This window comes from Canis lupus, chromosome 34, assembly GCF_011100685.1.
Source record: "Canis lupus familiaris isolate Mischka breed German Shepherd chromosome 34, alternate assembly UU_Cfam_GSD_1.0, whole genome shotgun sequence".
Classification (NCBI taxonomy): domain Eukaryota; kingdom Metazoa; phylum Chordata; class Mammalia; order Carnivora; family Canidae; genus Canis; species Canis lupus.
Genome location: NC_049255.1, coordinates 11,350,249 through 11,420,081, shown reverse-complemented (window position 1 = coordinate 11,420,081; position 69,833 = coordinate 11,350,249). Strand labels below are relative to the sequence as shown.

The 69,833-nt window shown below is 58.4% G+C and overlaps 2 protein-coding genes across 2 annotated transcripts; both read right to left on the bottom strand.

The window, feature by feature from the left end:
- Window positions 1–812: 812 nt before the first annotated feature.
- CLPTM1L (CLPTM1 like) lies at window positions 813–15,214 on the bottom strand. Its single transcript, XM_038583358.1, has 17 exons — window positions 15,011–15,214; window positions 14,658–14,758; window positions 13,371–13,560; window positions 11,890–12,038; window positions 10,811–10,889; window positions 8,572–8,689; window positions 8,243–8,337; window positions 7,378–7,462; window positions 6,162–6,265; window positions 5,188–5,253; window positions 4,260–4,310; window positions 3,618–3,700; window positions 3,079–3,113; window positions 2,584–2,639; window positions 2,456–2,500; window positions 1,663–1,778; window positions 813–1,291 (listed from the first exon to the last, which is right to left on the bottom strand). The coding sequence occupies exons 1-17, from the start codon at window positions 15,170–15,172 to the stop codon at window positions 1,207–1,209; spliced, it is 1,620 nt and encodes a 539-aa protein (XP_038439286.1). The 5' UTR covers window positions 15,173–15,214; the 3' UTR covers window positions 813–1,206.
- Window positions 15,215–33,060: 17,846 nt separating this feature from the next.
- Window positions 33,061–69,261, bottom strand: SLC6A3 (solute carrier family 6 member 3). Its single transcript, NM_001136500.1, is given in 15 exon segments — window positions 33,061–33,084; window positions 36,433–36,504; window positions 37,628–37,795; window positions 38,772–38,872; window positions 41,724–41,823; window positions 42,548–42,676; window positions 43,651–43,763; window positions 46,476–46,600; window positions 47,813–47,916; window positions 51,780–51,914; window positions 52,699–52,837; window positions 60,719–60,944; window positions 65,680–65,811; window positions 67,155–67,491; window positions 69,183–69,261. Coding segments are annotated over 14 exon segments (1,854 nt in total). The 5' UTR covers window positions 67,441–67,491; window positions 69,183–69,261.
- Window positions 69,262–69,833: the final 572 nt, after the last annotated feature.

The window sequence follows — 69,833 nt, the reverse complement described above, 5'->3', positions numbered from 1 at the left end:
AGGGGTGGGTGGGAGGAGCAGGCTGGAGAGGCAGGTGCACAGGGAGGGGCCCGGGACTCACCTGCCCACACCTAAGCGGGAGACCAGAGGACACGCGTCTGTATTGGTGTCACCCACTCAGAGGTGCTGTCTGGGACGTGCAGGGCCCCCACCCCCTGCCCTTCCCCCCTTCTGACCCTCCCCTGTAATGCACACGTGGAGCTGGACGCCCTGACGTCCTCACTGAAGATGCAGCCAGCGCCCCCCATGCTGTGCCCCCTGCCCCAGGCTGAGACGTCTGCACCCGACTCAGTGGCTGGATACGGCAAGCAGGGGAGAAGTCCAGAGGACACTGTGTGCTCACCTTTCTGAAACCAAGTGAGGGTAAACTTTGACCGAAGTGTTTCCCGTTGGGCTCACTGTGTGTGGCACACAAACCTGGGCTGCAGGCTAAGAGGCACACACGTGTGATTTCCACTGTGAATGGAACCCAGCGACAGCGTGTGTGGCAGATGTGTGGGGATAGGCAGGAAGGACGCGTGCTCCTGAGTGCAGGCCTCCTGCAGACACGGATCGGGGTCGGCCCCACCTCCTACCTGGGAGGAGCCCACTCTGCTCCTCTGTGCCCTGACGCGGGGCATTTCTGGAAACACACCACCTGCCTGACCGCCGGTGGCTGTGCCACGAATCCAATACCAGGTACCAGCACGTTTGTGATCCGAGGGCTGTGGATCATTCACAAGCATGTGAATGAACCCGCCTCACACATGCATTTTCGAGAATGGGAAAAGTGAAGCAGCAGAGACGCCCTCTGCGTCATACCAGGCCAGGAAAACGTTACAGCCAGAGAAATTTATTTTAAAATAGAAACATACGTACATTAAGCTTTTAAAATACTCAAATTTTAAACAAAAAGGAAAAAAGCCATTTGATCCCAGTCTCTAAGGAATAGATTTAAAGAGCCTCTTGAGTGCGTAGGGAGCGCTCGCAGACACCGCGCACTGGCCGGGCCTGGGCCCTCCTGCGTGGTGCAGGGGTGGGTGTCTGCCCGCGGGGGCCCCTTTCAAACACAGTGCCAAGGGACTCAGGAGGTAACGGGAAACGTTCAGGTTTTGGCAACGCAGAAGATGTAATGTCCAGGGAACCCCGTCAGAGGCCTCCGAAAACACTCAGCCGACAGCCCAGCTCCGCTGCCCAGGGGCCGACGCCACATGGCCCAGGCGGGACTTAGTCTGCGTGGGGCCTCCGCTGGGGCTTCTCCTCATATGACTCCCCGAACTCATTCACCCTGCTCTTATCCACGGGATAAAGCCTGCAAGGATGGGGGCCCATGGGGTCAGCGATGAGGACCCATTGACCCCAGCCACCGTGGGACAGGGGCTCTGGGGTCCCCTCGTGCCCGTCTATTGTTGTTCATGTGTTTGTACCATCAGGACAGAGCTCTGTGCTCAAAGCTGGTCTGGATAGGTCCCCTGTCCCTGCCTGCTGGGCACACAGCTCTGCACCGTCTCCCTCTGCACTCGGCCAGACAGAGCTGGTGAGGAACGCGGGGACACGCCTGGGGCCGGCTCACGCAGCCATGGAGACCAGCTCTTCTCAACCAGGAGATGGGGGCAGTCCCTTCCATCAGCACACTGCCTCCCTCCCCATGGGATGAGCAGCACAGGCGCCTGCCATACTCACCATCGCTGGTAAAGGTATACGAGGAACACCACGTCGTCCCTGAAGCATGCCAGCCGGTGGGAGGTGGGCATGGTGATGATGAAGGCAAAGACGTCATCGATGAAGGTGTTGAATGCCTGCCAGGCGGGATGGGATAGGGGGAAGGTAAGATCACGGGCCGTTGGGCTCTTTGGAAGACACCTGCCCCAGCACCTGTGCCCCAGTCACCCTCGTCACTGACTGCAAATGGCTGCTCGGTACACACCAACGTGTGGCCTCGAGTGTCCCAGCAACACCAGACAGGCAGGCGCAAGTGCAGCAATGCAGACGCCTGCCTCGCAGTGCACGCCCCGGGTCTGCTCAGCCCGTGATGCCCAGGGAGGGCTGCCCTGCAAACATGGGCCAGGAACATGCAAGCGTCCCTGCTCCTCAGAACCGGTCATTTTATTTCACAAAATGGAACAACACATCTTAACCCAACCTCCCATGAAAACTGCTCAACGAGCATGAGAGGCCACATGGGCCCAAGCTCCATGTGTGTGGATGCACCAGGACAACCCCCAGGGCAGGACAGCTGGGGCATCTGTGTGGACACAGCCCTTGGGGGCAGGGTCTGGTCTGCGCACTGATACACATCACCAAAAAGAACATGGTTTTTAATTCAGGAAGATGTCTTCGACTGCTGAGACATCAGAGAACCACCGTCCTTAAGTCGTCACCACGGTGCACATGACTCAAGAGGAGACCCCCCACCACTGCAATGTGCCACTCGATGGCCGTGTAAGCACTGAGGGGGCCCCAGGCTGGCACTGACCTTGTAGGTGAAGGCCTTCCAGGGTAGGTGAGCCACCGACTTCATCTGTGGGACAGGAGAGACGCAGCAGATCAGAGAATGGCCGCGCAGGAGACAAAGGCGAGCGTGTGGACAGACCACAGTCTTACCTTGTAGTTCACGAAGAGCTGAGGCAGCATGAACAGGAAGCCGAACGCGTACACCCCTGGAGGACAGACAGCAGGCTGGGGCAACTGCGGCATTTGGGCAGGAGGGCTGCTGCCCTGCAACTCAGAGCCACTCCCACCTCCAGGACACCCTCCTGTGCAGCCTGCACCAGGCCCTCAGCCGCCCAGAGAACCCAGGCCGGTCAGGGCGGCCAGATGCCCGTGCGCAGAGCTCATGGCGTGGCCTCAGGGAGTGTGTGTACACAGGGTCATGTCCTGGCCCTGAACCATTTCAACGAGAAAACACACAGCCCAGGACTCTATGGCCCAGGCAGCCCGAGTGGGGCTCCTGCAGACAAACCAGGTGTCTGGGGGCCCCCAGAGCATGAGCTGCAGGAGAGGTCCTGCCTGCACAACCTCAAACCACACGGGGTCATGTGGAGGAGCCACAAGGAACCTGCTGAGATGCTGTTGGTGAGACTGAAGCCCACCACTCACCATTGACGAAGCTGTTGATCAGCCAAGAGTACCAGCTGCAAGAGAAAGACCACGGTCAGTGCGCCAGGTCCCACAGCCCCTGTCCTTCGGTGCCTGTCCCCCTGGCCAGCTGCACGGTCGTGGAAGCACCCGAGCACCTGCAAGGACAGCCCGTCCCCTGGAGCACAAGCACCAGGTGGCGGCCAGAGACCTGCGCTGCCAGGCGGTTTCCATCAGAACTCTGACAACTCAAAGTCCTGGGGTCCAGCCCTTGGGGTCGCATCTGCACCGGGTCCCTATGCCCTGAATGCAGCGGCCATGTGGCCTCAGCCAGCTCCCCCTTGTTTGATGCATCTGCCTTTGTCCAGGACACCAGGGGCCCACCCGGGGCTCAGTGCCCTCACTGCAGGCTGTGTTCTTGGTCTTAAGGTCCCCCCAGGGGAGGCCCTGCCATGGTCCACACAGCAAGTAACAGGAGGCAGAGGTGGGCAGGCCCAGGACGGAGGCCGAGGGGCATCCTGGGTACAGGTGCCATGGCGTCAGGCTTGGCAACATCCTACCTCTTATACTTGATGTTCAGCAGGGAGTAGACGGCGCCCCCAATGCACAGGGGGTAGAGCAGGTAAGACAAGTACTTCATGGCCTGCCGGGGAACAGGTAACCTCCATGAGGAACCGACTTGCAATGGGGAAAACAAGCCTAAAGGGCACCCGGGCCCAACTCCAGGGAAGTGGATGTGCGTGGTGCTGGGCCAGCGCACGCCCAGAGAACACACAGGGCCAGCGGGGCGGCCAGATGCATGTGGACGTTCTCAACAGCATCCCTCTGGCTGGGGAAAGCCCCGCAGCCTACGGCAGACCAACAAAGGGGCCAAGGAGGACGAAGGTGCACAGCCCTCCTGGGCCGTGTGCCAGCACCTTTGGGGACCCGCTTCTCTGGAGCTCCATGGGGATCCAGTAGAGCCCCAATGCATACAGGCAGGAAGCATACCCCAGCAAATGGGTAGCTGCAGCCATGCCCACAGCAGTGGGGGTGGGGGAAGCCTCAGGTGAGCAGAGGTCACCAGAGTCCCAGGGACACAATGTGAGATCACAGCAACTGTGATGTGGAGACGCCCTGGAGCCTTTCCCATGTTGGGAACCTCTGCCGAGGGCGCGTCACCCTCAGCCACCAACCCGCCCCAATCCACCCCTGCTGCCTACCTGAGTGTCATACTCCTCCGTCTTCCTCTCGGATTCGCTGTAAGTGCCAAACTGTCACAGAATTCAACACAATCCTGTTAGTGACCGGACTCCAGGCAGGCGCACCCCGCCCAACTGCGTGAAGCTCACCCCAGGTGGCAACCCTCAGTCATATCCTTCCCCACGCCATCAGAACCACCCACGGGCCACAGCGTGTGCTGTGTGGGGCAGAAGCACGTCCCTCCGCATGTCCCCTCCCCAGGCTGTCCCCCTCCACCTCTATTCCCTTAGCTTCCATAGCAAACGCGCTTCCTCTGCACACCGTGTTGTTTTCACATCAGTGACTGTACAGTCACCAAACTACTTTACACAGGACCAACGTCCTGTCCTTGATGGTTTAGAACCTGGAAAACTGGGGTCCCGTGATCCCTGAACTTCTCCTGGATAGGGTCCCCCACAGCCGAAAGCACAGCACACGAACAGGCCTCAAATTCACGCCAACCCCAGCCCTCGTCTACCCAGAAGGCACAGCAAAGGCTTGTCACGGGGTACAAGTGTCAGCCCAAGGCAGTGGCTGTCGGTCGGGACCACGGCTTGGACAGTGTACTTGGCAGCATCAACATGGCCTGTGTGTGGGGGGTGGAGCGCCTGGAGCTGGCACCCCCACATCCCAGCCTGATGGGGGAGCCTATACAGGCTGCAGCACTAGTGGACACAGGCCCTGCCAGGGGCCTCCACCTGCGAGCTCCCACCGATTCATCTGCTGGGGAGCTGCTATGAGCCAGAGGTCAGCCAGGTGGCCAAGGGTCACCAGTCCTGAGTGTGGCATCTAACTGTAGCACGGCAGGGAGATGCAAGCAGATGCTCTGGGATGAGCACACCGGCTATTAGGCGGCGGGAGGAGGTGGGCTGTGAGGGGGGACAGAGTCCCAACAGCAGAAACCCCCACCTGGAACTCAGGTCTCAGGCCCCTCCAGACAATGGTCATCTTCAAGGCCTTTTTCACCTTCCAGAGCTGATGACAAAGAACGAGAAACAGATGTTCAGCCTCAGACCAGAAGTGCCCAGAACCCACCACCAGGAGGAGCCAGGCCACAGCCCCACTGGCCCAGCTCCAGCACTCTTCTCAGCCTCCACCCGCCTCCTCTCTGTACCACGGAAGCCGGCACTCAGCCCAGCTGTCCTCCCCAGGCTTAGGCCCCCTTCCCAGCCCACCTGCCTCCCTCCTGTTCACCAGAATCTTCTTCCTGGTGGGCACTGCGAGGCCCATGCCTCACCCCAAGTCCTGCCGTCTCCCACGTCCAGAGGACCCACCCTTCTCATCACCTCACCAAGGTGGGACTAACAGCACAGCCACCTCTCAGCTGGCTTTCTGCACCGTGACAAGTGGGTATGGAAGGTCCCCATCAGTGCTCGACGGGCAGACCAAGCGCCATCTCTGACCCGACCGCCACGTGTGCCAGCACCCACAGGCAGGGTCGCAGGACCACAGCTGTGGCCCAGGCTGGAACAGGGCAGTGCCAGAGCCCAGAGGAGCACATCCTGACCCACCGCCCCCTCTGCCGTCCTCAGGCCTGGCCCCAAGCTGCCTGCCCCACAGGACCCCTCTTCTGAGCCCCACACAGCCAGGCTGTCACACGGCGACACACTCCTGGGCACCATGTCCACACTTCCTACAGCAGCCAGCACAGCGCCAGCTGGCGGCTCTGCATCTAACACATTACGGTACATGCCGCAGATGGCTGTGGGGGCGGAGAGTTTTTCTAACAGCAGCGGCAGCACCACCAGCTGCCAGGCTCTGGCGCCCAAGAAACCAAAGAGCCACTCCGCCCCCGCCCCTGCGCATGCAGGGGCTGTATCACTCCCGTGTGTCAGGGCTGGGCGCAGTGCCAAGCGCAGGCCCGGGGACGCTGAACAGCTTACCTCGATGGCGGCGCCAATACCCGCAGGGACAAGCACCAGAAGGCTCGTCTGCTCGTCCAGCAGGAACAGGAAGATGACCACTGTGCTGAAGCAGCGCCAGAGCACTGGGGACAGGGAGCAGGGTGTGTGCTGCAGGGCTGGCTGTGCCCCATTCACATCCCGGAACCCCCATGCATCCCCTGCCTGCACCCCCCAACCCCACCTACCACCCCCAGCACACTCATGTCCCGCCATCACAGGTATGCCCCACACCACCCCTCACGCACACCCCCCACAACCACGTACACAAGGCCTCAGGTAATTCAGTCCCTCCGTCCACTAAACTGGAGTGGAGCAGGCGTGGTTGTGCAAATGTCCTGCGACACTGAACACAAAGTTCCCTCAGCTACAGAAATGTGTATGTGCTGCACTCGCAAACACAAGCACGTGGAAAGCACTTGGATAGTACGTGTTCTGGCAGGAATTAGGACTGGCTTCACAGCACTCTTATGTCACCTCTTCCTGCTTTCACACCAATTCTGCGATAAATTAATTACCTCCTTCTAAGACCACAGTTTACGAGATGCTATGGCTCACTGACCTGCCCTACCGCTTCCTCAGGGATTCTCACAGAAGCAGAGAGCCAAGCCTACCAGGGTGCCTACGGAGGGCGGGGATGCCAGCAGCCATCCATGGCACATTTTCGGGGACCTACAGCCCACAAACAGCCAGAGCCATCTGCTGCATCCCCCTACCCCTGCTCCCTAGAAGGGCCAGGAGAACTCAGTGGGGGCCCTCGTCCACTCTGAGGACATCAGAATCTGAGACACAGATGACAAAGGGCTACCCAAGCAGCCTACACCACCCCAGTACGCGTTGTTGCCATGGGAGAAAGACAACTGCCTCTTTTGTTGAGACACATACTTGGCAGCCACACACACATGGGCATCAAGGTCCAGCATCTGTGCCATCGCCAGGGAGGGCATGGCATCCGGCCTCCATCACCCCATCCTCTGTCTGCGGTCATGGGCCTACATGATGTTCTCTGTGACCTAGACAGTCCCTCCCCAGCTTATAAGCGTGCAAGACACATGGGCGCCCCTCCCACAAGAGCAGGACCCCTGGCTGGCAGCTTTCAGGATAACCATAATCTTCATGTTTCAGAAGAAACCTTAAATGCGTCTTTATCTATAGCAGATATGCCCTGAGAATGGCCAAAACTCCAGAAAGTATCTACCTGCTTTGGTGGACATTCCAATCATGCTCTTCTTCTTTTTCCAGAAACTGATGTCATTTTTAAAGGCCAGGAAATCAAACAGAAGCTGGAAAAAAAAGCGCACAGCAATTTGCATCTTATGTCGCTCCTACGGGTGTTTTTCACCAAGTGACACTGCAGGTGTGCACTGGACTCGGATCCCAAGGACACTCCAGATGGACACCGGGTGCCCCAGAAACCCGTGGCTTCATGCCCCGTCTACCATGCAGGAACTGCAAAGCTTCTGAGTGCAGTTGCGGCCATACACCCACAGGGACGTCCAGATACTTCCCTTGCCAGGTGCGGTTGGTTGGCTATTACCTGGAGCATCTGCCTTAGAAATACACGGCCTCAGTCACAGACACTGGCCTTCTAATAAACACCACCATTTCCCAGCAGGCACTGGGGAGGGCTCCAGTAGGGCTTCCACGCCTGCCCTGTGGCCCACCTCGCCCACCCTTTCCCAGCCTGACCCCAAATCCAGCACCACTGCTATGACTGGCGGGGGGGGGGGGGGGGGGGGGGCAGCTTTCTTTCACCAGTTACAAGAAAAATTCCAAGGAAAGACTAGATTTCTAATATTAAAATTATCACGTAAGATTATGTAATAAAATGCCTACAACGCAAAGTCCTTCAACAACCTCATGAAATTTAGATTTCTTTCCAAAATGGCCACCAAGACCAGTAGACAAAACCCCAAGTCGTTCAGGCGGTCAGGGCCCCAGGTGCAGACACCCTCTTCTGACCTGGGAGAGAGGCCCCAAGTGGGGCGGCCGGGCCGTACCACGCAGACCCCTGGCTGACGACCGCAGGCGCCCATGGAGCCACCAGCCCAATGACCACTCACGTGAAATGCTGCGACAAAGAAGGTCAATGCTAAGAAATACAAGTTGGTGTCGACAAAAATGCCTTTGACTTCATCAGCGTCTTTCTCTGAAAATCCTGAGAAGGGAAGAGAAACACACCAGAGAAGCAAGGTCAGCGACACCTGTCGCCACAGACACCACACACTCACGCGCAGCTGACAGCTCCACACTCAGCAGGGAAGGCTGGAGCTCACACTCTGAAGAGACCTAGGTTAAACCAGCACAGCAGGAAGTGCACAGGCTCAATCTTCCCGCCCTTGGAACTCAAGGTCACACCCCTCCCCAGGGCCCGGTTGACCAGCGGCCTCACCGAACTGCTGCAAGGAGTACACGGCATCCTGCATGTGTATCCAGAAGCGCAGCCTCCCCAGCGAGATCTTGTCATAGGACACGGTGAGCGGCAGCTCCGTGGTAGAGCGGTTTATGACCTGGAGGGAAGGATAGCAGTGACACGGCACCCTCTCCAGGGCTGGGGCCGCCCACCCGTCCCTTCCCAACAGAACCTCACACTTCACACCCGGGCCCCTCGCAGCGACCGTCTGCTCCCTGACCTGTGGTTCCTGCCTCCCCTTCACCCTCCACCCTGCCTGGGCTCCTCCTCATGAAGCGCTCAAAGCTTCTCTGAGTCACCCCAAGCCTGTGCGTCCCTCTGTCCCTGTCTCCTTGACGTGAGAGGCACCAGGACGCACCAGGAACCTGCTCTTGCAGATGAGCCAGGCACGGGCCTACTAGAGCCTCCACACCTCTCCAGAGACAAGGGGAAACCCAGCGTGGGCCGAGGGCTTCCAGAGACTCTCGAGTGCAGGGTGTGGGGCTGGGCAAGCCCATCCGGGGATGGGGCCAACAGAGAGCCTCAGGAAGATGGGACCCTTGACCTAGTGCGTGTGGACACAAGGAGCTGCTGGGAGTGGGTGGGGGCCACCTCAGGGAAATCACAGGCTCTGGGGGCACATGTGGGCTGCGGCGGCCGGGTCCCAGATGCTGCGGGGGGAGGCACCCCGGCACACTGACCCCCTCCCCCAAGGAGCACCACGTCCCAAACACCACATAACCCAGTGCTGATTCTACTGCCTGTTGCTTGCTCAGCAGACCCCTGGCAGTGAACACAGATGTTACCAGCCCAGCAACCCGAGCATGCAGGAGCAGGACAGACCAGACACCAGGCCCAAGTGCAGAGCCACCCCACCCAGGGCAGCGCACCCCAGGCCCAATCCCAGGGATGCCCCTGCCTAAGCCCCAGAGCTAGCTGTCCCCCAGAGCTGGTGTTCATTCCAGAAAACAGCTCCCACTGACGCAAAGTGTTAATGTCACCAAAAGACAACGCAGGACCACTGGCTGCCTGTGTGCTTGTTTTCGTGTCTGAGTGGCAGCACCATGTCACAGGAGACCACTGAGTCCACCCGCAGCCTCCAGCCTGTCCTTACAGCCTGCACCCCTGGAAGGACAGCACCAGGGCCTCAGCAGCAGGGACCAGAGAGCACTGACCGGCACTTCGGCAGAACCAGCGTGGCCCCAGGTCTGCACAGAGCACCAGAGAACACCCCAGAAAACAGCAGGGAACAGTGAATGCCCGCTCTGGCCTACGGGCCCTGTAGGTACAGGAGCCGGCCAGGGCAGTGCAGGAGCCCGCAAGTTAGGGACTGCACAGGCCCATCAGCAAAGGTGCAGAGTGACGGTCATTTCTGAGCTCCTCAGCCAGCAGGAGGCAGCAGAGCTGGGGCGGGGGCCCAAGAGCCGAGCCCAGGTCAGGTGCCCCCTTTCCTGCTCACCGCTGGGTGGCTCGAGCGTCTCATCTACTCCAGACTGGCTGAGCGCACGGCTCCCATCCTGGCAAATGTCCACAAACGACTCTGAAGTGACCAGGAGAAACAGAGCAGGGCACCCAGTCCAGCTCTGCCCAATGAGGCCAGAGAGCTCAGCTGTGAACCTTAATGACTCAGGACACAGACAACAGTGACCCTGCCACAAGGCCCGGGGACAGGGCGCCGGACCGTCTGTGAAATGTGTGGCACAGGGCCTGGTGCAGAAGCTACTTTCTGTGTGAACAGTCACCTTGTTACTGCCTGGAAGTCAGCTATTTCGTTGACCCTCCGATCCGCCCTTGGGGGCAGGGTACGAGCTCCCTTCTACTCCTGCGCTCAGCCCTGGCCAGGGCCACCCCCGGGGGGCGGGGGGAAGGCCCAAGGGATCCAAGGTGGATGGTGATACCATGTGGGGCCACCCCTAAACGGGGCAGTTTGCCCAGGGCCCTCTCTGAGCTGCTCTGCACTTCCAAGCCCAACCAGGGTTCAACGGAACAATGTTCGTGAGCTGTTTTCAACACTTGGCTCTCCCGTGAGCTCTTCGTACCCGCCATCCATACACCACATACAGAACCTTTCCAGATCCTTTCAGCAGAGTGGGCACCAGGGCTGAAAGGGAGGGAGTCAGAGGCTAACCCAGAGTGCACCCCTGCCAAGTCAGAAACGCTGCCGCGGATGAGGCCTTGCAGGGCCAAGGGGGTGGCCACAAGCTCAGGGCCATGGCAGGCAAGAGGGAGCAACGCTTACCATGAGGTCCTTCACCCGATTGCTGAGCTGGTCAATGAACAGGATGGGGAGGTAGTGCACGGTCTTCCCTAGCTGGATCCTGGAGGAGCAAAGCAGTTCTCAAGGTCACCACGGATGCTTTCACCATTAGAGAAACCAGATGTAGCCAAGATGCTGGATGTGCCTCAGGTCAGAGTCTCAGGACACACCTTCCCCAGGGAAGCAGAGGGCTCTAAGCAGCCGCTCCTCCCTGAAGTCACAGCCATGGGAGTGAAACCCCAGTGGTCAGAGAATACCATTCAGGGTGTCCATGAGGGACGAGCCCACCTAGGCTGGGACACGGATGGTCCAGGGATGCAGAGGGACAATGGAAATAAAAACCCACCTGCCTTCTGTACTTGGGAGGAGTCCAGGGCCAGAGAATAAGAGTGGAGGACTTCTCCTAACCCTTTTGTACCTTTCAGGCATCTAATCGTGAAACTATGTTGCACATTCAAGAATGACATTTAAAATTTAAAAAGGAAAAAACTCTTGTGACAATCCCACAGTCACCCCTGACATGTGAAGAAGGAAAACAAGTCTCCACAGCCATTTCTAGGAGCCGCACAACCACTACCACATGTAAATGTAATAGCAGGCTCCCCAAAGAATGGAGATGCAGGACCGTCTAAATTGGTCATGCAACCTTAACACTCATGTTTCAATAGTGCCAACATCATAAAATGATCTCAATGCTGATTTTTAAGTTAATGTAAGCAAAACAAGTTAAAGCAAAATGCAGAATCCTGACAGAAGTAATCAGTATGCAGAAAACACAAATCTCAAATGGGTGCAGCACTACTTCAAGAAAAGGGACAAGGTTCAGGGGTGCCCCAGGCAGCACTGCAGTCCCTGTGGGCCTCTTATCCCAGGGAGGCTCGGAGATGCAGGCATGGCCCATGCTTCTGGATTCTGGTAGGCTGGGCTCCCACAGGCTTCCTCCACCCTCCGCAACACTGGGATCACCTCTTTGCTGCCAGCTCAAGGAATGAAGGAGCAACGCTCGAGGCTGGGCAGGTCAACACCACCCCTGCCTCTCCGATGGGACCAGCAGCACTTACATCTTCATGTACCGATGGACGTCAGCAGGTAGGGAGGCCCCGTCAAAGACGAAGTCGTCCACCATCACATTCAGTGTTAGTCTTGGTCTCCAGTGAGAAACAGGCTCATCCAGGGCACTCGGTGGCTTCTTCTCTGCTTCTATCTGATGCTGAATGGAAGGAGTGACTCAGCAGAAGAGCCTGGTGCTGGGAGGAGGGGCACTGTCCCTGGGCCCGGTCTGGAGAGCCACCACCGCATACTGACACGGCACAACCAGGAAGCAGTGCCTTGCACAGTGTGGAGGGACCCGCAGCTGCCAGCTCCCCTAGAGGGACACCCCTCACTTCCCTCAACACAAGCCACAGGACTGCTACGTCGCAACGCTGACCCCGCTTCAGGTCTTTGGGCTGACCTGCGTCTCAGGAATCCTGAGTAGGTAGGGGGCGTCCTGGGACATTTGAAGGAGGCATGGGGAGTTGGGACTAAGCCCTGTGGCTGGCAACGAGACTCAGGAGATCACACCCAGACCAAGTCTGGCAAGCCGTCTGGAGGACAGGGGTCAGGGCTGGGCCTCCGTCCTCCACAGAGCTAGTCAGCAAGGCAGGCCAGGGCCATCGTCCAGATCTAATGGACACATCGTGTGCTATCGGGTCATTTACTGTGTGTCCCACCTAAAAAGACACCCGCGGTTCAGCTAAAGTAGCTTACATTAGAAACGGTTTTCCAAGTAACACTAATAGCAAATGTTTACTTGGGTGTTTGTATGTTCCAAAGAGCCCTTCACACCCCTAACGTCCACCACCCTGAGGCCCCAGGAAGGCACTGAGAGGCAGGGCCATACTGTCCTGATGAAAAGGAGCTGAGGGACTCTTTGCAAGTAGCCACGGCATGGAGCGCCTCACGGACACTCCCTGGGGAGCTGCCACATTCCTCGTTTCTAAAGGACCTCACCTTCTGTTGCACACAGACCTGAGCACCAGAATTCCTCTGCTTTATGCACAGCTTTGTTAATAATCACCCAAGACAATTCTAGTTTCCCTGTACACGGAGTGTTCTATGGAGATACAAAATGTGTCCCACTCAAGTCCCTCTTTCATGATCGTGAAGGACAATGTGAGCACTGGAAAGTCCGCCTGCTGTTTACATGGTGCGGGGAGTCTCCTGGCTCCACCCAAGGTCGGCAGCTGAGCCTTGCAGAAGGGACGCCCCATACCCCACTGGGGCGCACACGTGCTCCCTGCAGGTGGAGGGGGCCCAGAGCCTGAGAAGTAATCTATCACTGGATTAAACTGTATGTGACTAACTTGGCACAAAACTTATCTGCAAACCCAGGGGAAGTGATTTAGATGAAGAATAGGGATGCACGCCTGTTATGTCAAACTGCTTCACTTTCTAGGGGTTGGTCCAGTTCCAGACACACTGCACATGGAGAAACACGTGTGTGTGAATTCCACGGGGGGAGAGCGCAGGCTTCATCCGGTCAGTGACCTCATGCACTCACCTGCGTAGCAGATTCCCCAGTGAGCAGATTGACCTCTTCTGGCTTGGGAACCATGTAGGTCGTCAGTGGGCTCACCAGGTGCACCTGCTTCCCGTCATGCCACGGGAGAATGCCAGCATGATGGAGGAAGATGTAGGCATACAACGTCCCGTTGTTTCTAGTTTTCTTTGGTACAGAAACATTAACTGTCCTAAAACAAAAGAAATGACCGTTTTCTAACTGCGAACACCTGTACACACAAGGCAGACTATCCAAATATCTTCGTAAGTTATGTGGTTTCAAACTAACTAATTTAGATTAGAAAGACTACCACTGAAACCCCCCTGCCAGGACTTATGAAATCCTTGGCACCAGCTTTCACACACCCGAGCACCGCATATATCCGCACTGCTGCCTCTGTTTCTTGGTGCTCAGCGATGTCGGGGCTGCGGTGGCCAGGCAGGCAGAAGCCGACCTGAGCTCACCGCGTCCCTGAGCACTGCACTGCACTGTCTCCCGCGGCTCTTGCACGGGGCAGGCTGGCCAGAGGACCTGCCTTCTACAATCCCGTCACTCCTGACACCTCCCTGGCCACTTAGAGGAAATACAGACTCCTTGTTGACAAGCAAATTGTTTTTTCTTCTTTTTAAGATTTTATTTATTTATGAGAAACAGAAAGAGAGAGAGAGGGAGAGAGAAAGAGAGGGAGGGAGGCAGGGAGAGGCAGACACACAGGCAGAGGGAGAAGCAGGCTCCCCGCAAGGACCCTGATGCGGGGCTGGATCATGCCCGGAGTCAAAGGCAGATGCTCAACTGCTGAGCCACCCAGGTGCCCCGCAAGTTGCTTTTTAAATCATATCCGTGCAAAGTCTTGTAACTGGGACCATATAACAAATACAACTTCTAAAAGTCACTCTGCGTATTCTAGCATTTATGCCTCTACACTTACATTTCCCTTAACTATGGTCTTCTACAAAACCTTCTCCTCTGCCCTATTTCTTCTCGGTATGGAGACCTAAGAGCTACGTCAGCTAGCTGTCTACTGTGGGAAACTGCCAACCCTTCTGCAGCCACGGTCACCCCTGGCTCATCGCTGGAAACTGTGCATCCCGTGGCCAGCGCCTGGTGGAGCTACCTCCTGAGTGGGAGAGTCCTCCTCGGCGGCTGGCGGTTCCCCCTGGGCCGCGGGGAAGGCGTCCCACCACTGGCAGCCCAGTACTGACGGCCCTTCTCCGCGGCACCCCCGTGTACGCGGCGCCACCCTTCCCTCCGCTCACCCGGTGGCTGGCCCCAGGCCCACCCTCTTACTTCTCAAATTTTGACTCCACGTCAAAGTCTTCCACGTTCAGGACCAGATCCACGTTGTTCTCAGCACCGAGGTTGGACCGTGTGGTGGTGTAGACACTGAGCTGGAAGGGCCACGGGGGCAGGGTCAGCGGGTAGGGAACAGCGCCCAGGGGCTCCCCACCGAAAGGAGGGCCACCTGGCTGACCTGGCTGCCCGCTCCACAGGGAAAGGTCCCACCTCCGCGCCAGGCGGCAGAAAGCCCCGACTGGGCTCCCAGAGCTGCGTGGCCCTAGCGACACCGCGCAGGGGCCCCCGCCCCGGCCCCCGCCCCCGCCCCCGCCCCGGGCCGTGCCGCCGCCGCGCCCCGCGCTCACCTGCAGCTTCGGCCTCCGCGCCAGGTAGGGCTGGATGCAGTTGCCGTCGCGGGCGCACGGCCGGGTGTAGACGATGCCGTACATCACCCAGCAGGTGTGCACCACGTACACCACGAACACGCCCACCACCAGGCTGGTGAAGGAGCTGCGGCCGCTCCACATGGCGCCGCCGCCCCCCGGGCCGAGCGCGGCGCCCTCCCCGGCCCCGCCCGGCCCGCCTCGCAGCCGCGGGCCCCGCCGCCCGCCCGGCGCGCTGCCGGCCGCTCCGGCCTCCGCTCACGCGACAGCCGCCGCGCGCCGCCGCCACCGCCGCGGGGGAACGAACGCGCCGCGCGCCGCGGGCCGCCGGCCGCCCTGCATGCTCCTGCCGCCCTCCGGCAGACCTGTCGCCGCGGGATTCGCCGGCCGCCGGCCGCTTCCGGGTCCCGTGCCGCCCGCCGGAAGTGGGCGGGCCGCGCGGCCCCCTGGGAAACGCAGTCCTACAAACGTCGCACACGCACGCACGCACGCACGCTCGCGTCCGGGGCGCGTCGCACGCTGGTGACGTCTCCTGCCCGCGCCGTCCTCCTGGACGCCTCCTGGCGGGCCTCGCGGGGTGCGGGCGCTGGGCCCTGGGCTTGTCGAGGACCGGGGGAGCCCTAAGGGGGACGGGACGCGACGGGCCGGGACGGGGGCGCGAGGCGGGGCTACGAGGAGGGGGCGGGGCGGAGCGGGGGGTGCGCCGGGGACGGAGCGGGCGGGGGTCGGAGCGGGGCGGCGAGCGGGGCGGGGCTGCGAGGGGGTCGCGGAGGGGGCGGGGCCGGGGGCGGGGCGGGGCCCGGTAGGCGGTTCCCGCATCCGGGCTGGGGGCTGGAGGGTCCGCGCGGGGTGAGCGCGCTCGCCGGCCCGGCCGGACCCCGCGGGGGGCGGGGTGTTAGCACGCGGGGGCGGGGGGCGGGGGCGGCGGGGCGGGGTGACGCGCTGCTCTTGAGGCCCTTCCTTTTTTTGGGAGTTGCGGCAAAATAAAAAGTTGGAGAGTCCGTAGACCCGCGAAGCTCGAAGGCCCGATTTCGTGCCGTTTGCATATGCACCCCGGGGGCATCCGAAGGAACCGCGAAGCTCCTGGAACCCCAGGGTCTCGGTGCAGAGCAGCGGGTGCGGGGGGCGGTGCCCTCTGCCCGGCGGACCCCCGTCGTGCCCCCCCCCCCCGTCCCCCAGCGGAGAGCAGCCGGGTTGGCCGGCACACGCCGGTGCTCCGCCTGCGGCCCTCCAGGCTCGGGGACCTCGAACCCTGAGCTCAGCGCACCCCCCCCCCCCCCCATCGTGGCCGCGCTGCGAACGCTGTTCTTTTCTGTGTTGACTGCGATCCAGAACCCGTTGGGCTGTGATGGGAACGGGGGTGCTGTTCGTGTTCTCGGGGGAGGGGCGCGTTGCTTCAGGTGGGGCGGGGCAGGCGTCCCGGGAGCCAGGGGCTCGGCTGGGTGCAGGGGGCTGACGTCCCCACGCCTAGTTACTCTCCCGTGGAGCCCATCTGGGCCTGGTGGCTCGGCCCGCCCCACCCCCCGCCCTTCCCTCTCCCTCCTGCTCTCTGCGTAGCAAGCCCCTGTGAGATCCACCCTCCTTACCAGCCCTCTGCCCGGTGGCCAGGCTAGTCGCCTGCGTGTCGCCCCTGCGGGCCCGGCAGAGCCAGGCTGCCTCTCCGCCTGCCCTGCTGCTGTCACGGCTCTGGTCGGTGCAGGGCAGGAAGGCAGGCCCCAGGCCTCCTCATCTTCAGGGAACACAGGTGGATTCCAACCCCACACACACGAGGGGATGGCTGGCTCCACTGGCTCCACGGGATGGGGGTTCTCCTGGAATCCAGGGGGCCAGGACGCAGCCAGGCCTTAGGAAGGAGCTGCAGAGCCCCAGAGCCCTGAGGTTCCTGTCCCCTTCCTTCTGCCTCACCTTGAACTCTATCCCAGGTGCACACTCATTGCAAGCAGGGATGACGCGATACCACAAAACTGGGCGTCCTGCTGCTCCTGCATGTAGAAGCTGATGCAGGCAGGTCAGGTCCAGGGTTCCCCCGGGCTTCCTGAAGGAGCAACCAAGACCATCCCTGGCCCCATATGGGCAAGCCTATGGGCCAGCATTTGGGCCAGAAGTGGAATGCGAGCCAGCAGGAGGTGAATGCAGAGTTTATTGAAGGAATAGAGAGAGTGCAGGTTTGCAGAGTCTGGGACTCTTGGAGAGGAAAGGAGGGAGTCTCATCTTTGTCTAAGGTCCAGGATTTTTATTGAGGATGGTGGTGTGCTGTGTGCGTCCTCACAGGCATCCAGATGTCCTTCCCAAGTCAATGAGTCCCTGGAGCTGGGGGTCTTGGCATGGAGATGTCTGGTGCTGGGGGTCTGGAGTACACGTATGATGTTTTCATCTGGTCGTTGTCTCCTGCTGCTTCCTTACATGTTATATGTTCTAGAGGTATCACTAACTGCTTATCCCTTACAGGGAGGATGTGCCCTGTTTGCAGCCTGGGGCTTGTGTAAAGTGCCAGGGCAGGTCCTAGCAAGAAAAGAAGCCAGAAGAGGAGCAAAAAACAGATTTGCATGGAGTCCTTCAGTTTCGCTATCTCAAAGCTATAAAAAGATCTTGCGAGGCTTTCTGGAAGGTCAGATACAAACTCCATGCTGTGCAGGGACTTGGAACTGACCTGGCTTCTGGGCTGCTTCCATGTCTTGGCTGCTGTAGATAATGCTGCTGTACACACTGGGTGCATGTGCCCAGTGGAGTTTGTATGTTTGTGCCCTTCAGGTAAATACCCAGTAGTGCAATTGCTGGGTGCTAGGGTAGCTCTATTTTTAACTTTTTGAGGACCCTCCACACTGTTTCACAAAATGCACCAGTTTGCATTCCCACCCACAGTGGACAAGGGCTCCCCTTTCTCACATCTTCACCAACACTTGTTTCTTGTGTTCTTGGTCTCACCTCTCGTGGCAGGTGTGATCACCGAGGTTCTGGTCTGCGTTTCCCTGATGCCGAGGGATGTGGAGCATCTTCTCATGTGTCTTACTCATCTGGACATCTTCTTTGGAGACGTGTCTGTTCATGTCTTCTCATTTTTTAATTGGGTTATTTGTTTCTTGGGTGTTGAGTTTGCTAAGTTCTTTATATATTTTGGATACTAACCGTTTATTGGATATGTCATTTGTAAATACGTTCTCCCACGCTGTAGGGTGCCTTTTAGTTTTGTTGACTGTTTCCTTCACTGTGCAGAAGCTTTTTATCTTGATGAAGTCCCAATAGTTTATTTTTGCTTTTGTTTCCCTTAACTACAGAGAAATCTCTAGAACCAATTTTGAATAAAGTAGACACAAGGGCAGATGTACAGGTGTTTATGCTGTCTGGGCTCCTTTGTGCATCCCCTGGCTCTAGCTGCTGTTTGTTCCTTTGGCCTCCTTGGCTTCCATTAGCACTTCTCATACAGACCCATTGCTATTCGGTTCTGTCAACCATTATTTGTAGGAAAAAGCTTTTAATTTGCTTTCCTTTTTTTTTTTTTTTTTTTGAATATATTTTCACTAATTACAGAGTCCCAGGTGGATGGGCATGTTTTCTTCAGTATGTTGAAGCACACTGTTCTCTTGTCTTTTAGCTTGGGTTGTTTCTGATGAGAAATAAGCACATCCCGATTCCTGCTCCTCGGAATATAGTGTGTCCATTTCCTCCATCTGTTTTTGATTTTTTTTCTAAGAAGCCATTGGTTTTAACGTGTGAATTTCATCAATTTTTTAATTTTTTTTTCTTTTACTTTTAAAAAATTTCATCAAATTTGAAGATGATGTAGCCAAGATGTCTTTAATATCATGCTTGCCTCCTCTTCTGTGGCCCTGGCTGTACATACCTGAGACGGCTTGCTGCTATTGTGGTGTACATGAGGGTCTGTGCATTTCTTCAGCTTCCCCCCTCCATGCTTAGGCTCAGACGCTCTCTAAGGTTACGTATCCAGGGGCACTGGTTTCCTTGTTTTTCCCTGTAGTTTGCAAACTGCTGTTAAGCTCATCCTGTGACTTTTTACTTCAGATGTTATATTTTTTGTTTCTAGAAGTTCCACTGAGTTTTAGAAATTTTTGTACATCCTGGAGGAAACATCATATGGTAAATAGAGATATTCCGTTGGTGTTTGTACAGGTGCACATTTCTCCACATTGTGGCTGCCTCAGTGAGTTCAGCTACCTTCATCCAGGCAGACCTATGAGTTGTTTCCAGCCTTTAGCTGTTAAAGCCTAAACCTTGAACATTCATCATCCTTCCCTTCCTTCCTTCCCTCCTGCCATCGTATCTTTGGGACAGATCCTCAGCAGTGGGGTTGATTGAAATGATAAATGTATGTATATGTTTCCAGCCATCGCCAGATGCCTACCCCCAGGTGGTGTCCTGCTTGTATTGAAGCCCCGAAGTAGGAGGAGGTCTGTTTCTCCTGAGCTCTGCCGTCAGAGGGCAGTGTCAGACCTCTGGGGTTATGCCAGTTTGCTCGGTGAGATGTTGTTAAGTTAGAGTCGTTTTTGTTTCTCTGATGATGAAAAATAACTGGCTTCTCGCGTGGAGCAGGAGCTGTGGTCCTCCCGGGTCCCATTCAGTGCTGGGCTGGAGTGTTTTATGAGCTCAACGAATAACCGCCAGCACGGTCCATTCCTCTCAGTGCTGATGTGGGACAGGCTCTGCAGGATTCGTTCAGGAAAAATAAGATCCCATTAAGTGAATTTATGGGTTTGGGAAACTCAAAAATGCAGTTGAGTTGCCATCTATGTACAAATATTAGAAATAAGACAGTTACCAGAGGTCGTTGGGGTGAGCACCCAACTCTGCATCTCCTCTGGGAGCAAGCTGACTCCACATTTCCAGATGTTGTCTCCGAAAGTGAAGTGTCCCGGGAGCTAGAAGGCACCAGATGAAGCCCGTACCCTCCCTAGCGTTACCCTTCGTGAACTTGGGAACATACCAACGGGCAGCGTGCTCAGGAAGTCAGGACTTGGAGCCCGACTTGGTACAGAGGAGTGGCCACCTTGCATGAGCCTCTGTCCTCGTCGTCGTGGCAGCTAGAAGGCTGCTGTGTGTGAGGTGTCAGCTGGCTGGGGGGGGCAAGGAGTGAGGGAGGGCGGGACGCTGGGCTCCATACGGGTCCTCGTGGCTGTAGAACGGGGCCCCACAGGCAGGGGGCTTAGCCCTCCTGCATTTCTGTCTTCTCACTCTGGGGGCTGGAAGTCTGAGATCAGGCCTGGGCAGGCTGACTTCTCCTGACCCCTCTCTGGTGGGCTGTAGACGCCGACCTCTCTGTGTGTCCTCCCGTGGCCATCCCTCTGCGTGTCTGTGTCCTGCTCCCCTTTTCTGATGAGGACAGTAGTGGTATTGGGTCAGAGCGTGCCTGAACAACCTTCCTCAGCTCAGTGACCTCATGTCTGTAAAGACCTCGTGTCCAAACCCTGTCGCATACTGAGGTGGTGGGGGTCGGGACATCAACGGATGAATTTGCAAAAGACGATTCATGCCAGTATGGCCCCCCATTTCCACCGCAAATCCTCCCAACATGTCCCTGTGATCCTGTTGTTTTGAGGGTCCAAGGGAATGCCAGGGGAGCATGAGGCCGTGGGAAGGGGAGAGATGCAGACCCAGCCCCTCTGTGTCCCTGACACCTGCTGCCACCCAGGTCCCTGGAGACGCTCCCACCTGCTGTGGAGGGAGGAGGCAGGCACCTCATGCCATCCTTTTCTGAGGGGGCTGGTGTCAGACGGGGCTGTGTCATGTCGGGAGGAGCCGAGGAGGCTGTGCCCATGAATGGGGACATTTGGCCTTTTCGGGCATTGGGAGCAGGGCCCTTGGATTCCACGGCCCTCGGGTAGGTGCTGATGGCCCTCCAGGGTGATGCCCTCATCGACAGCCCCGTTTCCCAGGAGGAAAATCGATGAGATTACAGGTTTCAGCCTTAGAACCCATGAGCACTATTATTATCTTACAAAAAACCAGGCTGGCCTTCCCACAGAGCTTTTCATAGGACGTAGTGTCGATGTTGGTTCACAGTTACCTCAGGAGAGCTATTTTGTACAAATAATTGATTCTATTCTCTGGAAGAACGCAGGGGCAGCCAAGCAAGTTCTGAAAGCCAACAAGCGAATGGAGACCGCTCTTCTCGTGGCAGGAAGAAGTCAGCTCAGGGAGGCCACGGCTAATGCTCGCCGGATCCAGCTTCCTTGTCATCCATGCTGACCCGTCCCCGCGCGCCCAGCCCTGGCTCTGCCTGTTGGTGCAATCACCCCCTTGACCATGTGTGGTCACGATAGCTCCACACCTGCTAGTGGGAGCCCGAGTGCCAGGCCCTCTGGGAGCCCGGACACGCGTGGGCCCAGAGCTCAGTCAGCAGGCTCCTCACGCACCCGCCAGGTGCATGCAAGCGCGGGACCCATGGAGGTGCGGCTCTGACAGGTTCAGCCCCACGGCACCTGATAGTCCTGTCCGGAGATCCGAAAGGACAAAGGCCGTGGGAGCAGGGTGACCTCAGGCGATCAATGTGTCCTGAGAACAGAACACTCACCAATTCTGTTCAGTGCCCACAACCTACCCCATATTGGAGCCATTTGTAGATAAGGAAACTGAGGCAAGAGGCATCTGGGCCTAGGGTCTGGTCAGCTAGAAGCGAGTCCCAGTTGTGCCCTTGGGGAGCCATGGGAGGCCGGGCACACACAACAGGGTGGGCCCCACAGAGAGAATGAAACCATGGTTGCTCGCAAGGTGACAGCACGGCTGTGACAGGGTGGAAACTCCGTGGCCCTCTCTGGTGGGACATCAGACAACGCTAGTCCCAGACACTGTCCGAGCCCCGAGGTGAGGACAGGTAGGAGGGGCCACCCTCGGATGGGTGCAGCTGGGTGGGGACGGGTGGGAGAGGGCGGGGTGCTTCCCTCGCAGCCGGCCAGAGTCCCATGCGAGGCCCCCACTGACCCCTCTGAGGACTGACCGGTCTCGGGCTGGCCTTGACGGCCACGGGCAGTGGGCACTTTATACTGATGTGCTGCCCGCATTGCAGGGTTTTCCTTTCAAGCTGGACGCCCTCCGGGTGAACAATTGTAACGCCTGCACCGAGTTCCGCCCTTGGGCTGCTGGGCTGAACTTGGAGGCTCCTGGGTCTCCGACTGCAAGCAGGACGGCTCAGGAAGCCTCCCGGGGTGGACGCGTGGATGTGGCCCTATCCTGGCAGTGTCCCAGCCATTGGACACTGGGCCTCACTTATAGCAGGAGGTGCCCACCTCCGGGGGGACAGGGTCCGGACTTGAGCACCGCGCCCTCAGGCACCTAGTGAAGGAGCAGGTCACGGATGTGTTGCCATCCTGGGCAGGATCTCAGCTGCAGCCACGAGGCCGTGTCCACACCAACCCAAGGCCGGCCACACTGGCAGTCTGTCAACACTGAGGAGCATGCAAGATGTAGGCGCTGGCGGACTCGCGGTGGCATTGTTTGTGGTAGCGAAGATCCGAGGTGGCTGGATCCCGGTGCAAGAGAGCCCTGGATGACTGGGACCCGAGGCCGGGCGGCCACGTCCTGCGGTATGGAAAAGGAGCCGGTGCGCGGCATCCTCCTGTTCGGGAGCCGCGGGGCCGAAGGGGTCAGGGGCAAACCAGCGGGTGTCGGCGTGGTGGAGGGGGGGCTGGTGGCTAGACATCCGCAGCTGCGTGGCCTCAGGGTGTCCAGGTCTGCGCATGAGCACAATAACACGGTCACGCCAGAGAGAGACGCAGGCAAACACCAGCGTGGACACATGAAGTGGACCGGCCGCCGGGGCGCACCATGCACACACTCTCTGGGGAGAGGAAGGACCTGTGCCGCACATGCACCGGTGTCAGGCTACACCGGCCCTCCAGCCAGCACGCGTCTGGGTCACGGCCCACAGGCCCCTGTGGCCTCCGCACTGCCCCCTTGGGCCCGGCCCACTGTTCCCTGCAGCCCCTTCCTGTCTCTGCTGCTCGCTTCCCTTGAGGTGACACCAGCTGCCCCTGGGGCCTCGTGCTCATGGGGCGGGGGGGGGGGGGAGGCTCATGCGGACCTCCACAGCCGCCATCCTGAGTGTTAATGAGTCTCGAGAAGGGCCCTGGACTCTCGTGTTGTGCTAGGCCTGCCAATTACGCAGCAGGTTCTGATTATCTGCAGCATATTTGCTGCTCACTCAATTCTGGAATATACACAAGGTAATTTCAGGTTTGCAAACTCCTCTCTGAGCAAAACAGATTTCCTAACTAGGGCACAGCGTCCATGCCCAGCTCTCCATGTCTTGCAGTATGCAGTCAGAATACTGACCCCCAAAGACCTAGGCCAGGCGGGGGGTGGAGGGTCAGGCATCCCTCTGTCTCCCGTGGGCTGTGCAGCCTCCACCCCTACCCTGTGGACATCCCTGCTGGCCTCAGAGTGACCAGCTGGGGCAGGGAGGGGCTGAGGGGCGGGGGGTTGGGAGGGGCCCCAGTGCCCGGGAGGTGGGGTGCTGCCCCAGGCTGCACGCAGAGGAACTGGCCTCAGGCCGTGGCCAGGCCAAGCGTGTGTGCCCTGCACTGCACCCGCTCGCTCAGGTCATCCAGTTTTAACTAAACCAACCTCACCAAACAGGCAGTGGTGGAGATCGTCCCGGGGAGGAACCCACAGGGAAGGCAGTGGGAGCAGGGTGACCTCAGGCTCCCCTGGCACTGCACGGCGGAGCAGCCCTGTCAGAGGCAGCCGCCAGCCCCAGGGTCAGCTTCCTGCAGACCCTCCTCACCTACTGTGGCCGCCGTCCCTGGGATACAAGGGGGAGCAGCACCCACTGGCTGTGGTCAGCAGTGTGGGTCCGTGTGTTTCAGATAATTTGCATTCCTAGTTAGAAAGTCCCATAGAGCCCAACAAGCTAACCGGATTGAAAGCTTTTCTGTGTGCCAGCAGTAACCAGTAAGGGTGGCGGCAAGGGCTCCGTTGCTGACGGACAGATGGCTGCTCGTGGAACCAGCTCGTGGGGTTCTCTCCGCACCCTCGCCAGGTTTCAGCTCCCCTGACGCTTCGGGCAAGCCCTGACCCGGGTCTGGGGGGTGAAGCAGGGGAGGAGGCGCCTCTGGAAGCCCAGCTCAGCCTCCACCTGGGGCTCCCCCTCGCAAGGAGCCGGCTGTGCAGACTTGCCCCCAGACCCCCAGATGGCTCGTGACGGGAGGACGTTCTGCTCGCTGCCTCACAGGATGACTGTCCCCTGCACCTTCTTGGTTTTTAAATGATCATTTTGTGGTGTAACAGAACTTTTTAGAATTTTAGATTCAGTTTCTCTGTATGAAAAAGGCTTAGCAGATATCCGAACGTCTAACAGCAGATGGGTGATAACCCTCCTAGGAGTGTGTTTGCTGAGAAGCCACTACAAATATTAACCTTAGGTCCAGACGGGGGCAAGGCCCGCGGGGTTTGCAGGCGGCTTGGCTCCTGCTCCTGCTCCTGCTCCTGCTCCTGGTCCTGCGGCTGAGCCTGAGCTCCCCTGGCGGCTCCTGCAGCCCTCGGCTCCTACCCAGTCTGAAGGACCCTTCATCCACACAGCAAATAACTTTAAGGAAGAGGAGCTTAGCTCCTGTAATAAGTAAAAGTATTTACATTCCAGATAAATACATTTGGTGCATAAGTCAACACAGGCTTGATTTTTAAAATTCAGTAATTCAGTTACGGAAACCAGAGGTATTTGCATTCAGTTTGGAGGAGCAAGATTTCCAAGCCAACCGTGCCGCCTATTTGCACACTGTGCCCAGAGGACCCTCCTCTCGGCAAACTTCCTCCTCAGGAGGGGGGTTGCTACCCCGGGGGTTCATGAGGGTCCCCTGTTTGTCTAAGCCCCCTGGGACAGTGAGGGGGAGCAGGCAGGGAAAGAGAAGAGTGTCTTTGGTCTCTGAGACATGGGTGGATGTCTGTAGCTGGGGCACTCAGGGTCTCAGCTCCCCTGGGTCTCCAACTCCTGCCTGTGTAACCGACCGACCGTGTCCAGGGCAGGCGACCAAGAGAAGGTGCGAGAAAGGGCCCCACATGGGACCATGCCGGAGACTGGGCTACGCTGCAGCTAGCTTGGGGTGGGTGGCCATGAGGGCCTCCTGTAGGGTGCCTGGGACTTGCACTGTGGCTGCCAGCCTCCCCTGGGGCCTCGGCTCCAGCAATAGGCGGAGGAGGTGGGGACGTCTCCCTCCAGGCCAGCTCCCTGTGATCCCTGCACAGCCTCCTGCTGTTCCCAGGGGCCCCTGCAAGCGACCCCAGGCCCTTGAGTTCGATGAAGGTGACCAGGAATCTTGACTGGCTCAGCAGCCTGCACTGGAGGATGAGTCTGCATTTCTGGCTTTCCCTCCCCTGAAATGCAGGTGTCCTGTCCAGCGTTGGACTTGCATTTCCAGTGATTGAACAGTTCTGTGCACAGCTGGCTGGCGTGCACTGGTGTCTGTGACCTGTGGCCTTGGCTGTAGTGTGGTACACGTTGAAGCACTAGAGGTGGTGAGGTGTCCTGCCTAGAGACACCGCCACAGTTGACCTTCTGCTGTGTGCCCCCTCGGGACACGGCCCCTTCTCAGACCTGCCTCCTCCCACCTGCCAGCTCGGGCTGATGGGCAGCTGTGGGGCGGGGCTGACCAGCCAACCTGAGCAGCCTACGAAGGGCTGGGCCCTGTGTCCACGACCTGGTGCAGCCTGACTTCCAGCCCCTGCCTCCCCACCTCCTTCCTGGTCTTCTCCTCCCGTCCTTGCTCTCTGTCTCCAGACCTCCATCTCGCTCACTCCCACGTGTACACCCCTGAAGCACATGTTCTTCAAGGTGGATCTCGTCCTTCTCAGGTGCACTTGACTTGGACATTTTCTATTTTGTTAAATTAAAAAGAAAATGAAGCCAGCCTCCCTAAATGGAAGTCTTCTGACATTTCTATTCTGTGAGAGAACATCTAAGAGGGCAGCAGCAGAAGGGGTCCCCAGGACCGCCCGACAGGTGGAGGGGGCTGCGTGTGGCTGGTTTTTGTTTTGTTCTCAGCTCTGGGGATCCTTCCCTGGCCAGCCAGGTGGACAGGGTTTGAGGACTCTGATCTCCTGGGGGGGATAGCAGAGCATGGGACTTCACTCCTGAACTGAATCTCAAACGAGGCAATCCCTTTCTCTGCCATCAGTAATCAGGTGGCAGGTAAAGGCCATGAACTTTGGCTACTCAGATGAGTCTGCAGAGATTAAAGGGGATTGTGTAAGAAAAATAAGAATATCCAAACACGGAGAATCCACTTACCCTATAAATCACCTATTTCCCCGATGCAGAGCCTTTATTAAAATGCTTGTCTCAAAGGAAAAATCTCACGGCTTTCCTGGGCTTTAACAACCAGACTTGGTGTCTAAAGGTCATTTGGCGAAGAGTGTAAATCCAATGGTAAAGTGCAGTGTGGACAGGGAGCCTGAGATGTGCCACTGACAGAAAAAAGGCAGAGGCAGGCTCCTCCCTCCCAGGGAGCTGCTTTCTGCAGCAGGTTGGTGTGGGGGGGAAAACAAGGCTCCAGGTGTTTTGAAATTAGTTCCACTTATATCAAAGAACCTGCCATCTCCTTGGAGAATAAATGTAGCACTCATGTGTCAAGCCCTACAGGGTGGATTTACCAGAATGAGAGACTTTAGATGTGACACAGGACCTTCCACTCATTCATGCACCCATCCACCATCTATACTCATCCATCCACGTACTCCTCCACCCACCCACTCATCCATCATCCATCCATCCACTATCCGTCAACCCAAGGACCTGCCCATCAACCATCCATCCACATATTCATCCATCCATCCCTTTCCACCCATCCATCCATCATCCATCCATCCATCCACCCACCCGTCCATCCATTTATCCATCATCCACCCATCCATTTACCCACTATCCATCAACCCAAGCACCTGCCCATCAACCATCCATCCACACATTCATCTATCCATCCATCCCTCTACCATCTATCATCATCCATCATCCACCCACACACTCTCCCGTTCATTCTTGTACCCCTCCTTCCCTTTCTTCCTCCACCTATCCATCTGTCCACCCATCTACCCATTCACCAACCCCACACCGGTGTTCATGTAAATGCCCAGCCATTAACTCATTTATCTGTAATAGATATCAAGTGCCACTGTCAAGCACGTAGCAGGGCTATTCAAGACACTGGCAGGAACGAATGACAGCTCAGTCCTTGCTCGTGAGGGGGCTCCAAGCCTACTGAAAAGAGGGACAAGGTGTATCCACTTCCACAGGGGAAGGGCTGGGAGGGTGGGGGTTCAAGGAGCACTGAACAGGGCTGATCCCAGAAGTGGGGGTTACAACAAGCTTCCAGAGGTGATGTCCAAGAGAAGCAGGATGGTGTGAGGAGTCAGCAGTTGTAAAGAAAGGGATGGCAGTGGACAGGAGATTGTTCCAGACAGGGGGACAGGCAGAGGAGACTGGAGACATGTCTGACCAGGCAGGACCAGTATGTAGCCTCAGGGAACCTGAATTCCCCGCTGGGTGGACCCACCTCTGTTTGTTGTGCTGTGACAATGCACCCCAGACCGGGTGGCCTAAAACAACAGCAACATATTCTCTGCCCGTCTGGAGTCCAAGCCTGATGTGGAGGCGTGGGGAGGGCTGCTTCCTTCCGTAGCACCCCCGCCCACCCCCTAGAGTGTGCGCCACGCTGCTCTCCTGGCTTCTGGTGGTGCCCGTACCTCCAGGCACATTGCTGCACTCTCGCTCCCCGTGTGTCTGTGTGTCCGTCTCTCTCTTCCCCATATACGCCTGCCAGTCACACTGGATTAGCCCCCCTACCTCCGAACGGCCTCATGTTACATCCTGGTAAATGTATTTCCTGCGTGGGAGCGCCACTTCCCGCGTGCCAGCGTGGCGAGCATCGCACAGTGACAGCTGCTGGTGTTGGGGCGTTTGGGGGGCACACAGGTGCTCATATCTCAGAGATCTTCCACCATGACACCGGCATGGTAACAATTATACGTCTCCAAGTGAGGCCACGTTCTGAGGTGCTGTGGGTAAGGACTTCAACAGCTCCTGGGGGGGACGTGAGTTTACCTAAGGTGCTGTCCCCAGGTGTCCGTGCCACCTGCCGGCAGGTCCTTCTTGCTGTTCTGATGCGGCCGGCATTTCTGTCGGTTCTCGTCTGGGGTTCGTGAACACTCATGTGTGTGTGACAGATTGTGCGCATGCACCATTGGGCACAGAGCTGTGGGTGGTATTGGGGCGTTTGGGGATGTACTGCATCCCGGGCTGGAACTCCTGAGCAGCAGAGCCTGAAGTGGGGGTGCCCCCGATCCAGCACTGGGGCACTTTCAGGAGAAAGTGAGGAGGAGGTGGAGGACGGCTGGAGAGCAGATTTGGCTTCAGGTGAAGCCGAGCCCAGCCTGACCCACAGGGAGCTCCAGAGCACGGAGGTGCCCAGCATCTGCACGCTCGAGTCAGTCAGCAGCTGGCTGCAGCACCCCCCTTCCCTGCCCGGGCTGGGCTTGAATCCCCGGCATCTCCAGGTGAGGCAGCCCCTGGGGCGCTCCTGGGGCGAGCTGTTAGAGCTGCACCCCAAGCAGGTGGAGAATAGTTACAGCTGGTGGTGGGAGAACAGTGTGTACAGCCAGGGGCACCCAGAACTGGGTCTGCTACTGTATGTTCAACTTCATAGATAACGCACTTTCCCAAGTGGCTGTGTTGATTTACTTTCCTACCCGAAATATATCTGGGTTCCCAGCACCCATCTGCTCATTGATGTGGGCGTCGGACTGCTCAGATCAGCTGCGATGGTGGGTGACAGGTGGCATCAACATCTGGTCTGCTTTGCGCATCGCATTCTCAGTTGCACTGTCTTCTCACGGGTGCACCAACCCTCGGGACTCACCTCCTTTGCCGTGGGCCTGCCCGAGATGCCTTCCCGCTTTCCCCCTGGGTTGCTGTGGTTTTGCAACTCATCGTACATGTATGTTTGTTTGTGTCCCATCTTCCAAAACTCTTGGAATTTCTTGAAAGAAGAGCCATGGGAGCATCTTTTGTTACTATATTTGGTCTTTGGTCCTGGGTTCCTGAAACCACCTCCAGCCACCAGGATCAGATGTGTCTCTTTTCACTCATAAGCCCCTCACACCATGACTGTGTTTAGTGAATGAGGTGACTCTGATATATGGCGGAAGGAGAAGGGCTGGTTGCCAAGGGAGCCGGCCCTGAATGAGGGTGGACATTCAGCCCTGCCCCCTGATTTCCAGAGGGTTCCTGAGGGAGGTGGAATCAATCACCAGTGGCCCATGAGTCAACCAACCACACCTGTGTAGTGAAACCTCATAAAACTGAAGACGACAGGGATCAGAGAGCGTCCAGGTTTGTGAACCAGAGATGGCTTCCATGTGCCAGTGTGCTGGGCCCCCAACTCCAGGAGGACAGAAATTCTCTCGCTACTGACCTCGCCCTATGTATCTGTTCCTCCAGTGGTTGATTTGTATCCTTTAACATTCTTGGTAATAAACCTATAATCTAGTGAGCTAACTGGTTTCCCTGAGTTCTGTGAGCCACTCTAGCAAAGTAATCGAACCCAAGGAGGGGGTTGTGGGAACCTCTGATTTATGGCCATTCGGCCCAAAGAGTGGGTGATGGCCCAGACTCGTGACTGGTATCTGAAGTGCAAGCAGGGTGGTCGCATGGGACCAAGCCCTCGGCCTGTGGGGTCTGATGCCAGGTCCAGGTAGATGGTGTCAGGATTGAGTCAAACTGCAGGACGCCCAGCTGGGGCTGCATAGAATTGCTTGGTGTAGGGAAAACTCTTATGTCAGAACTGGATTCAGGATCAACATTGACCACGGACCAACAACGTCCCTCAGATTTTATTGATTTGTAGGTGCTCTTTATATATTCAACATATAAGCCCTTTGTCACTTCCACATCATGGCAACATATGGCATCTGTCTATGGACTGCCTAGCAGGACCCCAGCCCAGACCCCTGGGGCCAGGACACCAATGAAACTCCTGTCGTAACCCAAGGGCTGTGGAGACAAGAACCCTCAGCAGTTCTGGGGTGGCTTGGCTCCATGGAAACAGCTCCCTGGGACTGTCCAGAGAGGTGCTGGACATGCAGGCTGTGCTTGGCTTTCCATGAGGACCTCTGCTGAATGCTGCAGACCCAATGTGAGAGTGTGTGTGCATGTGCACAGGCTGCTCATGTGTGATGTGTGCAGTACGCAAGGTGTGTGTGCCCATGTGCATATGCCACGTGTCCACGTACACATGCTGTATGTGTGCATGTGTGTCCATGTGTGGGCTGTGTATGTCCACGTGCACATGGTGTGTCCATATGTGCATGCCATGTGTGTCCATGTGCATGTGCTATGTGTGTGTTCACATGCACATGCCATGTGTGGATGCATGTCCATGTGCACATGTGTATGTGTGCATGTGTCCATGTGCACAAGCCGTGTGTGTGGGAGGGGCGTGTAAGGAGTGCAGCCTATGTATCTGCATGTTCATATATGTGGCATGTGCAGTATGCATGCTGTGTGCACATGCATGTCCCTGTGTGTCTGGGGATATGGAGGTAGGACAACCTGGCCCCCAGGAGTTCTGGAGTGTCTTTTTCACTCAGGTATGTGACACTTGGAGGTCTCCCTGTTGCAGTTGTGGCCACAATCAAATCTTTGCTTTGAGATTCCAGGGACCTGTAGGTGCCCACACTGCACCCGGGGTGATGGCACAGCTGGAACAGAACAGGCCAGGATCCTGCCCGCACTCCAGGAGGCTACCAGCAGTGAGTCCCAGTGGACCATGCCTGATCCTGAGGCACCTTGGTGACTGGGGAGCAGGGGGACATAACGATGCTGTGTCTACTTGGTTCATCCCTGTGGGGCAGGTTTTTTGTCCCACCTGAGGGTCTGTTGTGATGGCTCATCTTCACCGTCACATCCAGAGGCTGGCAGAGGTGGAGACACCAGGAGGACATGGCCCCAGGGAAGCAGCATGGAAGCTCTGGATGGTTGAGGCGTGGCTCACCAGCATGTGAGCTGACACGAGGACTTTGTGTGTGCCCTGTGGCCCCTGATAAAGGGACACCCGAAGGAAGCAAGGTGTTCCTTGGGGATCCCGAGGAAGAACGATTACATGGGTGGGGACCTGGAGGCCCTGATGTGGGGTGCCTTCAGGATCCTCCGGCTGGGGGCAGGGCCGGGGGGTCTGGTGGGAGTGACCAGTGTCCTATGAGGCAGATCATGGCCTCTGAGAGGGACCTGCTGCCCGAATGCTTGGATTACTGTAGGAGCATTGGTGTTTACCTCAAGCTTAACGATATACCATAGAGGTCTCCTGTAGGTCACAGCCAGAGCTGATTGGTATCTAGAAGGACCCTGTTGTCCACGGAGCAGACAAGAGATCCTCCAGGGACTAAGGGCAGGGAGTCACTCAGACTCTGTTGTCCTGTCCCTGGAAGAGGGACCAGGGTTGGGTGGTGTCACTGGTCTGACAGCAGGGGTGGAGTCTCGATGCATGAGGAGCCTGCAGGGGAGCCTATGGGCAGATGAGGGCTCAGGAGAGGCCAGACAGGTGGCGCAGGGCTGGCAGGTACAAGGGGAACTTGCAGGCATGGGCTCTGGGGTCGAGGTTAGGCCCAGTACCCCCTCGGGAGCCCAGTCGTGCTCCCCTGGGTGGGAGAGGTGCTAGGTTAGGAGTGAGGGAGCTGCCGTCCTCAGGGCAGTGGGTGGGCTGGGCCACAGCCTGAGCAAAAGAAGGTGGCCACGCAACTACGGTCCTTTTTCCCACATGGATTTATTGTTGGTGACGACGCACATGAGGTGCCGACTACGGACAAGACAGACAGACGTTGACGACACCGTTATCTACGCAGAGTACTCAAGGCGCCTCGAAAGGAGAGGGTAAACCCGATGCCTTGTGGCCACAGCTGCCAACAGCCTGCAGCCCACAAACTCGTGTCCCCAGTGGTAAGGTCGTCAGCCCCTCGAACCACGGTGCCCTTGCAGGGGACGGCCTCACAGCAGTGCTCACGCTGTGACCGCTCAGTGCCGGGGGCCCGGAGCCCGAGTGCCTTCCGACTGCTGGCAGCCCCTTCCCGTCAGGGTGGCGCCAGCATGGGGGGAGCAGCGTGGCCTCAGTCCTCACTTGGTCCTGCGAATATTCTCATAAACAGAAACGGAAACATCAGCAAACAGATCTTCAGAAGCCAACCCTGTGTTCTGAGAATTAGTTTTGATTCACAGGTTAGTATGATTTTGAAAGCCTTTCCTACATGAACAGGACTGTTACAGACGTGACGCGTGCCCGAGGGAACTACAATCCCGGCGGGGTTTTCCTCCCCAGGTCCCGGGTCTCCGGGCTGCGTGCTGGGGCGCTCTGCACGCCAGGGCCCACTGGTGGGCACGCGGCCCTTCCTCCCGTAGCGGGGCGTCCGTGGTGAGGTGGCCATGCCTGACCACCGTGGGCAGCAGCCCACCTGTGTCCCCAGGTTGTATTTCTGTCAGCTAGGAGGAAGTACAGAGCGTCCTCTCACACAGCCCAGGAACCCGGGCAGGCTCTGAGCACACGGGGTGTGGGGCGTGGGGACGCGTGGTGGCCCCCACTTTATTGCCTTTTGTGGCTTCCCCAGTGCACCTTCTGTACGATTAAGCAAAATACGATGCTTGGCTTTTTTAGTTCGAGCAAAATAAAATACCCGGGAAGCCAGGAGCACTGGGTTCAGCATCCACAATTACTGCTCTTGTCCTCAACCCAGGGATGACAGTGGGGCTGGGAGGCGGGGGCAGGAGGGAGCTGGCTCGGCACAAACGGAACACGGACAGACGGTTTCTACCGACAGGAACGGGCACCGATCTACGGGAAGTGGTCACGGTGACACAGCACAGACGGCCAGTCCTCTCCACTGGCGGAGGAGGGGCGTGAGAGGCCAGGAGGCAGAGCTTCCGCGTGGTTCTGGGGGAGCAGGAGTCAGGCCGTCGGAGCCCCTTGCCTTTTCCTTGAAGCTTGGGTTCCCTTGCCCGCCGGCGTGTCTCCCACGGTGGGGAGGCCATCCTGGGCCTCCTCCGCCCTCTACACCATGAGCCAGTGACGAAGCTACAGAGGAAACAGGGTTTATTCAGAAGTGAAGCGGGGGGCCACTTGGTTACAGGCGGCTCTTGGCTCCAACCCGCCAGGTTCTGGCCACTCTGGGGCACCAGGGCCCGTGTTAGCCTTCCACAAATACGCCCCGTGCACACAGGCTTATACAGAATATTAGAAATAAACAGCTTTTGCGATTAATAATATATGATAAGCCATATGTAAATATATATGGATAAACCTGCTGGCCAAGTGCAGGGAGCGCAGTTGCAGTGAGGGCCGCTATGGGAATCAGTAGCCCCAGTGGCCACTGGGGCACGTGTCACATCAGTAGCTGGGCAGACAGACCCTGGCCAGGTGGGCTGGCGATGCCCTGGGGCCCTTGTGCCACCGCCCTGGGGCCTCTGGGTCCCATCCCAGTGAAATGCTGTACGCTGCACTCCCATCCTGCCTCGCGTGACCCCCAAGGAGCTCAGGGCAGGCCTCGCTCACCACTCGGGGAGGCCAAGATCGACAAGAGTGGGTATTTAGTTCTCCAGCAAATGTCACCGCCTGTTATTATGCAGCTGTTATTTCAGCCTGTTTTTGAGCACAAGCCATTCGATCACGCTAAGTGGCAGGAACCATGTCTTTAAACGCTTCAAAATGAGTGCATGCAGGGCTTGCTTGTGACACAACCACACCAGGGGTGGGGAGATGCGGCATCGACCACTGGAGGGACAGGGCTCCCTGCCAGGTCTCAGCCTGTGTCAGCCCTGGCCACGACACAGGCTGCCAGGCAGGTTCCCTCGGGCCGGAGCAGGACAGGTAGCCCCAGCCCTGCACAGCCGTGTAGGGTGCATGGTGGGAGGGTGCTAGGGGGCCAGAGCCCTGAGCTCCACAGGCACGCCCCCCTTCAGACCTGATCTACTTTTCAGGAATACAGAAGTATCTAAAGAGGCAAGGAAACTACATGGTGCAGAGGACCAGTGAAAGATCCAAACAAGACCGGCATCGTGTTTGCTTCAGGGTTGGGTACCAAGAGGCACTTGCAGGTGCACGTAAGTTACTATCAATGTGAAATTCCTGTGTGGAAGTTCATGGAATTTGGTTATTTAGACAGGTAACCCAAAGTAGCTGTGTGGACTGCTAAGAGGTGCTGTACAACTGTGCCCGAGTCACACAGTTTATAGAGCTTCTCAGAGTGAGAACCAGAGGACGGGGCAAGTGTCACACACCAGAGCCCCAAGAGGAGCAGGGAAGAGGCTACGGTGGAGGGTGTGGCTGCAATGTTCCCAGAATGGACAAAAACCACGGACCTGCAGACCCTGGACACATACGATGTCTCAGTGCGGCAGCAAAGGGAGTGCCGAGAACTCATGGCCTCAAGGTGCCGGAAGACGGCGGCTGTCCATCAAGAACTGCGTGCACACAGAAACCCGCTCATCAAGCAGGGAAAAAGGAAGACATATACGGACACACAAGAGTGGGGAAGTTTGTCAAGGGGCCTCCTTAAAAGACAGGCTGAGGATTTTCCTTTTTTTAAGCAAGAAAATGATCCTCCAACAAAAGATGCATATGCCAGAAAGTAGGGTGGGAAAATACTCAACATGCACATTAACCCAGGACAGTGTTTCTATACAAAATAGCAATAGTTAGAGTAATGTCTGATCTGTGGGCTAAAAAAAGGCAGAAATGGAGTATCGGGCACTAGGAACATAATTCTCAGGAGGAGAAGTTGTAAGTCCTTGTAATATTCAGGACGGCAGTTGAGATATCGTGTCAATTTGCATATTTAAAGTGAGATGTGTACGTTAAATTTCAAAGACAGCTACTAAAGAAAAAAGTATAGGGTGTATAAGTAAAGGATATGAATCTGTAAGTTCCAAACAGAGAGAAAACAATAGAAAAGGGGGAAAAAAGCAAATCCCCAAAAAAGCAATCCATAAAAAAGGCAATAAAAGAGAAAAATAGAATAAAAAAATAGAATGGGGCAAACAGTTAAAAAGATCATAGAATCAAGCCTCGACTATCAATAATCACAACAAATGTAAATGGATTAATCTCTCCATCAGAGTAAAAGACTCCAAGTATATACCAGGTTTGCAAGAGACACCAATGCTTTGAGGTCATCGCAAAACTGAAAGTTAAAAGATTGCAAAAGATATTTCTGGCAGACTCAGGAGAAACCTATGCCCTGGACCTGGAGTGCTTTGGGAGCAGCACAACCACAAGGGAGGGAGGACGTGTGAAGTCCTGTGGGAGACGTGGCAATTCTGAACGTGCATTCACCGCAGAGAGCAGCCTCGGGATGTATAAAGCAAAAAAACTGGTGGACCTACGGCGGTGGGCTGGAAGTGGACAAACACACTGCCAGGGTGGGATGGTCTGCAAACGTTCCCAGTTACCCCGCTCAAGCAGAGCTGAAGTCGGTGACATGGCACAAAGTCTGAATGGCCTGGTCACAGCGTGATGTGACAGATGGAAGGAGAAGTACGTGCCAGGATGAGAGGACACACACGCACCCAAAGATGCATGTCATGTCTGCCAAGGCAGGTCGGCGGCTCAGCCACATGGAAGTCTTCACACCCCCTCCCCCCCAAGAGCAGGTGGTGCGGTGCCATCAATGCAGACACGATCACAAAGATGCCAATGGGACATCCCCATAGACGTGAGGATTTGAAAGCAAACTTGTAACAACTCATGGGCCGATGAGATCACAACGAAAATTCAAATTCCCTTCATGCCAAGTGACAAGAAAATGGCAGTGCTAAGTGTGGCAGATGGGCCCTGTGCACGGCCTGGAGGGGTTCTGTTAGGAAAGAAGGGAGCTGGAGAATGAGGGACCTCAGGTCTCATTTAAGAAGTAGGCATACATGTAACCAGAAATCCAAGGGAGGGATGGCCCCAATCCTGCCACAGGCCTCATGTGGCCCCGCCTCTGCCACGGGAGCCTCCACCCCAACTGTCTGCAGCAGGCTGTGCCTCCCTCGGGTCGGGGGCCATCAGAGCACCTCCTGCACCCCCCCACCCGTGAGGGCAAGGCTCTGAGCTGCTTCAGGCCTCCTTCTTCTCTCCCTCCCTCATGCAGGGTCTGCTCAGAGTCCACCTCGAGGGCCCCACCCCACCCTGTAACCCTCTGCTTCCTCTTTCTCCAGAGGTTTCTCATTCTGCCCACTGCCCGCCCCCCGTCGGTACAGGGGTCCTCAGAGGGCATGCAGGCATGCCTCAGCGTTTGCTCAGGCAATGAAGGCAGCCTCGTGGCTTGCAGAGCAGAGCGCAGAGGGGGCCGAGAGGGCCGTGGCCTGGCCAGGGCCGGGGCCAGGCATAGGGCTTCTGCATTCTCACTGTTCTCACCGAGGGAGGCGGGGAAGCGGCACTCACCCTGAACTGGCGTACCTCCCCGCTGTCCACGAGCTCGCGCTCCTGCTCGGGTGTGATGGCATAGGCCAGTTTCTGGAAGACAGGAGAAGCCGTGGGTGCCGGCACACATTCAGGGAGGTGCTTGGGCCCCTCCTGACATCCCGTCAGATGCTGGGGCTGGCAGCTGGGCCTCCCAGGCCCTGGAGCAGAGTCCAGTCCACGTGAAAGAACACGTTTCTGTGTCTGCGCGTGTGGGCTCTGAGTAAGGGTGGATAGCGTGCGCCCCCTGAGTCCTGAGGCCAGCAGACCCTACCATGAGGGCCAAAGTCCACCTGTGTCGGCTATTTAGGTGTTGTGTGGTTTTTGTTCAGTCTGACCCTTGGGGCTGCAGGCTCTGTCTCCCCCCATCTCCCAGAGGGGCCTAAGCTGGGCCCTGCGGGCAGTGAGGGGTGTGCGGGAGGGCGAGGGTCCCCAATGTGCGATGCCAGCCTCTGTCCTTCCCTCCCAAGAGGCCCTGGGACCCTGGCTGCCCCAGGCCTGACCCCACGGCTGAGGATCACTGTGTGCTAGGGGGAGCCAAGTGACCCCAGGAGGGCTCCTTGGGCCAGGCCGGGTGTGGCAGCAGGACCAGGCTGCCCACTGTTCCCAGGAATCGCTGTGGTATGCAGGCCCACGGCGCGTTGGAGAACTCCCAGGGGCGGCTCTGAGCGAGCGTGAGCAGCGTTCCTTCTGGGCAGGCCTGGGTCCTTTGTTTCTTCTGGGAATCCCAGTGCCAGGAGGTGAAGGGGAGCCCCCCCATGACCAGTTCCCCCACCCTGTTCCTTACAGGTGGCAGGAGCCTGATGGAGGGGCCGCAGGGCAAGCCCCACCACACAAAGGTCCCGCACACGGCTCCACCACCCGTTTAGCTGCCTAATGGCTTGCTGGGCCCGCTTACACCTCAGCCCCCCACTGCTGCCTTCCCACCGTCACCCTGCTCTGTCAAGCATGAACACACGTGCATGTGTGAGGACACGCACGCAGGCAGACACACAGCCGTCTCCCCCCACATTTGCCCTGGCCAGTGCTCCAGCGTGGCCGCCACTGTGCCAGCCCTCTCTGGAGGTCAGAAACAAAGGGGCAGCGACAGGCCTGGGGGTTGGACACCCACCCCCGGCTCTTGCTGGAGTCTCACGGCTGGGCCAGGGCAGGGTGAGGGGCCCGTGTGAGCACGCACCTCCCTCAGGGAGCCGGGCAGGCTGCAGAACTTGTAGGCTGCATAGATGGGCACCATGGACATGGATGACGTGGCGATGGCCCAGCCCAGCGCGTTGGCCCACTCTGGGAAGATGTAGGCCCCGTAGTGAGGGGGCCTGAAGGTCACGATGCTCACCACAACCACAAACTGAAACGGAGGGCAGAGGTGAGCGGCTCTGGGTGAGGCTGGGGGTTCCCCCCGGAGGGTCTCCCAGCCGCAGCCACACGGCGCTGGGGCCCGGGCTCCCCACACGGGGGGTGCGCAGGACCTCACAGCCGGTCTTTGAAAGCCTCACATTACCGTGTCTGGGGGGCCCCAACATATGGAGGAGGGCAGGGTGCTGGCTGTCCAGCAAGCGCACCTGACTGCCTCAGCACTGAGCACAGCGGGGAACATGCTGGAAGCAGGCCTCAAGTGCCTGGTGGGCGGTCGGCAGCTTCCCCTGGGTGCAGCTCAGCCCGGGCAGGAACTGCTGATCACGTCAGAACCAGGCCCCTGCTCCTCCCTCTGTGCCTGCCTCTGCCTCTGTCTCTCTGTCTCCCTCTGTGTCTCTGTCTCTCACTAGCCTTGCGTTGGCCCAGGATGGCGTACGCCTCAACTCTGCAGGTCCAGACACGCCAGGGCCGGGGTGACACCCGTAGGGTGTGTGCTCAGACCTGGACACCCCTGTGGGGCCCAGGGCCACGAGCAGACCAGCCAGGCTGCATGGGGCTTGTGAGCCCTCGGTCTACACTGGCCGCGGAGCTTGGGAACTGGGGTGCCATCCTGATGAGGGGGGCCCCGACCCCACCCCGGTGATAAAAGCCGGGGCCACCAGACTGTGTGGTGGTGGGAGAGGCCAAGGGCAGGGCTGCTATGGAATCTGAGTCACTCCTGCCCTGGGGTTTGGTCCCTGTGTCCCCTCCTCCCGGAGTCAGGTTCTAGGACCTTCCTCGAGGTGCCAGGGCTCAGGCCTCCCTCCCCTGCAGATGCTGACACGGGAGCTGCCACCCCCCACATGACCGTGCCCTGGAGCCTGGGTCCAGAGGGTGGGGGCTGCCTTCAGGAGACCACAGAGGATTTTCAGGGATCGCAGGAGCCCCCTCCCCAGCCTTAGCAGTGTGGGCGGCCGCAGGGCCCATACCAGGAGGAAGCAGGGGCTGACGAACTTCCAGCACACCCTCCAGTAGAGGCTGGGCCGCTGCCCGGTCATCTGCTTGATGTCGTCGCTGAACTGCCTCACGCCTGAGGTGCAAGGAGTGGAGCGGCCGGTCGGGACGGCACCCCGAGCCTCGGCCTGTGCCACTCCTGACCTCCCAGCAGCCTCGGCCCCGGGTCCCCCACATCCTGCGGGGGCGCCCCCACTCCTGACCTCCCAGCAGCCTCGGCCCCGGGTCCCCCATGTCCTGCAGGGGTGCCCTCAGTCCTGACTTCCTGGCAGCCTCAGCCTCGGGTCCCCCACATCTTGCAGAGGCGCCCCCACTCCTGACCTCCCAGCAGCCTTGGCCCCAGGTCCTCCATGTCCTGCAGAGGCGTCCTCACTCCTGACCTCCCAGTAGCCTCGGCTCCGGGTCCCCCACGTCCTGCAGGGGTGCCCTCAGTCCTGACCTGGCAGCCTCAGCCTCGGGTCCCCCACATCTTACAGAGGCGCCCTCACTCCTGACCTCCCAGCAGCCTCAACCCTGGGTCCCCCACATCCTGTGGGGCTGCCCCTACTCCTGACCTCCCAGCAGCCTTGACCCTGGGTCCTCCACGTCCTGCAGGGGCGTCCCCACTCCTGGTCTCCTGGCAGCCTTGGCCCCAGGTCCCCCACCTCTTGTGGGGGCGCCCCCACTCCTAACCTCCCAGCAGCCTCAGCCTTGGGTCCCCGTGCACATTCACTGTGGTGCCCACAAGTGACGTTTGCTCCTCAACCATCACGGTCAGCGAGGGTCACGTGTTGGGCGCCCGCTGTTCCCCTTGCCCTCCCCCTGGCCTCTTCCTCCCTCAGGGCTTCCTCCCTGTCCTAGGCTCTCCCACCCACCTCGGCCAGAACTACATTTTCCTTTAAAAAAATTGTGGTGGTGGCAGCCCGGGTGGCTCAGCAGTTTAGCGCCGCCCTCAGCCCAGGGCGATCCTGGAATCCCGGGATCGAGTCCTATGTCGGGCTCCCGGCACGGAGCCTGCTTCTCCCTCTGCCTGTGTCTCTGCCTCCCTCTCTCTCTCATGAATAAATACATAAAATCTTAAAAAAAATTGTGGTAAAATACCCATAACATAAACTTCACCACTTTAACCCTGTTTAAGCGTTGAGTTCGACAGCGTGAGTTCGCATCACTGGGCAGCACCACCACCACCTACGGCAGGGGCCACACCTTCCCATCTCCCCAGACTGCAGGCTCTGCCCCCAACCCCTGGCCACTGTCACTCTCTGTCCCCATGGACTCAAGCAGGGGCCTCACACAGGGGGATCCTATGGGATCTGTCCTTTGTCTCTCAGCATGATGTCCTGCAAGGTTCACCCGCACTGCGGCAGGTGTCACACGTCCTTCCTCTCAGGGCTGACAACATTCTAGTATATATTTACAATCTTTTTTAAGGAAAGCTATTTCTAGAAGCTGATAGAACGGACACTTTCCCTAGGGGATCTCAACAGTGACTTCTCCACCCTGAGTGTGGCCTGGCCTCTGCTCGTTCGACTCAGCTGGTCTGCTGAGCCTTGGGCGAATCTTGGGGCATCAGGTTAGGGACGTGGCGGGAAGACCCCTCTGCACACGCCAACCCTGTCACCGGGACCCCGGACGCGGAGATGGTGCAGGGACAGTGGGATGGAGAAGGCTGAGCCCGAGGCTGGCCCCACGGCCCCTCTGGACTCGGCCCCACAAGCAGCCAGGGCACCCATGGTCCCCCCACCGGCACTAGGCTATTTGGCTCACAGACCGACAGGGACCCTGGGCATGGAGAGCCTGGCACGCTCTGATGCGCCTTATGAGAAATGCAGGGTGCGTGTCCCTTAGATGAGGGCAAGCGAATTGCATTTGGGGAAGTGATGGGGACATGGTCTCCTGAGGCCCTGGGAAGCATGTGGTGGCCAGCATGGAGCCTGCGACCAAGGGACACATTTGGGGCATTCCTCTCTTTCCCTGCAGGGTCTCATTTGGGGCTGGGGGACAGAGCTCCATTTTGAATGATAAAGTGTTGATTCTAAGCGCCAACGTAATCGTGGAGGTTGATGGTCCCCTTCTCTGTAGAACAGAAATGATGACAGAGAGCCGCTCCGGGAACATGGACCACTTCTTGGGTGCCGCCTCTCCCAGCCCACGGGCTCCATCGGGCCATGCTGTCCCCCACTCTGCGGCAGGGGCCATGCCCCTGTGTGACACTGGGCCCGGGCAGACCTCTGGCTCGCTCCCGCCTCTGGGAAGCCCCCCGTAGGGCCGCCAGCACCACAGCCCCCCTTACGGAGCAGCCGAGGGGTGGCTCGCCCAGGCCAGCGCGCTGGGAAAGGGCAGGGCCTCTCCTGCTCAGGTGTCCGTCATGGTCATGACGCCCTGGGACACAGCCCAGCGGCCCACAGCCTGGGGCGGCACTCCCGGCCTCAGGGGCTCACAGAGCCAACAGCAGCCAGCAGCTGACCGGGCCCCCCCACCTCAGGGCAGCGTGTGTCTGCCCGTGGTCCCCGACAGGGACAGGCTGTTGTCCCTGTGACTCAGCTTCCCCTCGGGTGATGGCGGAGACCTCACCTCCACCCCGGGGTTAGCGCTCCCAAGTCCCTGCAAGCCTTTCTCTCTGTGACCAACTAGGACGTCCGCCCGGGGCAGTCAGGGGGCCACACAGAACACCTGTGACCCCAGCAAGGATGCTGGGGGGGCCATCCAGGCCACCTTCCTGGCAGGTCCGGCTGAGCACCTGGGGGCCGAGCACCTGTCCTCCCTCGTGCTGTTGGTTTAAGCATCCTGGGGCTAACGTGCCTGTTCCCATGGTGGCTTTGTCAGGAAGGATGCAGCCCGGGGACAAAGTGCGAGGCCACCAGCCCGGCCGCTCACCTGTGCGGGCACCGCGGCCGGGTCCTCCACCTGCTGAGGCTCTCCGGCCGCGGACAGCACTCCGTCCTTACCGTAGAACCAGGCCACCCCAATGGCCTCGATGAGCACCCCAAAGAGGATGGATGTGCCGGCCGCAAAGTGGTCCAGCAGCGTGAAGACGTAGATGCCGCCCTGGAGGAGGAGAGCCCGCTGAGCGTGGGGTGCCCACTGTGGCCTCCACGCCCACAGAAGCCCGCAGGGCACTTTCCCAAAACACTCGGGGCCTGGGGCCACCTTCCTCCTGTGGAGTCCCACTGAGTCACTGAAATCCAAGCCACACGGCTTCTCAGGGACAGGCCTTCTGGGCAGGAATGGGAAGCCTCGCCTCACCCCTCCTCTCCTTACAGCTGCCCACCTCACTCACCTCTCCTCTCCTCACCTCATCTCACTCTACTCTCCTCACCTCACCTCAATCTCCTTGCCTCTCTTCTCTCCTCATCTCAATTCTCCCAGGTGCAGTCAGACATGAAAGCTAGCAAATGCCAAACCTGGGAGTGGCCCCTTGGGAGGGGAACTGACCCGGGCCCCCGCCCCACAGATCCGACAGGCAGGAGCTGAGCCCTGAGCACTTCCAGAGGGGCCATCCAGGAGCACAGGAACCTGAGACCGGCTTGCACGCACCACAGCTTCCGCGTGACCATGGCTGCAGCACCTGCGAGCACGACTGGGCCTTGCGAGCACACGGTCCCTTGTCCGCGGCCCCTGCACCTCCCCATGCAGCGCCGCCGGTCATGCTTACATGTGGGCATGTGGCTCTCAGGCTCGTGGCTATGGGCCTGGCCCGCAGCCACCAAGCACGCTGCCCGACACCAAACGCTAGCGAGACCTCGCAGGCAAAGCGAGCAGGGGTACGTACGTTGGTGACACAGAAGAGCGAGAGGAGGAAGGTGGCCAGGACGATGAAGAGGGTGAAGAGCTCCCGGTGCCTGTGCAGCAGCTGGAACTCGTCGATGAGCCCAGTGATCACCGACTCCATTCCACCCATCTGCAGCCAACAGACATGGGTGCTGTGGGGCAGGCGCCTCTTACGTGACTTCAACTGGCCTACCCCTGGGGTGTGGACACGAGTGGGGGCCGCCAGATCTGGGGTGCAGTCGTCATGATGGGGTGTCATCCAAACACCCGGGACTCCTTGGAGACCCTCCCTGCCCTGCTCTGTCGAAACCACCTCCCCCAGGACGTGCTGTTCAAGAGATTCATGCCCGCTGGATGTGTGGGCCAGGGCCGCAGTCACCCGGAGGGCGCTGGCCACACTGGCTGAGAGGTGATGGCGTGTGACCCACAGCCACAGCATGAGGGATTCGTGGTTCTCTGCACTTTCCAGGAAGCTCCAGGGGACAGGGTGGCCACCATGCATGGGGGCCCTGAGGTCTGGACAGGGTGGCCACCATGCATGGGGGCCCTGAGGTCTAAGCTGCTGGTCCTGAGAAGACAGCGGGGACACAGGAGCCCGGGGAAGGTCAGCAGGCCCATCGGCCTCCCCAGCACACACGTGTGCACTCACCCACATGCCCACATGCACACGCACAGTGCCACACACAAGATATTCAGCAGGCCAGGTGTGGGCTGCAGCTGGAGCTTTTGCTGGCCTGGCCTGCAGCTGTGTCCATCCCTCCTGGGGGCGACGGGGTCAAGGAAGGGACCGGCCCTGGCTCTGGGTGGCCCTTGGCCCATTCCCTGCACTGCCCTCCTGCTGCTGGCCTGTGTGCGCCAGGGTCTCTGGCGACTCGGGCGGAGGGCAAAGTGAGAGAAGGGTGACTTGGCCCCATACTCCACCCACGCAGGGTCTCATGCAACCATGGGACCCCTCCTCCCACCACATGGGGCTCGCTGCAGGCACGGGAAGTCTGGGGACCCTGCAGGGGCCTCGGGGCTTGCGTGCCCTAGGAGGGCAGTGAGGGAGCCTGCCTGTGGTGGGCAGGGCCCCCCCCCAGTGCATGGGGCACTGAGGTCACTCACGGCGCTGTCGATCCCCAGGGTGAGCAGCATGATGAAGAAAATCACGGCCCAGGCCGAGGACAGTGGGAGCGTGGCCAGCGCCTCTGGGTAGATGATGAAGATCAGCCCGGGCCCTGGAAGCAGACCCTCCTGTCGCCACAGACTTGCAGCCTCCTGCCTCCCCACCCATGCAGGCCGACACGGCGGGCAGGTGACAAGACCCCATCGCCTTCTTCCCCGTCACCCCCAAAGAGGCCTCTCTCCTGGGAACCCAGTGGCCGCCTGGCCCAGGACTCCAGGAAGGGGAACTCTGAAATCCACAGAGACCCACCCCTTACTCTTCCAGGTCCCCCCGGGCTGCGGGGGCTGCGAGGGGACGTGGGGGTGGAAGCCACCTAGGCAAGGTGGGAGGGGCTCCTGCAGCCTGTCCTCTGGCCCCAACGACCTCGGTCAGGCCTCCTGCTCAGCTTTCCTGTGCACGTCACAGACACACGCACACACACACATGCTCACACACACACCACACACACACACACTCACACACCCACATATGCATGCTCGAGTGCATCATGCTCACAGTGCATCACGCTCACACAGGCTCATATGCACATGCACACATTCATGCTCACATGCACACATGCTCACATGCATGCTTGAGTACATCACACTCATCACAGGGCATGCACACTCACATGCTCATGCACACATGCTTGTGCACACTCACACTTGCACATGCATGCTCACACACGTTCACACATGCTCATGCACACACACACGTTCTCATCCTGTGGTGTATTGAGGAACATGTGAATATTTTCCCGTGCCGATTAATTACCCCGTGTACGATCTTTGAAAACCACGTAAGGAACATGGAAATACTACAGCTCAGCCAATGCTTGAAAGGGGCAGGTTTGTCACATAGGAGTTCCCCGGGGATCATTCCCTTTTGGGACATCCCAGGGGTGGGGCTGCCGTATGCGGGACACACATGCTGGGGGAAAGTCCTATTCCCTCACCACCGTGGGGGCTGCGGGCTCGGACAGGCGGGGAGGCACGGTGGGAATGGTGCAGGACTCCAAGAGCTGCAGTTTGCTCCTGATGATCCCAAAGTTAAAGTATTCCCACAGGAAACTAATTATTTTCACGGTCACTTATAAAAAAGCTGGGCCTGCTGAACCTCCTAGCACAGCCTCCCGAGCCTTCCACAGACGCAGCTTCCCAAGTCTCTCAGTCCTCAGGGGGCTGTGGCAGGGAGGCCATAGCCAGGGTGCCCCAGGGTCCTCTCGGGGCCCGTGCTCTGGGTTCTCTGCAATTCCTGCCCCATGCAAGGGGTTCAGCCCCCCATCAGGAGTGAGGGGCGGCCCATGTGAGGTGCTCCAAAGCCTAAATGACACGAGACATGGGCCCAGAAGGAGGTGGGTCAGCTTGGTTGGACATGACATCAGTACCTTTGCCTTTCAGTTCCGTACCTGAGTTAACATTTCACCCTGTTTTCTTGAGAATTAGAGCTATAAATGACATTTACTTTGCTAGTCACGGAAATGCATAGAACACACCCTCTCTACTTCCAGGGGTTAATAGAGGTTTTTGTAAGCTATTGCTATTTATCATAAAAAAAGGGCAAAAGCATGGGAAATGCATAAATGCAGCAGTGAGTAAATTTCACTGTTCTGTATTTATTTGCTTTATGCTCCTGTTCTGCCTTTATTGGATTTTTTCCTGGACTTTGGAAGCACACCCGCCCAGCCCCTGCTTTCCCCACCTGTCCTGGGGGCTGGACCTCTGCCTCCTGTCAAGGTGGGGTCCCAGGGCTCAATGCCACAGAATCGGATGAGATGGCAGCCCAGGGTTGCGGGCACAGTTGGGGTGGCTTCTGTTCCCCTCCCTGAATGCCTATCCCTGCCCCACTCAAGAGTCAAAAGACTTAGGAGGAGGTATGTTAGTGACACCCACTCCGGCTTTCCTGGGCCTGAGGGGCAGCCCCAGGAGAAGTGAATGGAGGAGTCTGGCCTGTAGGGGAAGAGGTCTCCTTACTCAGCCCAGAACAATCTGACAGTAGGTGAGGGGTTGCAGAGGTCTCAGGAGACCCTGGTGTCCTGGGGGGACCCCAAGGCCATGGTTTCCCACCCAGTCACTAGGACGGAGCACCCCTGCAAATGGCCAGGGGCCTTAAGCCACCCAAAGGGCCCCTTCTGCCCTCACCCCTGCACCTGCTGGGGCCCAGCCTGCTCCTGGGTCACCGGTGCCTGCTCCCACCACCTGCGTCCTGGTGCACAGACACCCGGTGTTCACTCCTGCCTGGGCAAGTGGGTTGGGAACAAGGATCTCCATGGTCCCTGTGTGCCCAAGACTTTGTGATTTCTCCGGTTAGTACCCAAATCCCACCTCGATATGTCTGATCACCACGTTTTGGAGGAAGAAGCTTTGGGACTGACGAACGGCTCATGTCCCAAACCCCTGAGCTTCTCCTCAGCCTTGCTCTCCCGCCCTGATGTCCGTGTCACTGAGAACAGCTCAGGGCTCCCACCCCCGGGCTGCATGGCCCCCACCCCAGTGTGATCGAAACAAGGCATGCCCAGGGACAGGGACCAGACCTAGGTCCTGCAGCCCCGGGGCCTCTGCTGGTGGCCAGTGGCGCAGGAGCTAAGTGTGCTGGGCGTGTTGCTGCCACGAGGACTGTCCTTCCACGGGTTCTCTGCCCTGGAACACCTGCAACCTTGGTGACCTGGACTCAGGGCCCGAGCATCTCCCTCCCACCATTTGGGGTAAACCACTAGAGGAGCGGGCGGCCAGGGCTGTGGAGCGGGCGGAGCTGTGGGGATGCCGCCTGCCCTAGGGGGACTCACCGTCCTTGGCCACGTCCCCAATGGGCACACTGTGCTTCTGTGCCATGTACCCCAGGAAGGAGAAGACCACAAAGCCGGAGGAGAAGCTTGTCAGGGAGTTGACGGAGGTGGTGATGACCGCGTCTCTGGGGAACAAGACACACGTCCCAGCCATGCCTGGAGCAGTGGCAATTTCTTGCCTTTGTTGTAAGGCACCGTGTCTGGGGGCAGGCGGGTTTTGGAGGATGCGTTCCCAGAAGGCCACCGCCAGCCCCTCCGGTGGGCTGGTGCCCAGGGTGGCAGGTCCCTCAGCTAAGTGGCTCTGGGAGTGTCCACAGTGACTGACCGTGTGCGTGTCTGGGAACCGAGAGGCTTCTGGCCCTCACGGCTCAGTGTGAAGGTGGGACAGTCCCTGCCTGCAATGTTGGGGCTCTGGGTGGGGGGCAAACGGAAGCCTGCGGGGTCGCACCTGTGTTGGCGGGGCCTCTAGATGCCTCTGGAGGAGCTGCCTGAAATGTAGTTCTGAGGGGCGGATCTGCTGGGGCCCCAATGCTCTGCTTCTGTTTGTTCCCAGTACGGGGGAAGTCAGAACTCCTGCTCTGGGGACCCCACTCAGAAGCTAGGCATTCAGAGGGCCGTGGGAAAGGGGAGTGGGGGAGCAGGGGTCAGGTCAGCCCATCCGGGTGCCAGTGTGGGAGGGCGTTTGCAGAGCACCCAGAGCTGGGGCCCCGGGGGCAGCAGGGGCAGAGGGGGCAGGGGCTGTACACCCTCAGGTACGGCCACTTTGCTGTGCACACTGTCCTTGTATTTTTACTGCATTTTCTGTCTTCATGATGTGAAGAAAGGAAACAGAAACCCAGAAGGGAAAGCAGATCCCAGGTGAATTTGGTAGATTTGGGGTCTAGCATGGAGCTGCAGGTCACTGAGGTCCTTTCCAGGCTGGTGGCAGCAGCGCATCCCCCCTCAGGGCTGTAGGCACACGGTGCTGCCACTTTGCTGCCGCGCTGGAGCCAGGTCCCCTGAGCAGCTCTGCACCAGGTCCTGGCCTCCGGCTTCCTCGGTGTAGGGGGAAGGTGGGGGAGGCCAGGCCCTGGGCACGGGGGTGAGGAGCCAGTTGGAACCTGGCAGGGGATGGAGGAGGGGCAGAGGCCAGGTCTCCAAGGGGACTCTGGGGGTACCAAACACCTTCACGTGTTCCAGCACTTTTCCTAAAGCAAGAATCAACATGGCCTGTAGCTTCTCTGGCCCCGAGGCCCTGCGAGCACAGCGTATTCCCCTACCCGGTGTCTGGGAACACGTTATTTTCAGAAGTCAGTGATTGAGCAGCCCCGTGATGGGGACAGGCGCACGGGACTTACCTGTAGCAGTTGTTGGTGAATTTATTGTAGCTGGAGAAGGCAATTAGCACCCCAAACCCAACGCCCAGCGAGAAGCACACCTGGGTGGCAGCATCTATCCACACCTGCGTGGAGCCAGAGAAGAGAGGTGGTTGTGGGATGTGCACTGAGCCCAGGAGAGCTGGTGGCCCAGGGCCACGGAGGCTCCACGGAACCAGTCATCAACATCGTCATCAACGAGCCAGTGGCATCGACAATGTGATCAGTGGCAAAGGCTGTCTTGGGGGATAAACCCACCGTGTCACCGGCCTGAGAGCTCGCCACTCGGAAGAGCTGCTTTATTTGGAATTTCCCTTGGAATGTCCGTACCGCTCTCCACACAGCCAGACATGTAATGTATTAAGATGCTGTGACGTGGACACCACAGTCAGACATGCCCACTGATGTTTGCTTTACGTCTTGCCCGTGGCATTTAAAGCCAGGGGCACAGGGTGCACACACCGCCACCCACCCAGGTGGACAGGCCCGTGGAGCCTGGACGTGGAGTGTGCTCACCTGACGCAGCACAGGTGGCGCTGGGTGGCACACACAAGGGCCAAGCGAAAGCCTGTGGCTGGTAATTGGACCAATAAGGTATCTGAAAGTCCAATACAACTGTTCACGTCAGGGCGGCGTGGAGACCACGTGGGGATGTGGGCACCACATTGCCCTCCACGGCCTTGGGTGCGGGCAGGTGAAAGGCAGCTGACCTCACCCTGGGGGAGTCACCCAGGAGGCCCTCGTCTGCTATCTGAGGGGTATGGGGGCTGTCCCTGAGTGTCCAGGCAGCCCCTAGTGTGGGCCTGTGGGTGAGGACCCTCAGGCAGTGATATAGAGCTCAGCTGGGAACACAGGGTGGCCCCCAAGGGAGCTGGACAGGATAAGCAGAGAAGGCTGGAGCCTCAGCCACCCGCCCACGCTCCAGGACCTGCTCCAGGATGCGCTCTAGGACCCGCAGGGCCTCTGTTGGTGGGGCAGCAGGCCCAGAGCCTGGGGATCACCCTGGTGTTAGCGGTGGTGTGTGCAGGCTGCTGCCAGGGCGTGGCATGAGGCCTGGAGTAGCTGAGAGGCCCGTGGGCCAAGGGGCCCCACTCTGCTGTCTCCTGTCCCCTAGTGCTGGTCATCAGTTAGTGTGCTTGGCCAGGCCGCTGCAGGCAGGAGCCCTTGCCACAGGGAGAGTTCTTGCCTCCTGCTCAGTCCATCCTGGAGGGTGAGGCAGCGGCTCAGGGGTGGGCCAGGGACCCAGGTGGGCTAACATGGAACTGCCTGCCTTTCCTTCACCACCTGACCTCTCCTCTCCTCCTCTCCTCCTCTCCTCTCCTCTCCTCATCCAGGCTCCCCCAGGATGGGACTCTGTCTGCCCCGGCCTGCAGCTGGCTACCCCGTTGAGCCACCCCAAGAGCTGCAGATGAAAGAACAAGGGTCTGGATGCCATCTAAGGATGCTGATCCCTAAGGAGGAGCCCTTTGTGCAGAGGGGGATCCGGAAATGGATCTCCAGGATGCAGGGCCGGCTTTGTGTCTGAGCCGTGCTGGGTTCAGAGTATCAGGGACACAGGAAGGGATGATCCCCTTTTTTCGGTCTGCTTGCTGAGCAGGCCCCTGTGTAGAACCTCTGATCCTGACCTGCCCTGGACCCATGAGGATTCTGGCCAGGCCTCCTGCCAGGTGGCTCTGGATTAAGCCCCAGGGGATGGGTCAGGGTCAAGCCTGGGCTAGTGCTAGGGAGCCTGTGACTTGATCAGGGCCACGTCCTGGGGGGATCTGGGGGACTGGCCCCGATTGCCAAGCCCCAGAGAAGGAGGCCCAGGGTCATTTGATCTCTGAGTGTGGCCACCAAGAGCTTGGGGGGGGGGGCAGGAGTATGGGCAGCACTTGGGCCAGGAGGAGCCCTGGGTGGACATCCCAGGATGATCACCAAGCCAGGGAGGCTCTGTCCCTGCCCTATCCAGAGGAGGCCTGGAGGAGCTGATGCAAAGGTCAGCCAGGACCCCACAGCAGAACCAGGAATGGCTTCACCCTCTGGACTGGGGACCACATGGACCTGTCCCTTCAGGACCTCAGGTACACCAGAGCTCGGGGGTTATAGGCCTACTCTGTCCTGGTCTATGTCCCCTCTTAGTCCTGAGTGGACAGGGTAGTTGGAGAGGCCAGAACACACTGATTTGTCCAAGATATTCACCATCTATCTGTCACCCATTGACTATGTGTCCATCAATCACCTACCTATCTATCCATCATCTATCCATCCACCCACCCACCCACCCATCCATCTATGCATCCATCCATCATCCATCCATTTTCTATCTATCCATCCATCTAGCATCTACCCATCCACTTACCATCTCTATGTACCTATCATCTTCCACCTTCTATCATCTAATTTCTGACAGCCTCTCGTTTCTGTCATTTATTCTCTGCTTCACACATGAGCATCTTTCTACACATACCAGCACATGTCTGGCTTCCTCCTGTGCACTACCTGGTTTTCCTGCCCAACGCACTAGCTTCCTTCCGTTGTCCTCATGTTATTTTCTTCGATTTCTTCATCGTGGCTTCCTGGCCTCAGACACCCACACCATCTGCTCCTGGAAGCACACCCGTGGCTCCCTATTGGCTTTCCACCATGTGGACACTCTTCATCTTCCCTCACTTGTGCAGAGCATGCGTCTGCTGCTCTCATGGCCTTACTGCCTGTGCTTGTGTGGGCTCCCCAGCAGCCTGCCCCGCGCCATGCTCTCTGCCCTCTCTGGCCGGTGCCTCCCACTGCTGCTGCAGCTTCACACCCTCGCTCTGCTGCTCCTCCACTCCCTGGGGGCTTCCTGGGGGCTAGGAGCCACACCTGCCTCCCCTCCTACCTGTTCCTTCCATTCCCACCTCAGGGCTGTGCCTTTCTGCATCCCTGGTGAGCACCACACCTGACTCTCGCTACTAATACCCAGCAGCATTGGGCAGCAATCCTCCAAACAGCCCCCTGTCCTCCTCTTCATGCCCCTACACCCCAGCTATCCCTCCCGGTATGCCTCTTGGCTCTGCCACAGTGAGTCCCCTGGGTGGCCACTGGGGTCCCCACCATCTGCCAAAATCTAGTGCACATGAATTCTCAATTATCTCCTGAGAATGCTCCCTTTTCCTTCATCCTCACCACCTGGCCAATGGCCAGGCCAATGGCCACTCCCATTTCTGGGCTCATCTGGCCAATGGCCACTCCCATTTCTGGGCTCATTTCCCTAAAATGCTGCTGCCCCTTCTCTTTCCCTCTCTTGGGAGGCCTGTCTGTCCCATGGCCTTGCCAGGCTCCCTCTCTTCAGAATGATTGCTCTCTTTGTTGAAGAAATGTGCAGCCCAGCTGCAGACTTCGTTTCAATGTGATGTGAATTAGATCTGTCCCTTGTGCCGTGGGCACTGTGAGTGTTTTCCCAACAAGGTTCGGCTTCCTGAGGAGCGGGCCTTGGTTCACGCAACCATGATGAACACGGAGCCAGAGCCCAGGGCTGCATTCCAAGTGAGTGGCCACACTTCCTGGCACAGACTGGGCAGCCTGTTGGTGCTTATCTGAGGAACCTGAGAGCATTCCTTCAGGAAATGGAATGGGCCGGGGGGGAAGATGCCAACTGGAAGCAGCCTTCTATTCTATTTCTGCAGAGGTTGAGCCCGTGGTCTGCTCCCCTGACTTTCTTATTTGGTCCACTCAGTTGCCCGCTGTGTGCACATATCTCCCTGGTCAATCGGGGGGTGCATGCTGCTGGGTGTGGTCAGGTGTGCCGTTGGCCTTGCGGAGCCCTGCATGCAGCAGAGCAACCCATACCTGCTGGGTTTAGAGGGTAAGGTAAGAAATTCCAGCCCAGCTGCTGCCTTTGGGGTCTCCAGCCCCAGAACACAGGAGGCCCACAGCACGCAGCCTGCCAGTGCAGGTGGGCGGCAGGGCCGCGAGTGAAGGGCATACTCACAGAAGACTCGCAGAGCCGATGGAAGTCTACGCTCAGGTACGCTCTGATGCCGTCGACGGCCCCAGGGAGAGTGATTCCTCGCAGAAGCAGGGCAAAGAGGACCACGTACGGCATGGTGGCTGTGATCCATACAACCTGGGAGAGGACGGCGTCACCAGGTATCACCACTGGCGGGGTGGCTGCGGGGTCACCCTGGTCGGTGGCTGTGGCTGGGAAGCCCGTAATCCCAAACATTCATGGGATGCCAGCTCAGCCAAGGCTCCCTGCAGTGGGCGGTTAACGCCATCTACCCTGTGACTTTCCCAGGGATTAAAATGGACAGACAACTTGGCAAAGAAGGGATGTTCTGCAGTGGGCAGGGGTGGCTGAGTTTCTGATGCATGAGATGCAGTGAATTTGCACTGGTTGTGCAGAGGCACACCTAGGGGGTGTGTAAAAGGTGGATTCTGGGCTGGGAGGTGGGGGGCGGGAACCTATCCTTCCTGAGAGGCTCTGGGGTGGTGGCACTTCACTACACACACAGTACGTGACAGGCACGTTTTGGTCAAATTGCTCTGGGCGCCCAGATAATAACTGAGTATTTTCATAAGGAAAAAACAATTTATGTTGTGCTTGTGTTCATGCTGGAAATACCCTGCTATGAGTGTCCTCCCCTTGGCACTATTTGCTAACCACAGCACCCCCGTCTGCTCCCCGACATGCCGCAGCCCCCCGTCTGCTCCCCGACACCCCCTGCAGCCCCCATCCACTCCCCTACCCACCGCAGGCCTCCGTCTGCTCCCCGACACCCCCCGCAGCCCCCGTCCACTCCCCTACCCACCGCAGGCCTCCGTCCGCACCCCTACCCACCGCAGTGCCCATCTGCTCCCCAAGCATGACCATGTGTCCACTCCCCAGCTGGCAGTGGCTGCAGCCTCACCTTCCCAGAAGTCTTCACTCCCTTCCACAAGCTAAAGTAGAGCAGGATGATGACCAGCACCAGGCAGGAGGTGAGCTGCCACCGGGGGGGACCCAAGTCATCGATGCCGCGGCTCTCATGGAGGTGCAGCACGCCGCGCCTGGAGAGGGCGGGAGAGGTGCGTCCTTCAGCGGTGCTGCCCCCCTCCCCCCAGAACTGCAACCAGAAAGAGACCCTCCGTCCCCCACCTCGGCCTGGCCGAAAGCACCTGGCCTGGTGGGACCAGAGAGCCCCGGTGAGAAGGGTCAGGCCCCGCAGCCTAGCTAAGACGCAGGGCAGCCCGGCCCTGACCTCTGTCCCTTGGCACCTCTGATTTCTGGAGCCGGGGAGAGTAACAGGCACTTTGGAAACCAGGAGGAAGGCACTAGTGACATGGTACCCCCAAGGGGTGGGCCAGGGCCCTCTGCAGGGGTGAAGCTGAGCAGACTCAGAGCACTAGAACAGGACAGGCAGACGGCTGCACTGTTCTCCGAGGGGAGAGGCCCATGGCATTTGCTCACGCGGCTCCAGAGCCTCGAAGAGGATCCGCAGGTAACAGACACAGGAAGACTCTGCTCTGCGCTCCTGCCAGACCCAGTCTTGTGGAGGGAATCCGTCAGAAGGGCGGAACACGACGCCGTGAAGAGAGGACGGGACTTATGGCCCCTGGAGCTCTCCCTGGGCACCACATTCCCTAGATCCCCTGACCTCCTGTGGAGTCCCGGGCACCTCCCTGCATGGTACCCCCTAGATCCCCTGACCTCCTACAGGAAAGGTGGCAGCACCATCATGTTTGCTGTACACCTGCTACCTCACCTTCATGGTTGGGATTTGGAATCACAGCTGACACCATGTTATGCTGCTGCTTCACGAGGTGGAGGGGCCCATTGTGAAAGGAGCCATCACTGCCCAGATCTGCTGAGGTCCCAAGAAAATAATCCTGACACCCACAGCAGAAAGCTGCAGACTCTGGGGCTTCCCACCAGCTCCAGGCATCACAGGACCATGTTGGAGGGATTCAGGTTGTCAGACCCCAGAATCACAGTCTCGTGGCAGGGGAGGTGGTGATGGGCACCACCAGAGCCCAGCTCAGCACTGCCAGCTCGCTCAGCACCGTCCAAACTCACATCAACTTCTCTCCTTTCTGGAGCACGGGCCACCCCCTAAAGTGATGGGAGCCCCCCACACTCAACACACACACGTGGTCTGCTGCACCCACAGTGTGAGGTATGGGAGATGGAGCCCCTGTGGCAGGAGAGGAGGAGGCCACTGCTGGGACAGTGCTCAAGTGGCTGTGCCCTGCCTGCCCTCCCTGGGCTTGTCCACCCCTGGACCTGTCCTCCCATGGCGTGTTCTCACTGGATCTGTTCTCCACGGGGCCAGTCCTCCCCCAGGCCTGTCCCCCCATAGCATGTTCTCACTGGGTCTGTCCTCCCGGGCCTGTCCACCCTGGGGCCTGTCCTCCCTGGGGCCTGTCATCCCTTGCACCTCCTCTGGAAGTACAATTTCCCAGCACCTCCCAGCCTGGCTCTGTGTTGGCTGCCCCTCACCCCCCCATGTCCTAGTCCCTAAGTCTTAAACCCAGAACTTCTGTGCACTAACAGGATATGTGGGGTGACGCGTGAGTGCGACCACACAGCCAGAGGCCCAGTCACACCTTTGCCTCCTTGCAAGTCCTCCTACATGTGCAGGGCTGCACACCTTGGCCTGCTGGCTGATGGCCCTGTAACCACTCACTCCCTTGCCCGGAAGGAGCCCCGGGGCCCACAGGCCTGTGGAGCCTCCCACACGGAGGGGGCGGCTTAGAAGAGAGCACATGGCTCCTCCACACCACACACTGTTTCCACTTGTAAATCGCTTGTGGAATTAGCACATCGGTACTGGTTCAATTCCCTTCCCCGAGATTAAAAACTCTTCTTGTTCTGAAGTCATTTGAAATCCCTCAGACAATTAGGGGACCAGACCTGCAGGGTGCCATGGGCCTGGGGCCAGGAGCCAGCAGCACAGGCAGCCTCAGGGTCAGGGCGGGAAGGACACGGCCCAGGGGTGGGTGCGCGGCCTGCGGGGGCGATGAAGGGCGCCTGGGTAGGCCGTGTGGGGCTGACACGCAGAAAGGTCTGGAGCCGGAAGCAGCCAGGAGGACCAGGCCGTGAAGGCCTGCGCAGCCAGCAGCTGTGGGGAAGGTACAACGTGTCCACGTTCAGCCGGATTCCTTCCTCAGGTTGAGTTTGTGGTAGGTCACGGATGTGGACACCAGCAGAGCACTGAGGTGTGCCAGGCACGCGCAGGCTCCACGAACCCTGCCTCCCCCACCCCCACGGCAGCCCCTTACCGGGTCCCGTGACGTGGGACCCAGACAGCCCCGCTCAACCCATCCTCTGTCTGGGGCGCTGGTGTCTAAGAGAAAGGAGCTGAGGGGCCTGCACGCTGGCCCAGAGGGAACAACGTCACAGCCAGAGGGGACAAAGGACCCCACACGGCTGTTTCCAGACAGGATGGAGGCGATGCGGGCCTGACCCCCTGAGAGAAGGGAAGGGGTGAGATGTGCCCATCAATGCCCCAGCACCCTGCCCGGCGGCACCCCTGAGGGCAGGCTCAAGTGAACGTACTGGTGGGGGTGCTCAGGCCAGCTGGGGTATGGGGAAGGACCTGCCCAGGTGCCCACTGACGTGCAGGGCAGCCCCTAGGGGTTAGTGGCTGAGAGGTGCCCAGAGCTCAGCTGGGGCTGGGGTCGCTGGGCTCCTGCTGGCCAGAGCAGGGGACGTGCAGGCCACATGGGGAGCTCGGGGGGTCTGGAAGAGGGGTGAACTGTTCCTGAAGCAAAGAGCCCCCGGGATCACATCAACACAGCTTAATAACGCGCTTCAACTCCCCACCAGGACAAATGTCACATTCCTTAAAGGAAGACAACAAAATCTAATACGCATGAATGTGAAACTCATGAAGCCTCGCGTGTAATAAGAAAATTACTAGACACAACAACAAGAAACCGTGGCGTACAACCAGGAGAGATCCTGCCAATGGCTCCCTCCCACGCCATACAAACATTAACTCAAAGTGGGTCAAGGACTTAACCATAGAGCCAAAGTTATAGATTCTCGGAAGAAACAGTAGGGGTTGAGCCTTGTGACCCTGGGTTTGGCAATGGGTTTTCCAATATGACAAGCCACACAGGTAAACTCACTTCATCAAAATAAAAAACCTTTCGTGCATCAAAGGACACGACAACAGAGTAAACGGGTAACTCACAGAATGAGAGAAAACATTCGCAAATCATGTGTCAGGTACGAGATTACTATCCAGAATATATAAAGATTTAAAACCCCACAAGAAAAAAAATCCAAACAACTCAATTTAAAGGCGGTCAAAGTGGAGGTAGATCAAACTAGGAGTCTCTCACGGTGAAGGAAGCCACCCACAAACTGAAAAGTCAACCTGCTGGTGGGACGAAATATTTGCAAATCATATATTTTACAAGAGGTTAATACCCAAAATGTATACAGAACACATACAACTGAAGAGCAAAACACAAACCATATGTTAAAAAAAAAAAAAAAAAGGTAGGTCTGAACAGACATGTCTCCAATGAAGACACACAGATGCCAACAGACACGGGAGGATGTTCACCATCACCCATTGAAACCATGATGAACGGTGGTCAGGACGGCTGTTATAAATAAGTCAAGAAATATCAGGTGCTGGCAACAAGGCAGAGACAAGAGCCTTCATGTATTGCTGGGGGGGAATGCAAGCTGGTGCAGCCTCCATGGGAAACAGTGTGGGAGCTCCTTAAAAAATTAAAAAATAGAGCTACCCTACGACCCACCAATCTCACTTCTAGGTATTTATTTGAAGAGAATGAAAACACTAACGCAGAAATACATCTGCACCTCTATGTTCATCACAGCATTATTTACAATAGCCAAGACATCAAAACAACCCAAGTAAAAAAAAAGCCAAAAAACAAAAAACAAAAAAACCCAAAACAACCCAAGTGTCCACTGATGGATGAACCAAATATGGGCCCTGCATATGGTGGGATATTGTTCAGCCTTACGAGGAAGGAGACTGACCCCTCTCCGGAGCAGTTGGACCTTGAGGATGTCGTGCAGAGTGAGATGAGCCATGCTGGATGGTTCCTCTTATATACGATCCCCAGAGTTGTCAAAGTCACAGAGATGGGAGTAGGACAGTGAGCGCCAGGGGCTGGGGGAGGCAGAGAGGGAGTCAGTGTTTCATGGGGACAGAGTTTCAGTTTGGGAGGATAGGAAAGTCCTGGAGATGGAGGATGGTGATGGCTGCACAGCGCGGCACATATGCTTAATGCCACTGAACACAGACTTAAAAATGGTCGAAATGATGTATTTTATGTATAGTTTACCACCATTTAAAGAAATCCCCCTAAAAGGAGGGCAAAATATGTTTCAGGAAAGCTAAAGCAGAGAAAACTCATTGCCAGCAAGTCTACACTGTAAGACATGTTAAAGGAAATTCTCCAGATGGAAGGAAATGAAGCCAAAATGGAAATCTGGATCCACAGAAGGATAGGAGGGCACCAGAAACAGCAAATACGCAGGTAAATACAGAAGTTAGGTTTTCCATTTCACATTTATTTAAAATGTAATTGCCTGTTTCAAGCAAGGATGGGAACAACATACCATGGAGTTTCTAACACACGGGAGAAGCAAAACCCAGGACAACAGGGGACAGGAGGGGAGATGGGAGTGTGTGGCTGACAGGCTCCTAAGCCATGTGCGAAGTCTACAATGTCATCTGATGGTAGACGACGAGGAATTAATGATGGAAACTCTATAAATATCCACAAAAATGAAAACAGAGCAATAAGCCAACAGCGTAGCTAAAATGGGAGCCTGAAGATCAGTCAGCTCAAAAGATGGGATTAATAGAGGGAACAAGAAAGAGACAAGACCATGGAAAAGATCAAGAAGAAAGACTTAAGCCCAACCACAGGGATAATCATTGAACGGAAACCCCAATGACAAGATGGAGATTGTTACACTGAATAAAAAAGCGAGGACCAGATCTATGCTGCCTACAAGAAACACACTCTCAATGTGACACGTAAGGGTCATAGATACCAGGATGGAAAAGGTACCAACGCAAAGACTGCCCACCGCAAGGTGAGGCTGGTCACCGTGCTGCTGGACGCAGCTACTTCAGGATGGGGAATGCGACCAAGAGGGACATTTGGTCCTGGGAAGCGGTCCATTCAAAGACCCAATAGTTGTAAACGCACACACGCTTTATAACATGGTCCCCAGATGTGCAAGCGAGGCCAACACTGACAGAGTCATGATGACAAAGAGGCAGACGCACAGTCATGGCTGAGATTCTCCGCAGCTGGGAGGACAGTGGACAGTAAGGATGTGAAGGACAGCAAGGCGCACTGGAGCTCCCAGAGCCCGCGGACACGGACGCAACTCCTTTCCCGGTGCGAGCACAACACACCCGCCGTGCGCACCAGGACAAGCTGAATACCGGATGTAGGGGCCTCAGGATGTTCTGAAATAATGAAGCTTTGTAAGTATAGTACGTCACTAAATCAGAAGTAAATCAGCAGTAGAAGCCTATCTAGCAGACCTCCAAATATTTCAGAACTAAATGGGAACCTCCCCCACCCCGAATCTCCATGAGCCAAAGAGGAAATCACAAGGCCAACCAGGGAGCACATCGAACTGAACAAAAGTGAAAACACAGGTGTGGAGCCGCATGGAAGCAGCTAAAGCTTCCTCTCAGAGGCAAATGCATAGCTTTCTAGTTGATAGTGGAAAGCAGGTGACGGTGGTGGTGATGTCTGTGGGCCGTGGGACATGTGACACAGCCTGTGCGGGGGTTTCCAAGCCCACGGGCGCTGCCCCAGCTCAGCTCCACGTCCAGAAGTGAGTTCTTGGCACCGCGTCTCAGCCCTGGGAGTGACAGCCACGAGCCTCTGGTCCCTGCTCTGAGCCCGCAGTGTCTTCCTCTTGCACACCCCCCAGGGACCCAACGTGGGAGTCTGGGTGGGGGCCTGGGTTGACGAGGACAGCGCTCCTAGGGCAAGCACCCAAGCCTCCACGCTCCCTGGTAAGACCTAACGGAAGTTACAGCCACATCATGTTCCCCTCTGCTGTCTCAGGTGCAGCCATGCGCCTGGTGGAGTCCTTCCCACCGTGAATCCTTCTGCGGCCCCACGCACAAGACAGGCGGTCCCCCCCCCGCCCCGGTGTCACCTGGCACCTTCCAACCTCTCTGCTGGCTTTCCACATTGTACAGAAAATCCACTTTGGAACTGTAAGAGCCACCCCAGCTTGAAACCTGAGTACTCATGTGGTTGGCGTGCTGACAGACCCAACCCAAGGCAGCACTGAGCACCTGAGCGCCCCTCCGTGCAGGGCCCTGACCTTGGCCCCCAGGTGCTCATCCCCCAGCACATCTGCATCCCCTCCCAGCACATCTGCATCCCCACTGCCTGCTGCAGAGCATCCCCACAGACCCCTTCCCTCTGCTCATGGCCAAGCTGGGCGTGGGGCCACAGGGATGAGTGCCCATGCAGCCTGGGCACGACCTGTCACTGCGACACTTAAATTCAGGAAATGCAGTGGGGGAACAGCTCAGCAGCAAGTGGTGTGGGTGATTATCACCCCTGAGAACAGCAAGCTCAACTTCTCTTTATCTAGACGATTCTCACTTGCTCTCATCACGTTAGGATTTGCATCCACATGCTTGGACCCCCACCCCCCGCATCTCCATCTCCCACCCATGTGTCCAGCTGCGGACCATGAGCCCTGTCCTTCCTTCCCCGTCCTCCTCACCATGCTACTCTCTTCTAGTCCCACACCAACAGCATCCTCCTAAAGACAAGCACGTCCCATGGTGTACGACTGTTTCGCGCCCCAGCCACACTCCTCCTGACCATGACTCAAGAAAACCACGCATCATCCTGGCTGTGCCCCCAGACATTCCAAACCTGCCCCTCAATGCCGCTTCCCCCCATGGAGATATGGTGCCCACATGGGGCACAGAACCCCAGACCAAAGCATTTCAGGTTCTTGGTGTCTGAGACATGGTGTGACTATGGGTCTCAGCCCCTAGGAACACCTGCCCCACACCTACCACCCTGCTAGCAGCACCTAGCTCGCGGCCACAGGACGGGTCTCTGGGGCCCCAGGACTTGGACAGTCCCCTCCTCCCAGGAAATCCCTCCTTTCCTGAGTTCTTGGGGAATCCTAGGGGAGGCAGTGGGCATCTCTGTCCACCTGCCCGAGTCCTGGCTCTTCCCAGGAGGACAGGTCTGATGACTCAATGGGTGGCTCTTCTAGGTGGAGTCAGGCCATGTAGACGAGGGCAAAGGGGGCAGGAGCTGGGCCCAGAAGACCCAGAGAAGAATTGATTCGGGGATGTGGTGGATGCCAGGTGGTGCAGGTGCAGGGGAGGGGAGGGTACTGGGCAGCCCCCTAGATGTGGGGACCCAGGAGTGACTTGGGCAAGAACTAACGTTGTGTTTGTAGGAGGAAGAGAACATCTCAGGAGAAGCAACAGTGGCTGCACCTGGCACGCCTGGCCTGCTTAGGAGGCCGGAGGGGCGTCGATTCTGCATGCAGGGAAGGGCGGGGGGGGGGGGGTTACGGAGAAGGCAGAGCCAGGTCCGCTCTGGGGGTGGCCCTGCAGCCCCCGCCCAGGGCCCACACGTCCTTCTGCAGGTTGCCCTTGGCCATGTCGTGCTCGCTGTGGGACAGCGCGGCCGTGGGCCTGCTCTGCCTCCCACCCAGGACTCACTCCACAGGAGCGTCGCTGAGCCACTAGACGTGGGATTTGGAGACGCACCCTATGGGGAACCCAGAGGAATGGCATGCAGGCACCAGACAAGGGACCTCACCCCACCCTCGCAGGGTAGCATGGGCAGGGTAGCCGACCCCCGGGGCTGCCGCAGGGCACTGGACACTGTGTCCTTCCCGCCCCGAGGCCGACACGGCCCGTGACGTGCCACCACACCCCCACTTACTCAAAGTACTCGGTGGCGGGTGTGGTCCTGAAGGTGTCGTTGGGACTGGAGCTGGAGTTGCTGGAGTGGGCGTCTGAGCAGTTGGGGCTGTTCCACGTGTTGTTGCAGTGGACCCACGGCAGCTCCACGGTGAAGGAGGAGAAGAAGTAGTGCAGCGCCCAGGCGATGATGACGTTGTAGAAGAAGCCGACGTACAGCGAGATGAGGATGACCGTGAAGCCCACGCCTAGGGCGGGAGAGCACAGAGCGCCGTCTGCAAGGCACCCACCCTCCTTCCCTTACGTCGACTGGCTGACCACTGACATGGACACCTGGCCACGATGCTGCACACCCAGAGCCAACTAGTGAAGGCTCAGGTGGCAAAATTCATGCCATGATCACTGGCGGCTGCACCCAACCCCCCAAGCATCCAGGGCCGTGTGCCCTCAGAGACATGCATGGTCACCTAGGGCCACCCTGGTAGAACCAGGTCACCCACATACATACGGGGTGACCGAGGCCTATCTGTGGCTATCCACTACCACTTGTGGCCACTCAGCATCAACCTCAAGGGCCACCAGGTCATTGTGCCACTAGGCATAACTATCAGAATCATCTACTAGCACCCGTCACAGCTCAGGGCCATCTAGGGATACCCAGAGATACGCAGCATCACCCTCAGTCATCTAGGGTCACTCAGGGACATCCAGAGACACCAATGGTGCTTAGAAGCTAGGGTCCTCCATGGCCACCCACAGCTACCCAGAGCCGTTCAGAGCCATTTATGGCCACTCAGCGCTGCTCGTACCCCTCAAGACTACCCAGGGTAAACAGAGTCGTCTGGGTCATTCACAGCTTCCTAGAGCCACTTTGAAGTCACACAGGGCCACGTAGGACCATTCAGCATCAGTCAAGGCTGTGCATGACTGTTCAGGGTCCCCCACCATCCCTGAGCATTCAAGGTCAGCTAGAACCATGCATGACCGTCCAGGGCCATCTGGGGCCATCTCTGACTGTCCAGGGTCACCTGGGGCCACACATGACAGTCCAGAGTTACCCGGGACCATCCCTGACCATCCACGGTCAGCCAGGGCCATCCCTGACCGTCCAGGGTCTCCTAAAGCAAACCAAGGCCTTTTGTGGTGACCTTTCCAGGGTCACAAAATGTGGGATCAGTCACTGAGGGGCTCTCAGCAAACTAGGACAGAGTGGCGAGCAGTCTTTGGAGCTGTGCCATCCTGATGGTGGCAGGTGCATCCGGCCTCCTCCCGTTGGCCAAGGGGCCTTCAGGTAAGTGTCCCGTTCCTGCCACATGGCTCCTCCATCAGGCTCCACACAGAACTCTTCACTTCAACTTTCCTTCTGAGCTTTGCAAATGGGATTTGTTTGGACTCAAGCTTTGATTCTCTCAGTTAAACCTGGTTGGTGCTGCATCTCGTGTGCCCGCTCGCAGCTGGGCCTGGCTGCAGGTGGAGCAGGCCTTCAGGTGATGTTTCCAGGAAGTGGCTTGTGGTGTCCTTTATGGACGTAACCCTGAGGAGAAGCAATTTTCATGCTCAGGGCACCTCACTAAAACTCTCTTCCTGCCCTGACAGCACAGAGAGGCACCAGAATTTATTTGTGCAAGTCTACTGAACAGACCAGTAGCAGGAGGGCCCTGAAAATAAAATAGGCCCTGGCGTGCAAACCGTCTTGGAAAACGTGGCAGGGTCTACGATGACAAAAACGTGACGGTTTTCTTCGGAAGGCCTTCCCGGGGTGGACTTGGTCAACGTGAAATAATGTTATACTGCAATTCTGCTCGCTGAGCTCCTCAGGACGGGGGCTGGGTTGTGATTCGCAGTGACCTGGCCTGGGAAGCTGTGTGGCCGGGGAGCTGTGTGACTGGGAGAGCATTGTGGAAGGCTGTCTCCAGCAGTGGGCTGACTGTGGATCCCTGGGTGGCGGGCTGCAGGCTTAGCCCTGTCCTGCACCCCGCCCCCCAAAAAAACACGGGGAACTCGGCACACTCCTGTCGGACTCCGGGAAGCCCGCAGCCACGTGCCAGCTCCAGCCAGCCCCACGTCTGAACGTCCATTTCCTTATGTTTCCGTTTTCCTTAATATTTCTTCATACTAACTTTATAACTTTTAACCTTGATATTAAACTGCATTTTGTCTTATTAAACCCCTTTAAATTGGTTTTAGGAAGAGGAGGAGTTTGATACATCACACTAAAATCATCGTTGACTACAAAATAAACCAGCATTTCCGCATACAGGTGAGCACGGTCTGCATTTGCCTGTGGCTGGAACCCCTGAAACAGGTCATCCAGGGAGGCAGGGTCCCCCACCTGCGAGAGCCAGTTCACTCCCAGCAGCACGGAAGCTCCCCTCAGGGGTCACCTGGGGACTCCACACTCCATCTCCAAGTGTGGCGCAGTCTCGCCTCTGTGGGGAAGGCACTGGCCACCCTGCAAGCTCAGGGCAGGGGCGGCCTGGGGATGGCAGGGCCTGCAGAGCACGCTTCACGTGGAGCCCTGTGGTGGTGGGGCCGCCGCCAAGGCAGCCCGTGTCTCGGTGCCTGAGGCCTGCTGCTCCCCGCTGCATCCCTCCATCGGGGGGTTGTGGAGAAAGAGGCGAGCGTCAGACAACTCACTTAAGCTTTGACTTCTTTGAGTGACTCCGCGAAGGGGACACCCAGGCCTGACACGGGGACACAGTCGGGCCTCACTCCGAAGATGCATCTGGACGGGGTGGGGGAGACATCTCTCCGTGGTTCCATTTTGGGGGGGGCCATGAATCATGGACGTTGGGACGAGCTGCTGACATCCTAGGATTCAGCAGGCAGTCCGTTTAGAGGGGAAAGCGCATGGCGCTGGCACTGCAGCAGCCTCACGCCTGGCCAGTCTCAGCATTTCTGCTGCTGGGGCACCTCTGCCCCCCAGAGCACCTGCTACTGTGATGCCACTGCCCTCCCCCCACCAGAGCTCCAGCCGAAGCAGCTGTGACTGTCCTTGCTCCTCAGCCGGATCAGCTGCCACCTCTGACCACAAACACTGACCCATCCTCGCTTGTCCCCAGAGATGACGAGGATTCTATCCTCCAAACAGGCTGACTTCTCAAGGACTTGCAAGAACCCTGTGGACTGACCTTCTAGGGACCACTTTCCTACTGAAACCAGGGTGTGACCAGGTGGCGCCCCCAGGTGATCCCCATGAGTCCTCCCTGAGCCCGGGCTCCTAAGACGCAGGTGGGCTGGGGGTCAGCTGTGTGCTGGAGGCTGGATGTGGGGTAGGATGTGGGTCTAGAACCAGTGCCACCGTGTCCCTGATGAGGCCGGGGTGCATTCCTCAGGGCCTCTAGTTCTGGGTGCTTGAATCTCCAGGAGGACCCACGGAGTGTGCAGCAAGGTGACATGGAGGGGCTGGCCCCCTGGCAGGCCCCTCAGCTCAACATGATGGCACTGTGGCTCTGCAGTGACAGGTGGGAGGGCCCGTGCGGAGTAGGGTAGCTGGAGCAATGGCTGGCCACTAGCTCGGGAGCATAGAGTAGATCTGTATGACAGAAAGGTGAGTTGGAGAGGTATAGACAGGTGATGGACGGACAGGTGGACAGTCAGGCAGATGGCAGAGGGTTGAACTCCATGGGTAGACGTGTGATGGTCGATGGCAGGTGGACAGGTAACAGACGGTGGACGGTCGGTGGTTGACAGGTAGTCGGATGGATACAGAGACAACCGTCAGGTGACAGATGGCATTAAGGGGCGATGGCGTCCCTCCAAAATTCACTTGTGGATGTTCTAGCCCTACTCAGCGTGTGACCTCGTTTGGAGTCGGGGTCTTCACAGACGTGGTCTAGTTAAGTGAGGCCATCAGGACATGCCCCCGTCCAGGTGACTGATGTCCTTGGAGAACCCGGACGTCTAGGTATAGGGATGCACGTGGAGGAAAGTTCTGGCACAGACTCTGTCACAGCCCTCAGGAGGAGTCAGCTTCGCCACTGCATCTCAAGTATGGATTTCTCTCCTCATCAGGCCTCGGGGCCTGGGGCACAGGGTGTGGCAGGTGGAGCAAACCCGGATGGATGGACAGATGACAGGCAGATGGGCGCACAGGTGAAGGGGGGGGACAGGTGTCTTAACACTGACACCTCTGCTCAGGAGCGCAGCCCGGCCCCCTGATAGGGCACACGGTCCTGAGGCCTCAGCACGGACTTCACAGCAGCACCGAGAGGGAAACAGGTCAGTGTGTGTGCGCAGGTCCTGGGGGTGGGGGGTAGGGCAGAGACAGGGAGATGGAGAGACAGGGAGACAGTGAGATAGAAAGAGAGACAGGGAGAGACAGGGAGATAGACAGGGAGATAGGGATAGACAGAGAGACAGAGAGAGGCAGAGAGATAGGGAGAGACAGGGAGAGATGGAGAGACAGGGAGAGACAGAGAGGCAGGAAGAGACAGAAACATGGAGAGAGGGAGATAGACAGGGAGAGACAAAGATAGGGAGACAGAGAGACAGGGAGAGATAGGGAGACAGAGAGACAGAGGGAGACAGGGAGATAGAGAGATAGGGACAGACAGGGAGAGAGAGACACAGGGAGACAGGGAACAAAAGGAGGAGACAGGGAGATAGAGAGGAGGGTGATAGAGAGACAGGGAGAGATGGAGATAGGGAGGGACAGAGACAGGGAAAGACAGAGACAGGGAGATGGAGAGACAGAGAGAGACGGAGAGACAGATAGGGAGAGACATGGAGACAGAGAGACAGGGAGAGACAGAGACAGGTAAACAGGGAGATGGAGAGATAGGGAGAGACAAGGAGAGAGAGAGGGACAAAGACAGAGAGAGACCAAGACCAGGAGAGAGAGAGGCAGGAGCGCAGATGTGCAGGGCACAGACACCTACCACGGCAGGACCGAGTGCACACAAGCCGGCGGCTCGCTCCGACACTCCCTGGAGCCACCAGGGTCTGGGCCACATGGGGTGTGGGGGTGCGTCTGGGCCTTACCTTTCAGAATGGGGCAGATCTTCCAGACCCCAGCAGCCCCTTCCCTGTTGAACTGCCCGAGGGCCAGCTCCATGTAGAAAAGGGGCATCCCAGCGATGATCATGAAGAGCAGGTAGGGGACCAGGAAGGCACCTGTGGGCCAGGACAGCACGCTCAGCCTGGGGGTGCGATAGGGCCACTTGTGGGCCCCGAACGCGGCCGCATCGCAGGCAGGACTGTCCTCACTCGCCTCCATCTGCTTCTCCCTGAAGCTCCCTGCCCAGGCCTCCCTCCAAAAGGAAGTCCCAGGCTGGTCTGGGAGCCACCTACGTTCATGCCTGGCCCCCCACTGTCCTCAGCACCCTGACATATCCCTCCCAAAACCCCAACCAGCCCCGGTGCCACATTGTGACAGGACCCCAAGAGTCTTGCCACATAGGGGCCCGGCTCCCGGTGCTGCCCTCCCCCGCCTGCCCTGCAGTCCTTGGCCCCCGCACCTCTTGCTCATCTCTGGAAACGTCTGTCCACCCCCCCCCCGCCCCCAGTCGTAAATCCTCTAGAATCTGAGGTCCACTTCCGACCCTGCGTGGGCTCTGTCCCCCTTCCCCAGCTGCCCATCTGCAGAGCTCGCCTCGGTCAGGGGCAGCCACCGCCGGGGGCGGCCTGGGCTTCGGGCCTGGTCCTCTTGGGGCTGCACCTTGTCCCGAGTCTGAAATCTGGGGCCCCGTGGCTCTGCCTCAGATGAGAGGCCTTCGCCACAGTTCTCTTCCTGGGACAGGGAGGGGGCGGCAGGGAGACCCCTCAGTTCTGTCTTTGTGCCGCTCACAGCACCTTGCTTAGGCCTCATGCTCCCCCCGCAGGACGGGGGCGCCGGAAGTCCCCCCAGACATTCTTCCAAGCCCTTCCCATGTGCAGCCCTGAGGGACTGACAGCCACGGAGGCCGTGGAGAGCAGGCACCCGGACTCACCTAGGTGAGCACCAGCCCAACTGGCTGCTCACCTTCAATTTTTGGGAGACCCTGCCCCTTATTTTAGTTTTCTGCCTCGAGTCCAGAGACAGGTGCATGTGGTTCTAGGGCTGGCCGAGTTTGGGGCGCAGGGCGAGGGGAGATGGGGACACTTCCAGGGCCTCTGGCCACCCCAGATTCAAGGACCTCCACGCACTTTTGTAAAGACGGTTTTAAGTTGGCCAAAGACATCATCCTGTGGGCGTTTGAGAATTTTCTTTCCAAAGTGAAAGGCGTCTTTGGAAACAGAAGGTAGAGCCGAGGTGCCTCGGACCACCAAGTCCTGGCCTCAGGTCCTCAGCTGTGAGGTGCGGATTCACAACGAGGCTGCCCTGACCTCTGCTTCCAGGGTCTGGGACTCCCACCCGGGGAACGTGTGCCCTGCTAGGGCTGCGTTAGGAGCTCCGTCTCCACGTGAGGAGCCGGGCAGCCGGCGACCCCTCACAGCCGCCCGCGCAGTGGGGCCGTGCGGGCGGGGCCGGGACTCACCGCCGCCGTTTTTGTAGCACAGGTAAGGAAATCGCCAGACGTTGGCCAGGTCCACCGCGAAGCCAATCACCGACAGGAGGAAGTCGATTTTCTTGCTCCAGGTCTCTCGTTCTTGAGTCTCCAGGGGGGTCTGCGTGGGGTTGATGAGGGTAGAATTTGTGAGCTGCACCCCATTTTGCTCCTTGACCAGGACGAGTTCCACTGCCTTTGGGCCCATGGCGTTGGGCTCCTTAGCCGGCGCCACAGCCGAAGACATCAGTGCCACCGGGCATTTGCTTTTACTCATGGGCAGACTGGAGCCTCAGATTTCTGTGCCTCTTCACTCTGGGTCTTCAGGCAGCATGAAAAATAAACACACAGGAATGCAATGATTTTAGCAGCCTGAACCGCGGAGCCACCTGGTGGCAAGAGCAGAACCGGGGCACTTACGTTCATGTCTTTGGGGGCAGACGAATACATTCCAAGCATTTAGGCTGACACAGCCAAGGTTGAGGGCAGCAAGAGACGGGCCCTGGACACCTCAGGACAGATCCCCGCCTCACTCCCTCTTTCCCCGACACCCCTCTCTGTGCCAAAGTGCAATGCTGTATAATCTCCAATTTTTCTTTGAATAATAATGCAAAAAGTCACCTCTGCCCTCACCTCATTGCCAGGGACTAATGTCACAATCTTCAAATAGCATCCAAAAGTAAGTCCTTTGGGATGCCTGGGTAGCTCAGTTGGTGAAGCATCTGCCTTCCATTCAGGTCATGACCCAGGGTCCCAGGCCCGAGCCCTGAGTGGGGCTCCTGCTCAGCGGAGTCTGCTTCTCCCTCTCCCTCTGCCCCTCCACCCTACTCATTCTCTCCCTGTGTCTCAAATAAATAAATAAAATCCTTAAGAGTAAGTCCTTACACCAGTGCATATGTATTCTTTACACACAGCAGTAAAAGCAGAGAGCAATTTTTATAACCATAAATGAACCACAGTAATGCAAGTTTAAAGACAGCGATTCCAACAGCTTCTCCCAGGAATGCCTTCGCGGTGCACTCTGCCTGTGGCCCTGGGACTCACGTGCCCCACCTGGAAGGGTCCGGCGGACCAGAGCACCGCAGGATTTACCTGGGAGCAGATGACTTCCCGTGCTTAGTAACTTTACCAAGGAATTGCTTCCAAGATACTTTAGCAAAACCCCATGTAACAGAACCAAGGAGAACAAGGTTACACACGGACACAGCCAAGAGCAAGGTGGCCTACCCAGGTGATGGTGGCTTCAAACAGGACTTCTGGTATTGGGTTCCATCAGTATTGTTTTAACTGGACACATGCATACACACATACACACACACACAAAGAATAACCGCATGGCAGCTCTAATTGCTATGCTCCTGCTCCTCTGCAGCCAAATTTGAAAACTCACCATATAAGCTATTTTACCCACTGCTTCTCTGTGGCCCCTTCACTTGCAGTGACAAACCCAACATTCCTGAGATGTAGGGAAGATGGCCTGGCCTCGAAGGGGCTGTTGGGGGGGGCGGGGACTGTCCTGCCACGGGGTCCAGCAGAGACCGCTGCAGCTGTAGGGGTGGCAAGCCTGTCGCTCTGACAATGGCCCTTGCAGGTGCATCCCAATCCCCTGCCAGGGGAGCCGGCACTCAGCCTTTAGGGGAGCCAACCCAACTCCTGAAGCCACACCCTCAAAGGCCGGGTTTGGGTACAGAAAGCAGAACGGGGCCTGTCAGAAAGCTTCGTCCTGCGCCCAGAAGGAGAAACAGAGCTGGCTGAGACACCTGTGCACTCTGGTCGTCCGTGCAATCACCCTGGGCGCCCAGACCAGCATCTCCACCAGCCCTCCGCTTCTCAGCAGTCAGACAGACCCCTGCCAGAGGCAGCGTTGGCCCTGACCCCCCGTGGGTCCCACACCCTGCAGCATCCGGCTCAGCAGGGCCCGGCGTGCACCCCGTCCTCGCGCACACACCTGTGGCCACCGGCACCGGCACCGGCACCGCCTCGGGCCGCGGAGGAGCGGCGCGCCGTGCCCCGACCTACCTGCCCGCCCGGCCTCGCCTGGCGCTGGGGTCCCGCCGCCCCGCGTGCGCAAGAGCTCCGGCTGCCTTCTTCCCGCTGCGCCGGGCGGCCGCGGCCTCCGGGCTCTTAAGCGGTGCCTGGCCGCCCCGCCCCTGCCGCCGTCGGGGGCGCCCTCCCGCCCGGCCCCGCCCCGGCCCCGCCCCGGGTGGGCGGAGGACCCCCCGGCCGCGCCCCCGCCCCCGCCCCGCCCCGCCCCCGCCCGGCGCCCCGCGAGTCTTCGCCGGCCGGGGGGAGCCGCGCGTCCCGGGGGAACCTGTCCAGGCGTCCCCGGGGCTGCCCTCCTCTCCGCCCTCGGCCTTGGGGCGCCCGGAGCATCGCCGGGGGAGCGGGCCGGGCCGCGGGGCACAGCGCTGGGGCGCGCGGGGCCGCGGGTTCCCCGCCCGCAGCGGCACCGACCCCCGCCGCCTACCGCCCTCCCGAGCCCTTTGGGGCGCCCTCGGGGGCTTCGCGCGGCCGCGCTGCGGCGACCGCTGCCCCTGCCCCGCCCGCGGGCCGCCGCGCCTCCTGTGGCCCGTGCGCAGCCCCCGCGTGCGCGTGGAGTCTCGGCGGCGAGGCCACCCCGGCCGCCCCGGCCCGCCCGCCCCGCCCCGCCCCGCGCCAGCCGCCGCTGAA

What these genes read in the sequence shown, in the direction of transcription:
- CLPTM1L (XM_038583358.1), bottom strand. Translation starts at nt 15,172, where the DNA reads ATGTGGAGCGGCCGCAGCTCCTTCACCAGCCTGGTGGTGGGCGTGTTC. An exon ending in GTCCATCGGTACATGAAGAT is followed by an intron (nt 10,890 to 11,889) that starts GTAAGTGCTGCT and finishes TTGCTCCTCCAG; the next exon opens with GATCCAGCTAGGGAAGACCG. An exon ending in GGAAGGCCTTCACCTACAAG is followed by an intron (nt 1,779 to 2,455) that starts GTCAGTGCCAGC and finishes CCCGCCTGGCAG; the next exon opens with GCATTCAACACCTTCATCGA.